This window comes from Aplidium turbinatum, chromosome 11, assembly GCF_918807975.1.
Source record: "Aplidium turbinatum chromosome 11, kaAplTurb1.1, whole genome shotgun sequence".
Lineage (NCBI taxonomy): Eukaryota > Metazoa > Chordata > Ascidiacea > Aplousobranchia > Polyclinidae > Aplidium > Aplidium turbinatum.
The window spans coordinates 18,358,985-18,431,073 of record NC_137482.1 but is presented as its reverse complement, the minus strand read 5'-3'; the positions used below and the strand labels follow the sequence as shown (position 1 = coordinate 18,431,073).

The following is a 72,089-nucleotide window of genomic DNA, read 5'->3' as shown; positions in this document are numbered from 1 at the left end:
CACCCCCACACTAGCCTGTATAATACACATGTTTAAATAAGTTTCTACATTCTATAATGCATATATCTGCATCATAGGCAAAATTGTGATAGGGAACGTTCAAATATTACGTAACGCCTTCGAGGGGGAGGGGAGGTTTGTGCAAAGCGTTACGTTAGCGTCACATCGGGGGGGAGGGGGTTCATACAAAACGTTACGTAACGCTTTCGAGTACGGAATGGTAGTTTTTTGTCCTGAATTCGTAGTGAAAAAGCATTACATGGGGGAGGGGGGGATTGAAAAAAGTAACTGCCAAAGGCATGGTTGTCTTGCGCAATCTTAAAATTTAGCGGTTGCTTTTTTAAACTTTTATTTATCACATGGCGCTAGAGCATTACTTCCCAATTTCATTGATGTTTCACTGGTCATTGTAGGCTCACCACATAAGAATTTACAGCAAGTTAGTGCAGACAGTCAGAAAGTTTTTAATTTGATTTGGGAAAGGTTTTTGGGCGTCAAGCCCCCCTCCCCTTTCAAAATACATAGTTACGCTACTGTATTGGATCATTGTCGTTGGGGCTTGCAAAGTATATTCTGCACAAGGCCCGAAATACCCTAAGACCGGCACTGGTTACAACTATATAGTCTATGATGAGTCAGATGGTCAGTTTGCAAGTTATGCCATTAGTCCTGTTGTCACTCAGTGTCGTCCACGCCCGAACCTGAAGTGTTTTTTGTTGGCTGATTATTATTTTGTGTGTTTGTTGCCACCAGGGGCTCCAAGAGGGGGGAAGTCGGGCAACTTCCTCCCCCCTAGCATAACATTGTAAAGGAAAAACCAGTATTTTTTGTTTTTTTTAGTTTTGAGGGGGTCTGGAGGGCCTCCCCCAGAAATTTTTGAAAAACACTTCCAATTTGGTGCGCTCTGAGTGCATTTCAAAAACAAATCAAAAATAAAAGTCTGTCAAATTGTGCTTCGCCTATGTCGTGATCATACATCCATTTAATGTTTAGAAGTCATGAACAATCTTAATTTCAACGTTGCAGGACCAAAATCCAGTGTTAGACATGAAATAATAGTTGTTTAAATATTTAATTCGTCATGAATGTTCATTCTCAGATATTCAGTTAGGCCTGCACTACAAAAACTAACACTTAGGCCTAAACATTACAACCGCAAGCAATTTGTACAAAAAGCTGGATAAGTTTGCCTCCTGCGTATAGAAGCTTAACGAACTAAATATTGCATCCGCACCTGAACGTTCATTGGCGAAGTAACGTTATATCAACGCTGTAAAAAGGGCAAAGGCATGACTATGAAAGCTATAGTAGGCTAAAGTACATGGCGAGGAGACATAAAAAAACAGCAACAATCTTTTCGCCTTTATGATGCTGTGCTGTGTACCGTGACGAGAGACTATTCTGTGCGTATGACGAGATAGTAGCGATTGTACGCATTGACGTCACTAGGAAAGCAACTCTAACCATAACACATCTGATTGGCTAAGCAGCTGGTGACGTTTTGCAAAACGAGTCAGGATTGGATAAAACGAAGGCGTTTTTTGACATTTTTGAACGTGGGGAAAGCAACTTTGAAAGTTGATTTCTCTGGAGCCTCAGTGGTTGTTTCTGACAGGAGCATTTGCGTTAATTGGCATTGAGAGGCAAGACATGCGGTTTGGTGAGGACTTAGACTACTCACAAGCGTTACGAGTAATTGTAGTCATGAACACAGTAATTTTCAAGTTAAAATAGACGTGATAAAAATAATAAGTTAATAAACCTAGATAGTGCAGGCCCTTAGGGGCAAAAATGAGCATCTTTAGGCTAAACGTGTTACACGTTGTTTTTTTGCATTTTTTTGTAGTTGATGAATCTAACTTAAATTTTAGTGGGTGCCGCAACTTTTTGGGTCACGTGATCACCCCCAAATCGGGGATTCCCCCCAAGTCAATTTTGAGCCCTTTTCACGGCATTTTTATGCAATTAGATACGTTATTTTTTTACATTTGGACTGACTGCCACTACAAAATACACGAGATAAAAATGACACAAAATTATGTTATTAATGACGTCATTGTGACGTCATGTATTAATTTTTTGCTTGTTTTTTTCTTATTGTAGTCGCTTGTTTGTTGTTGGTGTTACTTTTTTGGTTACAATAAGTTACCAATGGTTTTTCAACTGATTTGATTAGTATTGAGTGTCAGTACTAACATATTCAAAATCTTAAGGAATCCAACTTCCGGAAAGTGGTTATTTTCAAGATAGCTTCCAAGATGGCCGCCAAACCATTGAACAAAACAGTAAATTGACCATAACTCGGTCATCATATGACCAAAACATGTAGTTTTGGTGTCTATATCTAGGTTTTTATACCTTGTGAAGTCAATGAGACTATTCTCAGAATTGTTGAATTATCTGATAGCCTATAAATTCAATATGGCCATCCAAGATGGCCGCCAAACCATTAAAATAACAGTAAATTGACCATAACTCGGTCATCCTATGACCAAAGCATGTAATTTTGGTGTCTATATCTAGGTTTTTATACCCTGTAAAGTCAATGAAACCATTCTCAGAATTGTTAAATCATCTGATAGTCTATAAATTCAATATGGCCATCCAAGATGGCCGCTAAACCATTAAAATAACATAGTAAATTGACCATAACTAGGTCATCATATGACCAGAACATGTAGTTTTGGTGTCTATATCTAGGTTTTTATACCCTGTGAAGTCAATGAGACTATTCTCAGAATTTTTGAATTATCTGATAGCCTATAAATTCAATATGGCCATCCAAGATGGCCGCCAAACCATTAAAATAACAGTAAATTGACCATAACTCGGTCATCCTATGACCAAAGCATGTAGTTTTGGTGTCTATATCTAGGTTTTTATACCCTGTAAAGTCAATGAAACCATTCTCAGAATTGTTAAATCATCTGATAGCCTATAAATTCAATATGGCAATCCAAGATGGCCGCTAAACCATTAAACTAACATAGTAAATTGACCATAACTAGGTCATCATATGACCAAAACATGTAGTTTTGATGTCTATATCTAGGTTTTTATACCCTGTGAAGTCAATGAGACTATTCTCAGAATTGTTGAATTATCTGATAGCCTATAAATTCAATATGGCAAACCAAGATGGCCGCCAAACCATTAAAATAACAGTAAATTGACCATAACTAGGTTATCATATGACCAAAACGTGTAGTTTTGGTGTCTATATCTAGGTTTTTATACCTTGTGAAGTCAATGAGACCATTCTCAGAATTGTTAAATTATCTGATAGCCTATAAATTCAATATGGCAATCCAAGATGGCTGCCAAAACAATTAAAAATGTACAATAACAATGTATTGTTTATTAAAAAACCCGGTAAATTTCTATCACAGGGATTTCTATATATATTTGGGTTAACTGAGCAGGCATAAAGAGCTCATACGATGTGGTCATGTAGACTCTTGACATAATCAGTGTAAAGAAAGCAAATGGATCAAGCATTACTAATGCTCATCGCTGTCACTCTCGATGTCATCGTCTGTGGTTATGTGATTGCTGTATGGACACATGAATCAGTTTGGCATGGTCCACATCCAGCATGGTATGGTAGCACATATCTCCGGCAACTACAGTGAGGTGAACACGATTCGCAATTGCAGTGATCATTTTCAGTAGGTTGTCCGGGGCAGCTTTCATGTCCGTCATGATTGGAACCATCTGATTATATTCTACTTTCCATCCCCAGTCTAGAGCATCCATACCATTGTCAGTAGCCTACCCATCCTGACCATAATCTGGTAGTAAACTCTGAGGCAGTGGAATGTGGTAAAGGATAATGTAGGTGGCAAACGTTCAGGGTGAACAAAGGATTTGGCTGTTTTAATTTTCTTGACCAATGTATTGTATCGCTGTGTTTCTAGGTTACTACTGCCATCGTTGCCAAACATAACGGTCATAGCTTTGTTTCCAAGATCCTTAATGATGTGGCCTGTCTGATTTGGGAGAATAAAGCAATTTGCACATTCTTTGATTATTGGTTGACTTTTCACTAGTTTCTTGAAAGCGTCTTCTTCCCGATACCAAATATCCTTGACGTTGAATCACAACCGGTGAATGCATGAATGAAGAGAAGCTGTGAGCATAATTATGTCTGGTCCGATGATTGCTTTAAGTTTGTTGATGTCGTGTATCTTGGTTGCGTAAGCCTTTTCGGAGCGGAAGTAGAGCTCTTTAATGTCTGGGTCAGTGTCAGCATAGCGTAGTATCAATATTAAAAGGTCTGTGTCTTCACCAATTAAAGTCGTACTATGTCGATGAGGGCTGTCCATCTGCCGTCCTGACGATGTCAACATCTGCATCACCTGGAGCGTTCATCACATTGCAGCTTCTATTCCTCAGTTGAGCAGAAATTAATCCTTCCTTGTTGGAAGCTCGAGGCATGAACTGCTCCTTCTTTCCAATGAACTTGGTGTCTACAGTAAAGTGAACAACCGGGTGGACGTTCATGCCGCGTCTTTGATGGGTATTGTCTTTGATAGACGGACCACCATATCCATCAAAGACCACCGTTGCTAAGCGATAATGACGAATGGTAAAATCTGCATACGACTGTGCAATAGACCCATAACTGTCTCCAGTTTCAATGGCACTCGATGCAACAAGAACCCTCCATCAATGACGTAGTGATCGGTTTTCGAGGCAGATTCTTTCACTACTTCATAATCGGCTGACATCACACTGCTGGCATGTTCTGTGATGGCAGTAGCTATTTGAGGCTTACCCTCTGCAAGAAACAGGGTCTGGATGTTACGTGGTTGTCACAAGTAATACTCGTCTTCCTCTCAACTGGTCTGAGTTTTTGGGAAATGACAGCAACAAAACTGCGTTATATCAACTGGTTCAACAAGCTGTGATAACTTCAGTCGATCCAAACTTGTTTACGATCGTTGTAACATCGTTAGATACAGCTCTTAACAATCAAACATTGGACATGTCTGAGGTTTCCCCATGTGATCACGAAGAGGCAGACACCCGTATGTTTCTCCATGTGAAACATGGAAAATCCGATGCCATAGTCAAAACAGTAGATACTTATGTGGTAATTATTGCAATTTCGTGTTTTGACAAGTTAGAAATCTGTAAACTATGGGTTGAATTTGGAGTTGGAGAAAAAACTCGCTTCATTCCAATCCATGATATTGTTTCATCTTTACCTCAATCTCCGATGATTTGCGCTTCTTTACCTTTGTTTTATGCTATCACAATCTGTGATACTGTTTCATCTTTGGAAAAAAAGGCTCGGGATTGTTGGATGCTTAATCTTACCGCAATGTGTGGCTTATTTAACTCTCTGAATTTCTCAAGCTCACCTAGCTCTATAAATGACATACAAAAGTATGTCATAGCTCTTTATGGCAATAGTCCTACTATCATGGATGTAGACGAATGCCGTTATATGATGTTTACCAATGGTTACACTATTGAAAAGCTGCCACCAACGTCAGCTGCTCTGATGCAACATACACGCAGAGCGATCCATCAAGCTGAAATACGGAAATCAAGCCTCGTAAATGTTCAGCAACTACCTTCTCCTTTAGCTTGGGGTTGGAAACATAATGATGCAAATCGGCTTGTTCCGTTTTGTCAGTCTACTTGTGGCTCTCGATGTTCCTGTAAGAAAAAATCCATAAAATGCACAAATCTTTGTTCATGCGAGTACGAAACATGCAATTCGACCACAAAATATCCAATCCTCTCTGATGTTTCATCTTCAATCCACATTGACGTTTCATCTCCAATCCACACTGATCATTCAAGAAATGCTTTTGACTTTCTAAACTCTATCTTGTTACTTGAAAAAACTTGTCGTACACGAATTTTTTTAACATCAAATTACGTATGGTAGGAGTTTAACATCCAAAACCGCTAGTTTTTTCATCTTGAATTGACAGGGTTAAGACTCTGACATTGCATCATCTGGGGTCGTGTATTAATTTGATTTGTAGATCATAATTAGGCCTACATATTATTTTAAATTTTAAAGTGGCATGACCAAAAGGGAAATTCACCCCTGGTAGCTGCTCTTCTGGTTATTCCCTTGATGACGTCGTTATTGCGTTATACTGTACTGGAATTATTGTTATTGCTTGCAATTGTAAAATTTTAAGCATTTGCAAAACTTATAATGAGAGTATTTGATCGCTTTTTTCGGAATAAACTTACCTTTGGTTCCTGAATTTGAACTTGTCTAGTTTTAATAATGTAATGATGACGTCATAAAAGATGCAATCATGACGAAACTACTTTTAGGAATTGTGAAATGGTTTTAGTAACCGGTACTCCAACTAAAACCAACAGCAAACGACCAAAATAGGTTAAAAAAGCAAAAAAATATATGTGATGACGTCACAATGACGTCATCAGTAAAATTATTTTGTGTTTATTTTGTCTCACTTATTTGTATGTGCTTTTTAAGTTAAAATATACAAAAATCAAATATGTAATTGCACAAAAATGACGTAAAAAGAGCTGAAACGTGATTTCTGGGGAAATCCCCGGTTTGGGGGTGATCACGTGACCCAAAACGTTGCGGCACCCACTAAAATCAAAGTTGGGTTGATCAACTGCAAAAATATGCAAAAAAACAACGTGTAACACGTTTAGCCTAAAGATTCCCCTAAGGGCCTGAACTAAGAATTCAGTCATTATATTTTGCATAGTTTTTGCTCAGGTAAGCACTGCTTTCCCTCACCGATCGTCACTGACAAAATTAGAGAAAGCTGGAAAGAGTAGGCTAGTACTAGGTAGGCCTACTCGCAAGCAAAATTTGTTTTGGGAATTATGGTATGGTTGGCTGTGAATCTTTATCCTCGGACTGACAAAGCCTTGATAGGTTATTCCTGGTAGTTTCGCATAGGCTACTTGTGTAGAGGCTTTTGACGCAGGGCCGGTTACCGAGATTGGCAGAGTGAAGTTTTTCGATTGTTGAAGTGTTGTTGCCTGGGAATTTTTCCATTCACTAGGTGCTGCTGAATGGAAAGCAGTCCTGAAAGTGCGTTGCTCAAGCGCACACCCCGAAAGGCCAACCAGCGCCGCGTGATCTTGAGCCGGGTGCGTAACCACTGAACTAACGGGGTGAATTAAAACGATTTAATGGGGACGGAACACTCAGGCTACAAAACTGCTTCACCGGCTCAATCATACAAACGAAATTTATTCTATCGATCGCAGGCTATATTGGAAAAGATTCGCTAGTTGTTGATATAGTCTAGTATAGTAACAGATGTAGGCATAGCCGTAGGAGAGCAAAATCTTTTGGGGGGGCAAACAAAATTTGCCCAAATTTTGTCTTTGCAAAAATGCTTTCAGAAAAGTAACATTACTCAATTGCTGAGGTAGTGTAGTCTAATAACTCCACAACAGGCATCAACTTGGCAATCTCATAAATTAAAATAATTATGCAAAGTTCTTAAACTGATAAAATGTCGAAATATGGAAAAATTGATTTGCCCAAATAACTGGACATTTTTTGCCCAAATTAGGGATGTTTTTTTTTCAGCGGGGGAGCGATCGCCCCCCTGCTCCCCCATCTCCTACGGCTATGGATGTAGGCTATCAAGAAACTCAAACACGTCATCGATGAGTTTGAAGTTTTATGGAAACTTCATCGTATGTCTGATGTGCAGTTGCAAGCATGTAGAACAAATTTAAACAATTGTTACGGCCAATCTCTGTACAAATCAAACGTCATATAAAACCGTTCAGGTCTACTGAATCTTACGTCATGGCAATTCCTAAAACATGAGCAGAGATTGCAATTCGTTCGTAAGACTTGTATCACACCTGTTGTGGCTGTTGAGAATTACTTCACAATGCATATGGATTATTGCGTCACATAACTGCGTACGTGAGTTTGAGATATTGCCATGTATTCTGATCATTCGTAAAATTGTTGCTTGAAGTTAGTCGCAAATTTAACTGTTTCGCTTAGTGCTGCTAGCTGGACAAAATTTCCGTCTTTTATCCAAGTAATCTGTTCTGTAGTGACAAGTTTTAGTGGTGTACGGCGTTGCATTCCATTTTCGACAGCCAGGTGGCTAATTTTACAGAAATACAATTTTGAATAGACGTTTCAAAGGAGTGTTTCTTTTTCGGTCATTACATGCAGACGAACGGATTGGGGAATATTATGTTACAATTTTCCCACGAAGAGATTATGGTTTACCTAGGGACAGTGGAATACCGGGACGACTCACTTTATTGATTTTTCTTGAGAAATGGACAGCTGGAGGGTCACTAAGAAGTTCAAAAATTAGAAGAACTGCACAACGTTTTCTTTGCTTATAGATAAATTCATTCTCATCAAATGAATTGCTATATTTGGTTAAAATTTTGGGTGCTAGAAAATCTTCAAAACCTTACTGCAGCAGTGTGAAGTTATTTACCGTTACCGGTGTTACATGAAGTCTACCGCTGAATTATCACGACTTGAATACTATTAAATAAACATGATATCACATATTTTCTACATTTATTTTGGCGATACACACTTTGTACACATGGGGGCAGGTCTATTAAACTGCACCTGAGTATGCGACATTATGGCAGTAGACCTCAAGCTATAGTTGCATCAGATTTTGTCATAACATTGTGACCCTCCAGTTGTCCACCTTACTTTTGAGTGAGCAATCCCCTACTTCTACCATCCCTAGGTTTACCGCTGTGACCAACAATAATGACATTTTGGATGAGTTGGTAAATGGTAGGCTACTTTTGAAAGAAAGCTACACAGCAAACTTGAGCAGCAAACCAGAACTCATCACCCATGATCTTTATACTCAAGGAAAACATTAATCGCAACTTTCGAAATACTTTTCTAAATATTTTTAATTCTACCACCAGTAGCCTACCTCCAACGGTTGCGTGTTGAAAACGTGGTTTTATCACATTCAAATTTGTGAAGAATTGCTTGTAAACCATGACTGAAAACCGATTCAACAGCCAGTAGCCTACATGTTGTGCACCAAATCATACGTTGCATTTGATGCTGTGATCCACAACTTTGCATTGCTAAAGGTCCGGAATGGATTGAATGCTTTGTTGAGTCATTTTCATTGCCTACAGCCCATTGTGTGCTCACAATTTTTTCTCCATCTAAGCTATATTAAAATTATCAGTTAAGCCTCCTGCAACAATTTCGATTCGCACCATGATTGGAACCAATACTGGCCTGGCACGCCGACTTGTCTAGGGGAACGTTCAAATATTACGTAACGCCTTCGAGGGGGAGGGGGGTTTATGCAAAGCGTTACGTTAGCGTCACATCGGGGGGGAGGGGGTTCAAGCAAAACGTTACGTAACGCTTTCGAGTACGGAATGGTAGTTTTTTATGCTAAATTCGTAGTGAAAAAGCGTTAGCCTACATGGGGGAGGGGGGGATTGAAAAAAGCGTTATGTTGGCGTTACATGGGGGAGGGGGGGTCAAAAATTCGGAAAAAAAGCGTTACGTAATATTTGAACGTTCCCTAGGGGGTTATCACAGACCAAACAACGGCTCTTCCAGGGTTTTACACAACAAACAGACGAGACTGGGCAACAACTCACAGGAACATCAGAGACACGACCGCACTACATAGATGGAGTAGCCTTCAGCAGCCCTAAATGCTCACACTGCGAATCAAATATTACGTAACGCTTTTTTTCCGAATTTTTGACCCCCCCCTCCCCCATGTAACACCAACGTAACGCTTTTTTCAATCCCCCCCCTCCCCCATGTAATGCTTTTTCACTACGAATTCAGCACAAAAAACTACCATTCCGTACTCGAAAGCGTTACGTAACGTTTTGCTTGAACCCCCTCCCCCCCGATGTGACGCTAACGTAACGCTTTGCATAAACCCCCCTCCCCCTCGAAGGCGTTACGTAATATTTGAACGTTCCCTATCACAATTTTTGTAGACAAACTAGTGAGAAACAATGGCAAGTTTGCTGCAAGTGTGGTTGAGTGATTTGGGTTGATTTTCATATAATTAAAAGAAGTTTTTTTCATAACGATACGTTGAAAAACCCTAAACTTTAAAGAAATTTAAATTCACACTGAGGAAAGTAGGCCAAATTCAGCATAAAAGATATGATGCAACGCAGGATACAAATTTTTTGCTTTTATTTTTGCTGAAAATTGTTTTTGGGAGCCCATTTATCGTGATATTGTTTCCTGACCAGCTTTGATTTCTCTCGGAGGCCCTGGTTGCCACCGGCATGCCTCCGGATGAAACGACTATCAATAACGCAAAATTTCTTGTGTCCTTTTTTTCTGATCTCTTGTTGCCGTAAAAAAGGTGAGAAATTGCATTTATTGTTGATGAAGTTTGCATTTATACAGGAACATTTCAAACTGCAGTTTTGTATTTATATGATTTATTCACATAGCCTACAATGCTAAAGGTGTCTAAATATCCTCCATTGAAAGTTGTCTACCTAAATGCATTTTCTGAAGCTTCGCACAGCACTGCATGACGTTGCTTGGCAATGTAATACTTTGCATATAACGCTGGAGTAGGCTAGGCTAATGCTTGGCCGGGCCGGGACATTTCACATTCTTTCGCTTGACACTTTTAAAGCAATATTCAGTTCAAGCCGATGATCTAAATACAAGTTTATCTTTAAACTTATTGTTGTAAATGCCAAACTAGAACATTTCCGTTGTTACGGTTCGACTTTCGGGGGGGTGCGCTTGAGTAACACATTTCAAGGACAGCTCTCTATTTAGCAGCTACTAGTCTAGCATTAACGATGATAGTACGGAAATTAGAAGGCGTATTGCTATGGCAAAAACAGCGAATTGCTGCGAACTCTCGTTTTCCCAATTGTCACATAGGTGGATGTGAAATTTGGACATGCAAAAAACGTGACATTAAAAGGTTTTGAAATGTGGTATCACAGAAGACTATTACGCATCAGCTGGATGGAAAGAAAAACAAATAAATTTGTTTCCCAACAAATAAACGATAAATGGAATCTGATTAACCTCAGAAAATTGAGATATTTCGGACACATAGCAAGAAGCAACTCGTTGGAAAATTCAATGTTGACTGGGATGGTGCAAGGCAAACGAACAAAAGGACGACAAAAAATAAAATATTTTGACAATATCAAGCAAATTACGGGAATAAAAAGCATGCCGGAAGCACTAGTAAAAATGGAGGCAGTTAATATGGAAGATCACAGTTGATTAAACATGATTAATCTGTTGAAGAAATCTTGTGGATGGAATAAGGTAGGCACTTTAAGATGAAAATATCCAATTCAACCACGAACCAATCAGATGTTACGTTGTCCGTGATGTGTGAATCAGAACATGTTTTAGGTGGCTACCGTCCAATTGTGATCATTACAGCATTCTGCCAGAGTTGATTATTACTTTGAACTTTGTTTGGTAATTACAGAAGCAAAAAGGGCAATAGCAGAATAAATTTTGCAAACCAAAAAATGAAATTGACGACATAAAAGAAATCAGATTTGTGTTTTGTAAGCGTTGTTTATTATCTAACAAAAAAAACACTTATTTTATCACAGCATATTAGAATTAACTAAGGCTTGCGCAACGCATTTTAAGGACAGCTCTTCATTTGGCGGTAGCTAGTGGGTGAAACAATTTACAGACAATAGTAAGGAGCGAAAAGTTTGCTCAGTCAATCTCGGTAATCGGGCCTGCGTCAGCGGTTCAAATCTTCCACAGTCTGCGAAACTCACAAATTTTTTTCTCAGCTTAAAGATAAAATTCCGGCAATTAAATGAAACATTTAACGAAACTAGTATATTTATATTATTTAGGCAATTTTGTTTATAAAAGAAATAATAGGCCTACCATATTCGCGCTATCTTGGAAGTTCCTTGAAATTGTTGGTTACTATGGGGTTAGCTTTGAAAGCTATAGTTCTTTTAATCTGAAAAACTGAATTATTGTGATCCAGAATAGTTTATCATCTGTAGACTTCAAATTGCACTAAATGGAAACTTGTGGGATTATCATACAAATAGAAAAACTATTTAGGATACACCCATACAATTGCACCACGCAGTTAAAATTCAAAGGCGATTAATTTATTTCAACGACTTCACATAGGCCTACAAAAGACAAACTTTAATTCTATGAGTAATATAGGACAGTTGCATAGCCAACATCGCCTTATTAAAAGATTTAACTCATATATATGATTTTTTTAGATAGAAAACCAAACCTTTGTGGGATGTCATTTGAAATTACAAACGACACACCAGTGCGTTGCGATGTACAGTTTGAGAATCACTGTTACACACAAACAAAGCGCAAACAATTTTTAAATTTTGTAATTTATCGATCATGCTGCAAACTCGGAAACTTTTAAGGATCCCCTGAAATCGCTTCGTGAACCCCTTGGGGTCCCCGGTTAAACTGATATAGGATGATGAAAAAATGTTGTCGTCTGAACGTGGTTGACGTCAGTGAAAACAAATACAGTTGAATGCATAATTAAACAGAAAGACATTGACAATGAAAAATGTCATTCTAGTAATTAGTTGGTCTACAAGTAATCTACGTCGTTATTCCATAAGATAAACTATAATTTTACGTTAAATTTTTTTTTGAACACAAGTAAAACTATTGAAAATGCATTAAAAATTAAGACTACAATTTTCGAAAATTTAATTAGTACCGGTAATAATCAGAATTCTCTTCAAAATTTTTGTGCATTTTATAAGGTATGTATGTAAACCTTAGATTTGCTATCTTCAGTAACACTAAAGGCAAAAAAACTGTTTAGCACAAGAGTAGCCTAAATATTTTTATAATATTGACAAATTCAGTTTGACAGGGTACATGTCTGTTTTGATTTTAAACCAATTTATTTGCATCGATATAAACAGAATAATAAATTATCGAATGATGTTGAACGTTGGTAGAAATAGTAGGGTATCATCCCTAATTTCTGTACAAAAGCCACTTAAACTGTTCTTCGAAACAACGACATGGCATGTCTGCAAGTGATTCGTTTGATACACGATATTGCCATTTCCACCTTTGACATACACAATTAGGATACATAAATGAAATCAATGTTCAAGATTTTGCTATGGGCTGGAGTGCAAGATGGCTTCTCAAACACCAATGGCGTCATACAATTGCTTGTCTTCACTGCCTTTAACCCGTACGAGGTTTATCATCAATAGCCTATGCAATATGCATGATACAATATAATAGTTTACTTATGCAAAAGTGCCATATCTTAATTGAGATGCCTTGGTAAAGCACAATACATTGTGATTTACATTCAACATTACACGCTTTGTAAAAATTTTTATGATGAATCTAGGGAGAGATGCCAAACGTGTCCATATTGCCAGGAATAGACTTTTAGAGAATGTCCCAGTCCGAGAATAAAGATTCAAACCAACCAAGCAATCAAGGTTGACCAATGACCATAAAGGTTACACATGCGCAAAGTGAAGATGGAAATATAACGTCGTATGATATGACATTAATAGTATACTCTTATTGCACAGTAAAGCAATAACCACGTAGATGCAGTATAGGATGAATATGAATCAGACGGAAGATACTAGAATCTGTTAAAGGTTTTCAATTTCATAATAAAATAGGCTCAATGGCTCATATTGAGTATAACTTATTTCTGGAACAGCATTAAAAGTGTTCACTAAATATTCAATCAACAACTGCTCCTATATATCACACTTTCAGACATGTTACAATGATCGAAAATGCATTGCAATTCTTATTATGAATCATACAATGGAAACAAAAACAATTATCATGAAGAAAACAGTGAGGAAATTGCAGGTATGCATGACCATCAGAATACAAGATTAATAAATCATGATATGTTACGTAAAATTCTTCTGACGTGAGTGGATTTCATTTCATCCAAAGCATCTTCTACTACTTTTGTCATGTGTAAGAGATTAACTGGGTCAGTTTCTAATGCTTTTACAGATTTCTTATCACCATCACTAGTGTGCAATTTTATAAGAATCACTGGAGTAGTTTGTTGATGCAAAGACCTTGATGCCAGTTTTATATCCAGACGCCATTCCATGTTTTCATACGCCGGCAAAGTAGGTGCACAATTGTTCAAAGCTCTTTGAGTTTCTTTGCCAGACACAAATGACTCTTTAACAATTTTTGCAACTGACTCGCGAAAGTCAAAAGCAAGAAATGAATCAAATAAGTCATCACTGTTCAGTCTGTGCTTGGTTGCTTCGCAGAAAGTTTGCATTAATCCAAACACCACATCTTCAACTAAATTTTGCTCCACTTCCAATTTTTGAGCAGCCACCCGAAACACTTTTGGATTGATTCCACCACTTAAAAATTGGTGGGATATGTCAACAAATTCTTTAACTATATCATCACTGGACTTGTGTAGAAATGCAAGTTGTTGCAAGTGTTCATCTGATAAATTCAACAACATCTTGAACGTCTAATACACAAAACCCTGCAACTAAAGAAAATGCAACAAGTCAATATTGAATGGAAAACATGATAAAAATGACCCCGATAATATATTAATATTATCTAATTTGTAAAATGTTACAAAATTATAAATAGTGAAATATACGAATCATCACATATTCAGAAAATTAAGAAATAATTTTAGATGACAGAGTATTGGCAATACACAAATAAAGTATGATATACAAGTCAAAAACAAAGTGGACAAGTTTTAAACCTTTTCTGTTGTTTACCCCTTGTGAAAAGATAAATCATCCACTCTCCGTACCAGATTAAATATCGATCCTGCATTAGCAATTTTTACCCCTTCAGGTAGATAAAATTTCTCTCCAATCAAACCCATTGAAAACTCTTAGGCTAGCACAATGCATTTCGATTTGGCAATTTACGTTTGTTTTTCACAATTCTTTTCACCAAAATAGCTTATTATAAAAGCCTAGCTAGAGAGATGCCAAAAAATGTTCATTTACACTGCGTGGGTCAAAAGACGAATTTTTGTGTACAGAAGAGTTTTAAGAAAGAAAGATCAATAAAACTAACCTGAGTAACTACCACAATTCTGCCGTCCCAAGGTAAAGCGACGTAACTACAGAAAAGTTAAACTGAGAAAAAGCGCTTTAATTAAAGTTAATCATAAACCATTATGACATTTTAATCGCAATTCAACATTTGATGCCTCTAACTAAAAAACCTTGCCTACTTTTGTTTCAATGGGAACAAAAACATTGATTGCTGTCCTAATTTTTGCTAATTAAGATAATTAGTGTAGTTACGTCACTTTACCTTTGTAAACCTGATTGTGTTTCTGACTGTGCTGCAAAGGCAAACCGGCAACCAAAGCCTCTAGAAGTATGCGAAACTGCCAGGATTAAGCTCTGCAAGAAGCTTTCCCAGTCCGAGGATAAAGATTCAATCAAAACAAAAACAAAAAATCAAAAAAAAAACATCTGACGCAATGTTTTGAATTCACACACAAAATATGTACTATGGTTCAAATACAATGCAGTATCTTTAGTCAACATCAATTAAGTCAAGTGAGTTGTCGTTGGGGAGTAGCTGTTCCCGAAATTGTGGTCGATTTGCCAGCATAACCGGGCAGTAGCTTGTTTAGTATGTCACCATGTAGTCTCTGCCATTAACGTTGTCGTCCTCAGAATCTTGTGAAGCCCGTTCTACACCATCATCGTTCTCGCTTGGGATGTAGTCTCTGTCATTAGTGTTATCGTCCTCAGAATCATTCATAAGCGTTTTCACAACTTCATGCAAGTCGATTTTTTTGCAATTATTTGCGTTTAACTTGCAGCCGCGTTAAAGCTAACTGCTGATTCTGTTCACTAACAGGATACTGCAAGACAATTGTTGAAACGTGTCTGAGTACAGAAGCTGCAGAGTCAACACGCAACAAATTATTAACCTCATTTTGTAGATAAAATGTTTTCACTTCAGAAGCTAATAAGAATTTTATCTACAAAATGAGGTTATTCTTTTGCTACGTAATTGTCTTTGCAACACTGGCAAAACAGCTGGCGTTGTTTGGCAGAGACTGACATCCCATTGAGAATTTGGGATTAACTCTAGTCTAGATTCTATTGTAAATTGACGTAACTGGGATTTGCTCTGGATTCTATGGTAAAACGCCGTAACTGGCAGTTACGTCGTTTTGGCTTTGGATATATGATCCTTACATGCAGTTATGTCGTTTTGACCAACAAATATCTCGCAAACTACTGCAGTTACGCTGTTGAGTCTTTGCTGGAAGAAAAATATAATCTTTGCGACGCGTTTAACAATTAAAAGTGGGAAAATCAAAAATCTGTAGTTACGTCGCTTTACCTTGGGACAGCAGAATTGTTAGTGTACACTTGATGACATACTTACTCAGTTGTAAACTTTCACCATAAATTTTACTGTGCCTTATACATAAACTTTTTATTTCTTATCATTTGTGTGTTAACATTAGGGAGCAACTTGTATTTTGATCAATATTAAATATTGTTCATCAATCGTATATACAATGTTAAGAACATCAGCAATCAACTGGTATATATTGGAGTTACAGTAGAAGTTTTAAGATAACTCTGAAAATTGCTGTTTTCTAAAATAGATCAACAGATGTCCAAAGTTCGAGTCAAACAAGCCACGAGCAGCATGCTAAGATGAAAGAAGTGTTATCAGATTATTATAGACTTTGCATCAAGTCGTCTAGTAGTGAAATGTCCTTGCGACAGGTCGGCTATGGTCAGTTGTTCAGCAACAGGTCGGCCATGACAGGATGTCCTGTTCCCCCACAAAACAATGCCTTTGGATCGCAACCACAGTCACAAATATAGCCACTTCATAAATTAGTTTGGTTTAGAATTTTTATCCTCGGACTGACAAAGACTTTGATAGATTATTCCTGGCAGTTTCACATACTTGTAGAAGAGTGTTTCTTAAACTGTGTGCTGCAGCACACTAGTGTGCCACGAGAGATTATTAGGTGGGGTACATGTCTTTTAGGTGCAGACAGGTACTACCTGTCTGCACCCACACAACACATTGAACACACACACAAAAATTACACAACTGTCAACACACACACCATAGAAGTGTTCAACCAGTTTTCATTCAAAATTGCTTGTTTGTGTCAAATTTCTTTCGTAGTTTTCTGGACTTGATTTTCTGGCATATAACGCCATCTCTTCTTTGGAACCATACAACTTGAGAAGACACTTTTGTGACAACATTCACGTGGCGTTTTACACACTGGTTGTGACATGGATGGGATGACAAAGGATTAGTGGATGAGCTCGGATAGCTTAAATTTAATCGTAAGACAAATTCTTTATAGCCAGTGATTCCTGAACTTCTTCAGCATTTAAGTTAACCATCTTGTGGTAGGCTATGCTTTCACTTTTAAGTTTAAAACTGGCAATGAAAACTCTGTGGGGATCCAACTGGTCATTTGAGTTAAAACTCATAAAACCCTTTGCAAAGTTACCATTTTCAATGCGGAACAAAGGAAGGTTTCCTTGTAGAGACTGCACTTTATTTACAGCCACTCTTCCAGTGTCTTCATCCACATCAGCCAACATTGCCAGGATAACACTTTCCTAGTGTGCAAAGAAGGCTCTGAATAACGTTGCATTAAACTGAAAAAGTTTTTCGATCTATCTGCTATTTTGCTGCAGGCTTTATTTGGAACCAGGTGGGAAAGTATATCTTGATGCAAAGTTGGGCTAGTGTATCCAAATCTTTGGATGGTTTGGGAAGTGATGTGTAGTATCTTAGTATACGACATCCAAGGGTCAACCACCTTGCAGGGTTGGAAGTCGTTAGTCAAATAGCAATGACTATTTCACTATTCGATAGTACCTAAAAAAGCAATGACTTTCCGCTGTTGATACTTAAAAAAAGTAATGAATAGCAATTATATATTAAAAATATTGTATTTTATTGTATTTGCGTATTTAACGACCAGTGATGCCAGGCTGTTTTTTGAAAACAAGCAAGGGAATCTAAAAAACAAGCCCAAAACAGGCAAATCAACACAATAACAAGCCCAATAATTTGCAACCAATACCAATTAGCATAAAGCACGCAGTTAGCAGTTCAAAATTGTCAATACAACCTTTGCAGTCCATACATCACGTTTATTTCAAAAATGACATTTGTTTACGCTATTCCAAGCAATAATTATCTTGAAAAGAAGGGATACAATGTTGACTACAATAAAAACCTTGCAATTTCAGTGTCAAAAACAAGTAAAAAAAAGTTTGACTGGCCAAAAAACAATTGCCCAAAAACAAGCAACCCGCAAATTCAAAAAAAATACGCAAACTCGAAAAAAACAAGCCCAAACTTGCGGGAAAATTGCAAGGTTGGCAACACTGTTAACGGCACTCACATGCATGGTTTTTTTTGAACTGTGTTGCCGCAAAATTTTCCTTAAACCTTTAAAGTTTGAAAACCGAAAGGGGACTAGATCGGATAGAAATCCGAAAACTAAATCTCATAAATTCGTTTTGACGACGAAGCAAGTGAGCAACAAAAAATGATTTAGCAGTTCTCCTAAATATCGATAAGTGAAAAACGAATAATGATTTTGTTGCTTGCATAAAAAAGCAATGAATAACGCGCATTCGATATTCAGAAAGCAACGAATAACGCTATTGAATAGTGACAACTAGTCGTTACTTCCAACCCTGCCACCATACTCAATACAAAAGGTCATGGAAAAATTTTGTTCTTGAAGATTTTTTGCTAGAATTGCAAGATGGTATGCAAAATATTGAAAACAACATAGCGCTAACTGATGTTGATGTAAACAGTAACTTTTACCAATTTATTGCTCACCTACAACTTATGATCAACAAACATGCACCTCTAAGACAATTAACCAGGCGTGAAAAAAAACTAACACTTAAACCCTGGATAACTAAAGGCATTTACAAATCAATCAAAACAAAAAATAAACTTTTCAGATTGTGTTACAGGCATGATGATTCTAAACAGATTCTTTCCTACAAAGCATACTCTAATAAACTGTCACACTTAAAAAGAATTGCAAAAAAACAATAGTGTATTACTACAATCTGTTTAACGTTAACAAAAATGATTCTGGAAAAATGTGGAAAGTGATTAATGATCTAACTACATACAAAAACTCTTCCTCAAAAAATAATTTACCTCAACATATAATCATTGATGACACAACGTATGAAACTGATTCTATGAATTTTACAAATCTAATCAACAAACATTTCACTGAAATAGGAACAAAAATGGCAGCTAAAATACCATCAGTACATTCACGTAGTGATATAAAAAGTCAATTAAAATCATTTGCTTTTGAAGATATTAATGAAAGCGAAATCTCTGATTGTATCAATGGCATGAAAACAAAAACAGCTCCTGGTTTGGATGGTGTCTCCACTAAAACTGTTAAATTAGCTAAATGTGTCATTACTCCTGTCCTGGTCAAACTATTCAACAAATGCATTGCTCAAGACGTTTATCCAGATTGTCTAAAACTATCACAAATCACTCCAGTACCAAAACACCCTCATCCCAAAGCCTTAACTGATTTTCGACCAATTTCTTTACTGTCGACATTCTCTAAAATCTTTGAAAAAATTCTATATCAAAGAATTAATAAATTTCTCAACAAACATAACATTTTGTCTACATGCCAGCATGGCTTTAAAAGTAATGACTCCACTTTACTAGCCACAACAAGAATATGTATATGACAAACTGTTATCTGCCATGAATCAAAAGGAATTCACATGCTCAATTTTTCTGGATTTAAGCAAAGCCTTTGATACTGTAGATCATAAAATCTTACTAAGCAAACTTTACAATTATGGCCTTCGAGGTAAAGTTCTGAGTCTTTTAAATTCCTACTTATCTAACAGACAACAATGTACTAAAATACTTGGAAATACATCTGACTTTGAACAGGTAAAATGTGGTGTCCCTCAAGGCTCTGTTTTAGGGCCATTACTCTTTCTGTTATATGTGAATGACTTACCAAATGCAACAAATTTTAAAACAACATTATTTGCTGATGACACCAATTTACATATGACAGATAAAGACTTAACTTGCCTTCAAAAAAGAGTAAATAAAGAAATGAAATTTGTCGATATTTGGATGAGACAAAATAAGCTGTCAATTAACTATTCAAAAACTGGACACATGATAATATGTAAAAATCCTTTCAAAGCCAAATCCTTTCAATTAAGTATTAATGGAAATCCTATTCAACAAGTAGATTCAATTAAATATCTTGGTGTTACCCTTGACAACAAGCTATCATGGAAATCACATTTAACTTGTCTTCGCACAAAGCTAAATAAAACTTGTGGAATTTTATATAAGCTCAGACATTTTGTACCACTTAGTACATTGCGTGTTGTTTATTTTGCTCTTTTTCAATCTCATTTACAATATTCATTAATAAATAGGGGTAGGGCTGATAAATCTATTTTACATCCCATAGAAGTTATTCAAAATAAAGCTCTTAGAGCATGTTTATTTTACCCTAGACATGCCTCTGTAAATTTATTATATATATGTTAAATTTGATGTTCCCAAGCTTAATGACTTAATTGAAATTGAGTATGCCAATTTCATGCACAAATATAAAAATGGACTTCTACCTGATTGTTTTAGTGCTTATTTTAATGATTTAAATAATATCCATCAACATAATACTCGCCACAAGATAAAATCCCAATATTTCTTACCCAGAACTAATAATAACTCCGGGCAAAAAATGCTACAGTACTTGGGACCCCAAGCATGGGGTAAGGTTCCTTCAGAAATTAAATGTTTGTCTCCCTTTTCATTCAAAAAGTAATATCAAACGCACTTGGTCGGTTGTTACTCTTGCTAAACGCAACTCTGTTGTGTATTTTTCAGTGAAATTGATCTGACATGTCTGACAACTTTTGGGATCTAATTTGTGTTCTGTTTGATTTCTCTGTTTTTGTTTTGTTTTTTTATGTTATGTTCATATACAATCTTCTCATGTTTTGGCTTGCATTTACTAACCCCCACATTGCGATTGTAACCTTATTCAACGTTTCATTATTTTCTCTAAGTGTTTTCAGTATAATTTTCATTGGTAGTATTTTTTTGTAAAATACGGTACTGCGCCGGGGTGGAAGCTGACTTGGTGACCTCATAAGGTCTTTCGCTTCCTTCCTCTCTCACTTCTATGTAATGTACCAATGTATTTGTCGTGATAATTTGAGAAAAAAAATAAACCAGTGATCGATTGATTGGTCCTATCTCCAAAATTATAAGCTTCAGTCAACTTATTCAAATAGAATATATTTGGATAAATATTTTTATGGCATACGGCACCGTATTTGTCAGGACTTGAAAACTACTGATTTTTGCATTTCAAAAAAAAAATTTTCACTCCACCCTAACAGGTAGGTGCTTTCCAAATAGATGCGCGCACTGTGGCATCAGTATATTTAGGTGCAGTGCACTATGGCACCTGGTCATTTAGGTGTTATTGTAAGTGAAAATGCAGTGCTAAATATAGTGACAACCGGGGTGACTTTGTTCACCAGGGTGACTTTGATCTGGATGGGGTGACTTTGATCAGACACTGTTTTAGCTTTCAGACCCCATCCTTGGAATTTGAGCAAAGTCCAGTTACTCAAATTGGCGATTACAAAGCTAAAACAGTGTCTGATCAACCTAGCTGTTGTAAAGTAACAAAATATCATCAAACCAAGCTGAGTATAGTAGGCTAGTCTTATACAATATAACTTGCTGGTTATAATTAGCGGTGCTGGTTTAGCATCGGCCGCCTTGGTCAGTGACGTCATTAAAATGTGTGACGTCATGCAAAAAAACGCAACTACTTTTAAAAAGGGTGCAAAAACGCGGAACAGAAGTAAAAGCGGAAAGGCTATTGATTTTTTAATATTTGTAGTGAATAGTGCCTCCTAGCTTTCTCATTTCTGCTCGGATTTTAACAATTTTCCTATCGTTAGAAAGCATAATGCCTCATCTACCCGAATGGATTAATTGTCAGTCTAAAGTAGGCATTACATTTATGTAGCGCTAACTTAAACTTTACTATTTTGTACCAATTCTCCGCAATTCATTTTTTACAATAAAAATACCAAACCAACACAAATTAAAAGATTATGTCTTGGTTTATTCATATGTTAACTTTCACATTTATATCTAATCCATAAAACGAGCAATCGTTGTTCAAACGTAACCGCTCGACGAAGCTTTTTTCCAATGCATTTTTCAAGGCGATTCGATCGTGGTTCAGTATAAGCCGCCCACAGTTTGCTGTGATCGATGAATACTGCCTCCACCAAATATGCTGTAGCTTTCTCATTTCTGCTCGGATTCTAACAATTTTACTATCGTTGGATGGTATTATGCTTCATCTACCCGAATGGATTAATTGCCAATCCAAAGTAGGCATTATATGTATGTAGCGCTAACTTAAACTTTACTATTTTGTACCAATTCTCCGCAATTCATTTTTTACAATAAAAATACCAAACCAACACAAATTAAAAGAGTATGTCTTGCTTTATTAACCTAACAACTTTCACGTTTATATATTATCTAAAAAACGAGAAATCGTTGTTCAAACGTAGCCGCTCGACGAAGCTTTTTTGACAATTTTATCATCGTTGGAAAGCACGATACTGCATCTACCCGAATCAATTGGTTGCATGTCCAAGGTATACAGTACATTTATCTAACGCTAATTTAAACTTTACTATTATAACATCAATTACTCCAAAAGTGATAGGCCTATGACATTTGGACAACACCATGAACTTCAAACAGACTTAAGCTATGATATTCATAAGCAGACAATAGGCAAAAAGTGTTTACTAATTCCCTTTAATTGAATCTTGCTTGAACATTTTTAATTATTCCAGACATGTTGGATCAATGTGCTTGGCCTACGCAGTTTTTGAAGTCAAGATTCAGTTGGTCAAGCAAAAATAGTAGGCTACACATTTAGCCAAACGCAGCAGCACCACTTTTCAAGATTGAACAATAGAAACCCTTTAATGATGCAGAAATTAGTAGTCTTAACAGCATCAAATTTTACGTCTTGAAGCAGTTTAACATCGCCTATCTTAATACGAGAAGTAGAATGGGGTGACTTTGGTCCAGTTATGAGACACCGCTTACTTTAATTTTACAATGGTTCTGGGAGAAAACTTTAGTTTACCCATATTGAGGGCTATCAAGAGCCCTTACATGTTACCAAGTTTGAAGTCATTTGGTCCATGCGTAGAGTTTAAAAAAAAAAAAAACTATAAGTGGTTTTCACTCCAGTGTTTTAAAAAAACTATAAGCAGTAATCTTTTTTCAAGACATGCTCATTGCCAACCCCAAAAAGGGGTGTCACTGGCCTCTTTCAGAGTTTTTAAAATACTTTCAACAATCAGCACTCGTGATTACGGATCAAGTTAATCGAACGAAAATGTACCACTAATATATGGCCTGGCGCCTGGTTTCCGTTTGTATTTCCTATAGGTAGCCTATGTCAATTTTTGAAATAATAATCTGCACTCCATCAAGCCAAAATTGAAGAAAATGGATCACTAACACAGCTAATATTCTGCAATAAACGATAAAAAGTGGATTAACATCATACAAAAGTGGCCAAAGTCACACCATATTTTCTACATGTCAAGGGGTGACTAGCCTATATAGCCACCTAGGTGAAAGAAGCAAATGCCCAGCAGCCAAATTACATAATTAATACTGAACCTAGAGCTGAGACCTACTTTCTGTCAATGCTTGGCATACCCAGTATGGTCAGACACTGGCGTGCCAGGTAAAAGTTTGCAAAGTTATTTTTTGATGTTATTTGGCGGCCATATTGGATCCTCCAGAGTGAACAACTGAATTCACATTTTTCTTAAAAAATTCTGAAAACACACAAAAGAGGATATTTACAAACCTATGCAAATGACCAAACTATTGCAGAAATATTTTAAGTTGCTCAAGTTAACCAGTAACATTTTTTTTGTTTGGTACAAACTCACCCCTGATGGCCAATGTCAACCCATTTTACGGAATGATTTGTTCTTGATGAGAAACATCTGAAGTAGCATCTATCCATGATCAAAAAATGTTTGGAACTGCCCATTTCATCCAAAAATTTGTTAATTTTTTAAGTTGGTACACTATTGTTTTTGTGGCAAAAAGGGCGGAATGGCCCGATTCGGTGAGTCCGATTCGGTGAGTCCGATTCGGTGAGTCCGATTTGGTGAGTCCGATCCCTTAAAGGGGGATTTTTTCAATTTTTTTTTTTTAATTATCGGGTACCGTGGCCTAATTATCATTGCCGTTTTAGGGTTAGGGGTTAGGAGTTAGGGTTAGGGGTTAGAGGTTAGGAACTCACCGAATCAGACTCACCGAATCGGACTCACCGAATCGGACTCACCGAATCGGACTCACCGAATGGTAGCAGACCCCAAAAAGGGACCCCTTCAAACTTAAATAAACGAAAAACTACTCGTTTTTCCTTTACAGTGCTTTGCTAGGGAAGAAAGTTGCCCGACTTCCCTCCCCCTCTCGGAGCACCTGCTCGGTACCCATGAGATTCGCGGGCCCCTAATCAAGGCACTTCTAACAAAAACGCACTTTGTATAAATATATGACTTAGTTTCTTCAATTTCCCGGACCTCTCGGAAGGGTTGCGGGACTTTCAAATCATCTCGGGTCCGAGTCCAAAAAATGTACCTCCTTGTCAATGTACTGATTATATGTCTCGGCTTTTGTTGTATTGCATCTGTGATGTGTCATTGTCTGTACAGTGGGCTATGTTGTCGCAACGCGTTCAAGACAAAAGTGTTACAGTATAAATGTCATAATGGGACAAACTGATGTTTCTCACAGCTAGAGCAAGAGCAAGACGCTAGCCGTTTTGGTAACTTCTTCACTTCAAAGTACACGCAACACAATTCAAGTTTAAACTCTCTCTCCTCAGAATTGTTTAGAGAGTAGCCTATAGCATACCTATCCAAACAAACGAAACAATTTCTCTTTTATGGCTGTGAAAGCTTTGTCGTTTTTAAGTGTAAAATTCGCACAACATGGACTACTCTTTGTATTGTTGAGTAGCCCTAAAAAGGGCTGTTTTGGTAGCCCTAAAAAAAGCTTTTGAATAGTCAGGAAACCAAACCTTCTTACGATGTCGTTTGAAATTCAAACGACGCACCAGAACGTCGCGAGGTAGGCTACAGATTGAGAATCACGGTAATACACAAATGAAGCACATCCTACTTTTAAATTTCGTAATTTATCAATCATGCTGCAAACTCGGAAACTTTCACGCATTCTCTGAAATCGCTCTAAGACCCCTTGGGGTCCGCGGATTCCCGGCTGAAAACCACTGGCATAGATGATCTACCTGTAATGTACAACACAGTGGCGTAGCCAAGGGGGGGGGGGGTGAGGGTCAGTGCCGGATTAACCATTAGGCAAAGTAGGCACGTGCCTACAAGGCCAGTCAAAAATCCAGGCCACTTTAAAATCAGTAAAAATTTAGTCATGTTTTCAAAATAATTATTTTTTAAATTAATAAGTAGGCCTATTCATCTTAATAGCTCTGTTTTTCCAGATGAATTAAAGATTGCAAAAGTCGTAATTTCGCAAAAATGGCAAAAATTTTCCATAGACTAGTTTAATAGTGCAATTGAAGCTGTGACTTGTGAACCGTTTCTTATCGGACGTTTTATGCTTCTAAGAAGGAAAAAATTAAGTTGTTAGTTGATTATTGATATGAACTTTCTAGCCTAATGTTGTGATTTAGAGCAGGGTGGTCTAACCCAAACGCAATGCAAAAATCGTAATTTCGCAAAAATCGCAAAAATTTTCCATAGACTAGTTTTATGGTGCAATTGAAGCTGTGACTTGTGAACCGTTTCTTATCGGACGTTTTATGCTTTCAAGAAGAAAAAATGTAAGTTGTTAGTTGATTATTGATATGAACTTTCTAGCCTAATGTTGTGGTTTAGAGCAGGGTGGTGTAACCCAAACGCGGGTCGTATGCGGCCCGCGGACATATTTTGTGCTGCCCACAGAGCACTTTTGATGCACAAGAAACCATTGGGTACCACAAGTTTCAAAGTGCTCTCCAGGAAATCTCTGGGGATGCTACTCAGAATGGCAGCACACGAAATGAAGCAGGTGCATTGGCCAAACACATGAACACCCTTGAAGTTGCCCTATTGTGCATACTTTGGAACAATATTTATATTTTGCAGCGCTTCAATACTAGTAGCAAGTTGCTTCAAAGTTCCACTATCGAACTGACACTAGCCATTGGTCTGCTGAAGCTTGGATAAATTCTTGGATGAGTGCAGAGAAAATTTTGACTGTTATGAGCAGCAGGCACGTGATCGCTGTGGCAGCAGCATATATAAATCTGAAAGTCGGCAAGCACCGAAGCGGCAGAAGCATGTCAGTGATGGAGCTGCTACAGGTGATGTGGAAGAAATGTCGGGCCAGCAAAAATTTACAATCAACACGTTTTATGTGATCATCGACCAACTGAAGAGTGCACCACAGAAACGTATCGATGCATATTCCATGGTGCTGCAGAGGTTTGGAGTTTTGACTGAGTACGACTCCACGTCTGTTGAAGACATCGATGTTGCTGTTGCAGGTTTGGTTGGTGTGTATTCAAAGAACCTGTCTTCCGCCTTCCCATCAGAATTTCGTCAGTTTATGTGCTGGTATAAAGAGCAAAGACGCGATGAAACAACAGCAACAGGAAGTGCCCAGAAGATGTTTTAAAATGCTGCACACTACTGGTGGTTATAATGCATTTCCGAACACTGAAATAGCACTTAGAATGTACTTGTCTCTAATGGCTACGAATTGCTCGGGGGAACGCTTGTTTTCACAACTGAAACGAATTAAAGACGTTAAACGATCAACAATGTGTCAACAACGTCTTAGTACACTGACACTTTTGTGTATTGAAAGCGATCTACCTACTCCGTAAGATTGACCTCCAAAAACTAGTTAACGAGTTTTCAATCGCAAAAACGCGCAAAGGTGCTATTTAATTAGGCATATGACCAAGTTTTTGCACGGTACCCTGTGTTATAGTTGCAACAACGATCTTTGTGACAATGATTTGGCAACACTGATAATTCTAATTTTTTAGTTGACAACCCTGATTTTCGGGCCACTTATAAAATGTGCCTACAGGCCAGCAGACTCTTAATCCGGCACTGGTGAGGGTTACAACTCTCCCTTTGGCACGCGTGTGACGTCACGAGATTGAGAATAATGCTTTCAGTTTCTATGTCTCCAAAACAAAGCTTGCCTTATTTTAAACGAAACTGCATTGAAAGAGCGAGTTTTGCCAATATATCTAAGACTCCCAGAACCATTGCAAAATTAAAGTAAGCGGTGTCTCATAACTGGACCAAAGTCAACCCATTCTACTTCTCCTATTAAGATAGGCGATGTTAAACTGCTTCAAGACGTAAAATTTGATGCTGTTAAGACTACTGCTTTTTGCATCATTAAAGGGTTTCTATTGTTTAATCTTGAAAAGTGGTGCTGCTGTGTTTGGCTAAATGTGTAGCCTACTATTTTTGCTTGACCAACTGAATCTTGACTACATTGATCCAACATGTCTGGAATAATTAAAAATGTTCAAGCAAGACACAGTTAAAGGGAATTAGTAAACACTTTTTGCCTATTGTCTGCTTATGGATATCATAGCTTAAGTCTGTTTGGTGTTCATGGTGTTGTCCAAATGTCATATCACTTTTGGAGTAATTGATGTTATAATAGTAAAGTTTACATTAGCGTTAGATAAATGTATTGTATACCTTGGACATGCAACCAATTGATTCGGATAGATGCAGTATCGTGCTTTCCAACGATGGTAAAATTGTTAAAATCTGAGCAGAAATGAGAAAGCTACAGCATATTTGGTGGAGGCAGTATTCATCGATCACAGCAAACTGTGGGCGGCTCATACTGAACCACGATCGAATCGCCTTGAAAAATGCATTGGAAAAAAGCTTCGTCGAGCGGTTACGTTTGAACAACGATTTCTTGTTTTGTAGATAACATATAAACGTGAAAGTTGTTAGGTTAATAAAGCAAGACATACTCTTTTAATTTGTGTTGGTTTGGTACTTCTATTTAAAAAATTGAATTGCTGAGAATTGGTAAAAGAGAGTAAAGTTTAAGTTAGCGCTACATAAATATAATGCCTACTTTAGATTGGCAATTAATCCATTTGGGTAGATGAAGCATAATGCCATCCAACGATAGTAAAATTGCTAAAATCCGAGCAGAAATGAGAAAGCTACAGCATATTTGGTGGAGGCAGTATTCATCGATCACAGCAAACTGTGGGCGGCTCATACTGAACCACGATCGAATCGCCTTGAAAAATGCATTGGAAAAAAGCTTCGTCGAGCGGTTACGTTTGAACAACGATTGCTCGTTTTATGGATTAGATGTAAATGTGAAAGTTAACATATGAATAAACCAAGACATACTCTTTTAATTTGTGTTGGTTTGGTATTTTTATTGTAAAAAATGAATTGCGGAGAATTGGTACAAAATAGTAAAGTTTAAGTTAACGCTACATACATATAATGCCTACTTTAGATTGGCAATTAATCCATTCGGGTAGATGAAGCATAATGCCATCCAACGATAGTAAAATTGTTAGAATCCGATGAGAAATGAGAAAGCTACAGCATATTTGGTGGAGGCAGTATTCATCGATCACAGCAAACTGTGGGCGGCTTATACTGAACCACGATCGAATCGCCTTGAAAAATGCATTGGAAAAAAGCTTCGTCGAGCGGTTACGTTTGAACAACGATTGCTCGTTTTGTGGATTAGATATAAATGTGAAAGTTAACATATGAATAAACCAAGACATAATCTTTTAATTTGTGTTGGTTTGGTATTTTTATTGTAAAAAATGAATTGCGGAGAATTGGTACAAAATAGTAAAGTTTAAGTTAGCGCTACATAAATGTAATGCCTACTTTAGACTGACAATTAATCCATTCGGGTAGATGAGGCATTATGCTTTCTAACGATAGGAAAATTGTTAAAATCCGAGCAGAAATGAGAAAGCTAGGAGGCACTATTCACTACAAATATTAAAAAATCAATAGCCTTTCCGCTTTTACTTCTGTTCCGCGTTTTTGCACCCTTTTTAAAAGTAGTTGCGTTTTTTTGCATGACGTCACACATTTTAATGACGTCACTGACCAAGGCGGCCGATGCTAAACCAGCACCGATTGTTGTAGTTAGTATCTTTTTCGTCCCGGACGCGTTAATGACGAAAAATAAAATGATTGATTGATTGAACTGAAATTAAGTTCAAGGCAGAAGCAGCAGTTACCACATATGGACGGTAACTATAGCTTCAGAAGCTACGGTCATTGGACGTCATTTAAGCATGGCGTCATGCCTTCAAGCGTATCTTTTTGTAAAAGGTAAGATCATGTATGCACAAGAAACACATAAACTCGACAATAATAAAACAAAGAAAATTTTCAAACTCTAGAGTACATTGATAACTTTTCTTTAGAAATCAGTATTGATAGTATGTGCAGCCACTAAATTTACTTGTTAACAGAAAAAATGCAATGCATTTGGTCAGTCACTACTCACTTTTCTAATCTATGCTTGTAAATAACTGCATTAAAACAGAAATTTGACAGAGTGAGCTAAAGCAAATAGATAGCCTGGAAAAACTCGCTTGCAGTTTTTTTTTTAATGAGTTGCGCGCTCACCCCAAGAGTTGAACCAGCGCTGCCTAATCCTGAAGCTTCTTCGTTTATGAAGTCAGGCTCACGTACGCGCTCAATCAACTGAGCTATCGGGGCGTTTGAAGTCTATGCGATGGTCAAAAAACATAACACCATTACATTAGCCTATAAGTAGTAGATAGCCTGATATTACTCAAATTTATAGAGTCCGAGGGATTTTGGCGTGTCCGTAGTAGGGATGGTAGAAGTAGGAGATTGCTCTCTCAAAATTAAGGTGGACAACTGGAGGGTCACAATGTTATGACAAAACTTGATGCACCACTGTCCCTAGACCGTAGTCGGCGTCGCAGCCTACATGTTTCGCTAATTTTACAGCATTGATTATACTGCTAGCCAGCCCTAACCTTTTCAGATTCGGTAGTTTTGTGTTTCATGCAAAATTGTTGGTTAGTTTTGAAAGTGTTGCGACCGTGCCAAATTTTTTTCAACTCAATAGCTTAGGCTACTTCGATCACAAGCACGTTTTAACGTTTGCGTTTTGTCGCTTCTACCTTTTTCTTGACCTTTGCTATGTTGACGTGTATTGTTTTGATATGATGGTCAGAAATAAAAAAACAACTGAACTGAATCTTTATCCTCTGACTGATGAAGTTTTTGATATGTAGGCTAGTCTATAGGTTATTACTGGTACGGTAGGTAGTTTTGTAGGCTATAGCCTAAGCTTTTACCAGGGATACCAGGCCACTAGACTAGATAGCCTATCCCTGCTTTTTTGATTGATTGGTTTATTTTGTTGTGCAATATCATAACAACAAAATCATTAAATGATGCAGCACGCTTAACGAACACAATTGAAACAAAGAAAAATAACGAATGTAGGCTACACTGCATCGTTGAAGTAAGTAGGCTAAATCACAACGGGAAACTGCAAAGTGACCATGACGGTCTTTGAGTCAAGCAGCCACCCTAAGAATTATTCTTTTGATGCAGGGTAGGTTACCGAGATGGCCAGAGTGAAGTTTTCGATGGTTGAAATGTTGTTGCCGCAAAATTATTCAATTTACTAGCTGCCGCAGAATGGATAGCATTAGCAGTCCTGAAATGCGTTATCCAAGCGTAGACCGATATAGCCGAACCAACGACGCCAGATCTTAAATCGAGTGCTTAAACGCTGAGCCGACGAAGCGAATTGCAAGTATAGGCTAGCTGAACCTAGAACATGTCCTTCGCTGCTTCCAGCAGTTTTAACTTATATTGTGTTGCATATGTGATTCCCAGGAGGCTTGTAGCCTTTATGAAGAAAAGTAAAACCATGTTAGCCCATAGAAAAGTAATCTTTTATCATTTTCACAGAAAAAATAGTGTTCCGACGGGTCGATTGTCTTTTTGATTTGTACCGTAGGCCTAATTGTGGTGATGTTGAGTTTGCGTTGTTTCTTTTTTGTTCAACGTGACGTGGTCTGCCCGCGGCCTTTTCACTCTTAATAATCTGCCCTTGTGTGTGGAGAAATCACTTGACTTTTTGTATTGGTTTTTGAATCTTTATCCTCGGACAGACAAAGCCTTGATAGGTGATTTCTGGTAGTTTCGCATAGCCTACTTGTAGAGGCTCTTGACGCACAGCCGGTTACCGAGATGGGCAGAGTGAAGTTTTGCGATTGTTGAAGTCTTGTTGCCGAGGAATTATTCTATTCACTGGATGCCGCTGAATGGCGAGCAGTCCTGAAATGCGCTGCTCAAGTGCACATCCCGAGAGCCGAACCAGCGCCGCGTGATCTTGAGCCTGGCGCGTAACCAGTGCCGGTCTTAGGGTATTTCGGGCCCTGTGCGGAATATGCTTTGCGGGCCCCAATGACAATGATCCAATTCAGTAGTGTAAGTAGGCATTTTGAAAGGGGAGGGGGTTGGTTTGACGGTCGGCGGGCGAAGCCTGACGGCGTGATCGCCGAAGGCGACACCCAGCGGCTGGGGGTCTCTCCCAGAAAATTGTGAAAAATCACTTTGGATTTGGGCATTCTGAGAGCATGTTCAACGAAAATTTAGGTATGAATATTACTGTAAAATGGTGCTGTCCGGTGGCATAGAAAAAGGATCATGCTTACTTTGGCATTTTTCGGAAATAAAGCTATGTCTCTGTGTTGAGTCTGGATGCAACCTATTTCGTTCCCTGAAAAATTCGTACCCTGAAATCGGAGTAACAAAATCAAATTTTGTCCCCTGAAAAGATCGAGAGAAATTTTTAAAGGTTTGCGGCAACTCCGATCAGCTCCTTCGGCTCTGTTGTTTTTTTTCTCGATCTTTTTCAGGGTACGAAATAGGTTGCACCTGTTGAGTCTGTTGTTTTCTTGTTGCTAACTCCTTTGTTGAATTTTTCCATTGGAAATGACAAAATTACTGCATTTTCTGAGTAAATTGCGGGCCCTGTGCGATCGCACGGTTTGCACACCCCAAAGACCGGCACTGCGCGTAACCACCGAGCTATCGGGGCGGACGAGTTTGAATTGATTGAATTTGGGTAAAACAAGCGAGAATGCTAGTCTTTACGAGATTTGTGTAGGCTAGGTTACTCGGAATTAGAGATTGTAGGTAGGCTAAGCATTAAGCTATTACTCTTGTGACCAAACAATATGGAACAGTCAACGCACTGACGTACAAATTAGGCTAGCGATGTTTTGTTGAAAAACTTGTTCTTATGTTAAAATTACTATATTTATGAAACAGTTTGAAACATATCGCCGCTGTAGTTTCACAATAGCGCAGCCTATGCTTTATTATGCAGGCTATAAGGCTTTTGATGGCCTGAACAATTTCAATTCCACAGACAAATTTTCTACGTTCTTAATTTTAAGCATAGGTGCACCATCGAAATTAGCTTACACATATCGGGGCTGCACTAATGATTCTCAAATTTGTTTAGCAACTCACCTATTCAATACACTTTTAGCCTGCCTGTAGTGCCCACACCGCAAAACTTAACGCAGTAGGCCTACAAACGGCACGCATTTGAATGAGTCACACAAAGCACACAAGTGTCTTAGCTGTTTTATTCATCCCTTCATGTATTTAGGAGAAGCTAATGTAAAAAATTGAGCTGATGGGTTAGCTAGAGATGAGGGTGATTGCAGATCAACTTGCAAGGGCAAATAAAGTAAGATGGTATGGGCATGTGATACGGAGGAAGGAAGTTTTCTGCAAAAGGTAGGCTATTGAAAATACTTTGAAAGTAGATGAAACGAAAAAACAGGGACGTCCAAAAAAGAGTAGGCTATGTAAAGGACAGGTGAGAAATGAGGCGGACAAGGTCGTACTAAAGGAAGAAGATGCGATGGACAGAATGAAATGGACAATAGCAGCAAGGAAAAAACGGCCAATCCCATGAGTAGGGACAAAACAAAATTAAAATGAAGAGGTTGGCGTTGCTTCACAAGGAGGAAGTTAATTCTGAGAACTGTTTTAGAAAAACACGCAAAAATCATGCTCAACTGAAATTGTAATATGACACTGTTAAATTGCTAATACAAACTATTGTACAGTACCCATACCCATTATAACCTGTTGCAGCTCATAGATACAATGAACATCGAACACTGTTTGTTCAGTTAAATGCATAATTCGAAAAAAAATCGTGTTGTGGCCAACTAACTGCTTACCATCACATTGCATTGCTATTTTAATGCCTGTTACTGCATTCGGCCTACTAGGCTACACTATTCGCAAAGAGAAACTGGAAAATACTATGAAATTTACAAGCCAGGAAATTTTGGAATATTCGCATTAGGCTAATAGAAAAACAAATCTTAAAGCAACGTAAATACATAGAAGCAGTCAACAATAAGAAAACTTTAGCAGCTAATTTCCGATTGTCTTTGATTGGAGACATTCTAACAACCGCATACATGAATGTAGTGACATCAATATCACAGTATTGATGGCCAACTACGCAGGTAGGCTGTGTCATCAAACACTGGACCACACGTACCAACCTTTGTGAGTTTAACATAATCATAGACTGGAAAGTATAATCTCCTTCGTTCTGACTTTCTCTTTTTCTTGATCCAGAGCATCGGCGAACTGCCAATCGCCATAAAACCATTTCTTGATTTGGAAACACTGCTGAGCTCAGAAAGATAAATGACGCGTTTCAACCACGCAAGCTGCTGCCATCGCTTTCCAATGAAGTTTTGGATCCAGTTTGGTTGTCAAACAAGGATGTTTCTACAATGGAACTTGTGGGGAACAGCTTGTACCAACCAACTTGGTCGTTAGAATCGTCACATATCAACTTGATTTGGACTATTCCCATAAAAACTTTGGAATCCAGCCTACCGTAGTCACCCCAAATAATCACCTAAGAAAAATAAGCACGTTTTAACGTTCACATTTTATCGCTTCTACTTTTGTACACCTCACCCGTGTTAGCATGTATTGTTTTCGCTGTGATGGCTAAAAATAATATAAACTCAATTGAACTGCTTGCCACAACAATAGTAGTAGGCTACTGTAGCTACCAGCAAAAGAAAAAATGTCAAGCCGTAGGGCGTAGGGCTACCTGTAAACTGTTCCCGTATAAATTTGGTTCAAAATTGATAGTCTGATCAAAACGAGGATTGAGCGATCGAGGAACCTGCACAACTTTAGTCTTCCGCTTTGCGTTGCATTGCATCTCGCACATCAAATAGACTTTTGCAAGAATGGCTGAAAGTATATTACTAGATTGAAGTCTTTACATCTGCCTAAAAGTGTCATCAAAAAAACAACAATTTTGTGTAAGATAAGTTGGTACGACTGACGTAGGTAGTAATGATAGGTGCATGTACGACAAGACGCCATGGTTATACAAATTTATTTACTTTTTACGTAAAAAAATATGAATAGAATACTAGCAAAAAACTAACTCAAATGAGATTTAACTCTTTGCTGCTTTTAAATCAAATTAATTTTTAACGTCAAACCACTTATTAAGACAAAAATATGAATAGAATACTAGCAAAAAACTAACTCAAATGAGATTTAACTCTTTGCTGCTTTTAAATCAAATTAATTTTTAACGTCAAACCACTTATTAAGACAAGAAATGTAGGCTATATTTTTTTCATAGTGGTCTACTAACGCTGGTCTTGAAAGAAAAGCATCTTTTAAATTGTAAAAAGAAGTATCCATCAAATCAAAAAGATGCCATAAATGATGCCAAACATGAAACAGAATAACAGATAGTTACCAGGTAATGCCTTGGCGTTCGGTTTAAGCACAAGGCCTCTTGCTCGCATAATTTCAACCTGCAGCCCTGCCACGGTCTGACGTATACCCAACTGAAATATGTTGAACATTATTTGTACGTGAAAAGGGTGATATGTTGTTAGATTAAACAAGCAAAGAAAACTGAGAGACGGAATTATGAAAAGTTGCTGTGCAGGGATCTCAAAATCAGATTTGGAGAAGCGCGATGTTATTTGCTGTAGAAATACGGCAATCGACTATTTTTGATCACAAGTATTGAACTCTTTATAGCTAATCTTAGCAGATTGGAGTTAAGCATCTCCAAAATTGCATTTTTACAGATTGTTTCACAATAAACCATTGGTCATAGACACAGACTGTGAAACACTGCTTTGGAAAATCGAACTCGTTAGACAAAAGAAAACAATTCAATCCAGAAAATTCAGACATTACAAACAAAAATACAGAAAATCAACCATACGCAAAATTTGAAATTAGGCTAATATTATGCGTCCATCAAAAAGCACAATTAATTTCAACTAGCAAAAGAAGATGACACAAAGAAAAAACAGTCTTGTTAATTTTTACACTGTACATTTCTCAACTTACCTTTATGTCACCAAGCGAGCTGGCAGTGAGCGCCTGACGACCTGCTATCTGTCCAGCACCCAAGTCTCCGACGAATTCTTTCAATGTCTTGTCTACAGATCGTCTGCGTCGATTGTAAGAAACATTAAAATCTCGATGATTTAATGTCTGCTCGCTAACATGAAACCTACTTTTTTACGCTATGGAACCTTAGTATCTTACAGATCATGGGATAAGCTTAATGATGCTCTCATGAAAATAGGTGATCAAAATAAGAAGCTCACATACGCAGAGCTGTCCGATGCCAAGCTTTGTGCTGAACCAGATGCTGACTCCCTGCTGCTGTCCCTCTGCAAAGTGGGGTGGATGCCAAATTCTGAACATCTTGTTAAAACGAGTTGCTTTTTTCCATCTGTTACAAATATTTGCATAAGAGTTATAGATACTAAACTCATGTTCAGCAAAAGTTTCGAAACATGAGTTTAGTATCTACACTTCGGGTTCTTTCTCTTTTGATTTGATTGACCAAGCGTTCCAATCACTTTGCTCCTATATTGTGGATTATGCAAATGTAGTGCAATTTTGACAAATTCTTGCTTTTCTTCAACATAACACTCCTTGAGAGTGTTTGAAAACTTTTAAACAATCATAAAAGTTAGTCGTGAGCTATTATTTTCACTGCAATGTCAAACATAGAAACCGCCCTGCATCTGATCACTATTATACGTCCTTAGAATAGTGTTCTTATTCAGATCAGAGATAGGCAAGTTCACCAATTTAGGTGATCTTGACGATCAAGATCATGCCCACTGCTGATTTCGATAAACTAAAAAAGCAGCATCCACGTGCAACCCCACTGATAAGACCAATAAACATCAGATCTCTACTTTTGCACATGACGATCCACACATAGAACATACAATTTGTCTATGAATGCCATTTAGGACAAAAAAAAAACAATAATGCTTCACACAAATTTTACATAGAAGATAATGCAGTGTGACTGTCTACAGGAGACACCTAGGACGAAAAACATTTAAAATTCTACACACCAAGCGTACTGCTGCTTTGGCTTTTGCTTTTCAATCCAACCAAGTTGGTGAGCTTATGGGGGAAAAATTTCCTGTTTCGATCAGAGGATGAACTGTTTTTCGCGTTCAGTGAAGACCGTTTTACAGCAAAACTTTTCGTCTGCAATTAGAGAAAATAAGGGGATATTTGCGTCACAAATATTTATTTGTTTTTGTAATCGCGAGTCTTGAATGCATGAAAAAGTATGTAAGACCTAACAACTACCCACACAGGAAAATCCGTCATTTTTATGTCTATCAATGTCTGCAGACGTTGAATCAATGTAAAAATGACGGACTTTGCTGTATGAGCAGTTAGCTTCGCATGAGCACTATTGAGCAGTCTGTAACCTTTTTTTGTGATTCCAGATTCGCCCCGAGACTGACACTTTTTGACAACGTGTCATCGACATGTCGGCCGCTCGTGGTCGAGCCGTCATTGCGTTTTACGTTCTCGGCACTGAAACACAGGAAAGTCATATTCACCTCCTTTTCATGAACGAATGGGGCGGAAGACAAAAGTATTTCCATTTCTGGTTGGATCATGTCATAATTTTATCAACTTACATTAAATCAACATTAATTTTCGTGTGAAAACTGAGCACGCCTGTGATAATATCAACATCTACGGTGGGAATAGAAAAGAAACCGATTAAAAACAAATATATTCGTTTTTGAATACTATGTTAAAACCTTCGTGTTCGTATTCTGTCTCTGCCGACACCGCTACTGTTCTGTCCCGGTTGCTTTGTGTTTTTATTCAGCATCCTGCTCTTTGATTCGACGAGACTGGATGACGTCGACGGCGTTTCAGAGCTCCCAATATTGGTCTTCTGCGATGAAGTATCGAGTGCTTTCGTCTGCAATAACAACTGGATTGATAAGGAAAAGTTTTGAAACAATTTGTTTGATAGTTCACTTTCTTCATGACATTTTTTAAATGAAACATTTGCGCATGGATCGACGAGTAGTGGGCACTTCTTAAAAATGACAAAACGATTCTGTGAACACACGATCACCAAATTAGCAAACGTAGTGTGCGTGTTAAACGGAGTAATGCTATCTAAACTGCTTCCACTCTTCCATTAACAGAAAACGATCTTCGTACACGGTCTACAGGTAAACTGTTTTTGAAGTGCACCGCTGAAGCATATTCGAGTTGAACCTTCGTTGGTAAATGCAATCGTTTCTATTTGCAAAGAATGTTCATCTTTCAAGCCATATGGGTGGATGAATTACGCGCTACTTTGAATACCTGAGGTGTGGGATGGCGACCGAGTTTCTTCTCCTTGTATTCAACATGTTTAGCCTCTGACTTGGAATGAAATGAACTGTCAGGCTCAAGGAATCCATGGGGAGAGGTATTGGAGAAGAGTCTACTTTCTTCAGCCACATCTGCAATGCTTATACATTGTCATTCTGTTCAGATTGAAAGTGACTTTGTTTTATCGTATGAAATGTCAAGCTAAGTCGTGAAAACTAAAAACCGTTGTACAAAACTAACTGTATGGAGCATAAGAGTACATTGTATATCCATTTTAGCTACGTATTTACCTGGGCGTGAGTTGCTTTGCACCGTGAATAAGGCGGAGTGTAGGAGTGTGTCGTTGTAGCCGGCAGGTTTTTCCGCTCGCTTGTGAAGGTTACTTTTTGGCTCTGTGCTACAAATCGCAAACAAATTTGGTTGTAAATTGTAATTTCAATACTTTTATTACAAAAATGGGTTTGGCTGCAAAAGAGTGTGGCCGATACTTAAAAGAATCTAGATTCGAAATCAGTCAAGAGCAGGCCCGGATTTAGGGGGGGGGCAGAAAGGGCAGTTGCCCCGGGCCCCCCGACTTTTGAAGGGCTCCCCTATGCGGAAAAAAAGGTGATTTTGTGCTATTTTTTTTCCTTTTGGCCTTTAAAGTTTCTGTAAAATGCTGTGCAGTACTGGACTGATGCTACTGTAGACGTAGAGATGGTTTTTCGCGCCATAGGCGCAAAAATTTTTTGCACGGGGACCCCCGATCTAAAAGTGCCCCGGGCCCCCCATCAGCTAAATCCGGCCCTGGTCAAGAGCGAGCTTTACCTAACGGTGGCCACGATAACTGACTCCTTTATCTCAACGTCTCTTTAGCTAATTCGGTTAAAAAAGTTTTAAGACTGAAAAACGGTTCAATTACCGACAAACTTTTAAACAGGCGTGCTCGGGCTTCGCAAAATTGACCGCTTCTTTCTGGTGTCGCCTCAAACTATTCCGATCTTCAAAATCCCGTTGTTCACAATTGCCTTTGTACGACGATGTTGCAGGCTGTGGTGGAATAGAATCTAGTCCTTCATGAAAATTGCTCTGGGCTGTATTTTCACGACAACAACGTTGGTCTGGGAGAATGCCGAGTTTGTCAGCTGAATCAACAGCTTGATTTAAGGTTTTTCCGGCAGGCATGAGCTTGTACCACTGAGGCACGTCATCCACTCTGGCCAAGCCCAAATCAATCAATACCTGAGTGAAAATAAAATCTGTGGTGAAAAAGTCAGCAAGGTTTTCGCTTCATATAACTTGATATGTTGAAAGTACAGTATATCACCAATATCGCATGCAGTATTATTATTGTTTGTTCATACACATAAACAATTAATCATCTATATAACATTAAAAAAAAACAGTAAAACCATAATTAAGAACCCGTTTACAGCAAAAAACTTTTGAATACTTCTCAACTGATTTCATTTTCAAACACCACAATAGCAAAATTACACATTTTACCTATGCTTATATAGCTGTTGTTCATCATGGAGTAAAATCTCATCACTGAATGTTGAATATCAATAAAATACACACAGCCATCACCTTTCAATACGATATCAAATCTAGTACGTAACATATAAAAAAAAACTTACTTCACCCAAAAACCAACAGTTGTTCTCAGCCGAACGATCAAAATCCCACATGGTAACTTCCAACGTCGTGGCGTCCAGATCCTGCTTTTTGATGCTTTCGTACACCAATGACTGGTTCCAAGTGGGATGGATGCTTTTCTTGGCAATCTTTGTTTGTTTCATTGACGACTCGCTTCGATCTAAACCAGAGTGCACAGTTGCACGAGATATTACGTGTTTTTTACAACAGAATTTAAATTCACAGAATAAAACAAAGTTTTGCCAACATGCTGCAATAAATAGAGAGTTGTCAGGATATGAACCCAATAACAACTAAAACCATGTTACTTTGTTTGCTTAAAAAAACGGATCCTTTAATGTTATTGCAGTTGTAGACAGGTCCAGATTCCAGATTCGATGAGGATATTCTCAAGACGATTGTCCCTTCTCAAAATGCAATGAAAGGAATACAATTTAGCTCTAAATCCATGAAAGTACAATTCCTTTTCGATTAAAACATCGCGATTAACAACAAAAACTTTGGGAGGTTTTCATTCCCTCAAGCAGCCATTTACCTGTCCAAATGATAAAACTTACCAGGTAAAAGATACGTTTTAATGAAAAGACTTCTCGTAATTCCTCCTGGTCTCAATGGAAGTTCATTAGCCCGCAAGACAGTGATGTATAGATGACGCGTACTGTCGTCATGCCATATGCTAATCTGCACGCAAACATACTAGTTTTAAAACAAGAAAATAATACACAAGCTTGATTTTATCACTGAGTTTAAGAAGAAAACGTTACAAATCCAGTTTGTATTTAACACTATATCTCAGCAATTTTAGTTCACAATTACTTCCAATGCTTGTCTGACTCTGCAAGCGCACCTACCAGTAACTTCCCATGGTATGCCGTTTGTTGAGAGATTGAATGGAAAGCTCTTGGCTGAAGCGATCCAGCTTTAGTCATGATCGTAATATCGCTTGTAGATTCGGTCACAGGGTGGGGGTAACGAGTTTCAAAAATATGGCGAGAATCGCTGATTGGCCGAATCACTATCAGCCTGACCTGAAAAGTAACATGCATAAAATATGTGATCGTGGGATTGAATAAAATTTACATAATGAAACGAACATTTTTGTTACAACCAGGCACAAACAATGGTTGATGGAAAAAGCATAAAAGAGCGATGATGATAAATGTACAGTAGGCTATACATGACTTGACCAATGAAGCATGATTACAATATTTACTGAAATGGATTGAATATAAGAATATCCATTCTCCACCTGGGAAAGCCCTTCAAAGTTTAACCCGCAGTTTAATATATCTGTGGCGTTTTTACTTATAGCTACAATACATCGACTAAGACGTGTTTTCAAGTTTTTTCTTCTTTGAACTAAACAAACTAAAGCACGTACCATTTCTCTGTCTTTTGATTCCGATATAACTTTACAAACATCTTGGTACGATGCGCCCCGCAGTTTATGATCATTCCACTTCAAAATTTCATCTCCCACTCTGATCCGACCAACAGCATCCGCGATGCTATCACTCTTCACTTCAGCTACGTAGGCAGCCAACTCGCCAACGCTGTTCAGTTTTCCTCCAGTCACCTAAGCCATCAGTAAAGCTGATTTATTGTCGTTTATGAACAACTTCGTGCTGTGTTTCGTTTTGAAGAAAAACTAAAAATAAATTCAGGTTTTGCATTAAATTTCCAAAATAGAAATTTTTATAAGAAAAGGTCTAAATTTTGAACGACAGTTTTTATTACAGTATACTATACCCGTCTTACCTTTATACCTAGTTTAACATTAGGAGAAGGGTTAGATGGGTCCTTGTTAGGTGCGTTCCCGCTTTTATTCAAGACCATTTGTCCAACCATACACGTACCGTCAGTGGAAGGTTGCCATGATACAAACTGCTGTAAAGTAACGTCATATGTAGCTTCTACTTCACCATAGGTCTCATGTTAAAAATAATAATAAATGTACTAAGTTTGTTAATTACTAAGCTAGTCTGTTTATCTTAAGCTTTGCAGCTTAAAAGTGGACACGAGGATTAGCTTCCTTGCCTTCCCATGCATTTGATTCAAATCGGTACCAACCGGCTTAAGTTTGAATAAAAAAAGAAAGCAACAGATTCACCGTTCTATCCTTCATCTGTTCCACAAACTACACAGTTTAACTGAAATTTCGTAACATCTTTTCCATGAACTCTAGTTTCTTGCGCAATTGCTTGATGATCTTTTTTCTTTCATTGATGCGAGCCATGAGATTACTTGTGCATCCGTTATACGTCGTTTCAACATTATGTTGATCTTTTCAAGTGGCACTTTCCATTTAAAGTCTTAAGGTTTCCTTTGTGGTTATGTCTTGTACGTTAGTTGCCATTCTACTTCAAGTTGAATTGAAACACCAGCTCGGTAGGCGACTGATCCGTCACTGTATCACAGACCTCAGTTCGATTCCAGATAGGATTATGCATGGCTATCTATGAATACGGCCTGATTTGTCACATTTAGCAGAAATTTCAAGATTTTGCTGACTTTGGGCGAATGCTTAAATAAATTTTTCTAGAAATTATATTTTTACGCTTTCTGTACTGTTTTCCCCAGATGACACAATAGGTTTTAACATCCTCACATGTTGAAAAACAAAGAAAATTTGATTTCGAAGATTTTAGTCAGACTGTTAATTTTTCAATAACAGTCTGATTCAGCGTTTTTCAACTTACTTTTTCTCATTTGCTACTGTTTCCCCAAGGCAAAAAAAGCTTTTATACATTAGGAGACAGCAAAAAGTAAAAAAAATCTCAGAAAATGTCAATCAAACACTAGCAGTAGCTGTAATCAAAATTCGCAAACTGTGACAAATCAGGCCGCATCTCCACTTTCCAGGTGGACATGGATTATTATGCTAAAAAAAACGATAGCGACTTCGTTATTTTTTTGCGAAGTTGGATAATATCATATGAGACAAAATTGATAAAAGTTAAGTCGTTAAAAACTTAGGCTGCTACAAAGCGACAAAAATAAACGCAATAGTGATACTATTCTTTGGCTATAAATTTTAGGCTTTCTTTTTTGGCAACAGGTGAAACCTGTGAGAAAAGAACTCAGTGTGAAAGACCTTTGGGAAAAATTGTTTAAAGACAAAGAATTAAGTGAATTGGAAAATCCTAAAGCGCAACTGCGCAAAGTGTTGGTTTGAAAACCATTAAAAATTGAAAGCCATTAACAATTGAAAGCGGTTTAAGAAATATATGACAAAGCACGAAAGGTACTGCGTGATGAGTCTGTACTGGCAATAGCATTGAAAAAGCAAATGAGTAGCAGGTGCAGGGTCATCGCATTAATATTTAAGCAAGGACTCAGAAGAAAATTGATAAATAGCTTTTAGCTGATTTCTATCTCGCGAAATGCCAACGATACTCGCAGTTTGGCAACATGGTCCAACTAACCAACGCCTCAAGGTAAAACTTGGCTTTAACCTAGTTGGCAAAACCCATCTGTTTTACATTGATTTAACGTCTGCAGACGTTGAATGAATGTAAAACGGACGGATTTTGCCAGTTAGGAAACCATATCGAGAAAATGTTATGTTTGCTGATTCAACGGCTGAGTCACTGTTATGCATTACATCGTTCATTAACGTGAGAATGTGTAGACCTAATGATGTGTACTTTTCAGTGTTGTCGTTTAAAGAGCAGGGTAGCAATTAATCACGAAGGCAAAGGGCAAATTTTTCGTCCATAAAAAACAAGAAAAAAAACGTAAACACCAGCCGAAGAATGCTTTCAATTGTGTCACTTTGTTCAGGTATATGTCGTTGCCGTTCGCAAGTGCGAATTTGGTACGATCAACTATAAAAAGATAAACTGAATGTTAAGTTTATTCGACGATGCTATAACATTAGGGTTTTCTCACAAACGTTAAAGGTCAAAAACTAGCCATAGTGACATGCAACAACGGTAAACCTGATTCTAGGAACTTTATTGTTATCATTCAATGGTCGCGATTTTTTTCACTAATTTGACTTATAGGCAAAAGAATAATTGATTACTTGTTGCTGTGCAGCTGGGCATGCTACAAATACATTTAACAAAGCAAGCAAATTCAGAGAAATTGTAAGCAAGTTGATGTGCGCATGGCGTCTTTGGCACCATAATGTTTTGTTTGTTTTTAAGTGAAAAAAGGCGAAAACAAGTTCAAGCGATTGAACCAGGCAAGGTACACACACTGCTTCCTGTTACCGGTGTATCAAAATTTTATCGTTGCTTACCTTGTCGCTACGTTGGTTTACGCAACTTGAACAATAACCACTTTCAGTGCTTTTGAATAAAACAGGATTGTCTGAAAAGGGAACAAATTAAACATAAACAAAATGATCAACTTAATCTTTGAAGACATTACAAAGTTTGATCAGAATACACGCTGCACAGAAGCTTTGCAATTGTTTGTTTTCCTTATGAAAATTTTATGACTCAGGGGGTAGTCGAAAGACTGTCGTAAAAAACATCCTAGCCAGCAAAATTCGTCTTTTCGCATCGTTTCAACGTCTAGCGGAGTTGATACCGTGTGGAAAAGACAACTTTTGCTTCCGGGGACGGAAATTGGGGTTTGCTCGCACTTAATTTCATCAACAAACGGGAAAACATTGAAACGAAGAATGACGCAAACGTAATTTATCGTTGTCATGGAGATAATGCACGAACGAAACAAATGATTCGTCCATTACTTGATTAACATTTAATACAATCGGACTAATGCAATTTCAACCACCCTTTGCATTTGATGTAGACAGCACAGATCCAATAGTGGGCTATGTCGAAGCCACATACGCTGTGCAGATCAATACTTATTGATTAATAGCATTTCAAAAAAGACATGAATATACGAGACAAAACAATGTCGTTGGACAATTTTAACAAAAAAATATATGTCTCGTGCAGGCAGAAACACAAAAATGCTTTTCATGGCGTGTTTTATGCTTATGGCGTGTTTTGCAGCCATTACCCCAGACAGCAAATCAGTTGTTTTTCACATTGATTCAAGGTCTGCAAACGTTGAATTAATGTAAAAACAAGACTGAGTTGTTGTCTGGGACGATGTTGCTCTCAACAGTTTAAGTGTTCACCCAGTCAGTAAATGGGTCCCTTTTCGCTTTGGTTCAACGTTTGCAGACGTTGAATCAACGTAAAAAGGGACTGCTTGGCTGACCAGGAAGTTGGCAACAACAAACCTCCTCGACAAAGACTAAGTTTTTTTTCGGATTCTTCGCAACTGGAATAATCGGGTGAAGAATGTATCTCGTCGTCTGTGCTGCTCACAGAGGATTTTCTTATCGGGTGTTTGCCTGCACAAAAGAATGTCTGTCAACCCAGAAAGCAAAATCATGAGGAGAAGGAACTACAAGACTAAGTTAGATACAACGAGTTAACTCGCCAACCAGCACTGTGGATCTGGTTGAAAATACGTACGCAAATCAAAAGGTTTCATGCAAACGCCTGATCAGATGATGACGTCACATCAACATATTTACCGGTTCTGCTTTTATGTCGTTGATTTTTTGAGGCGAGGACCTGATGACCTGGATTATGTTTTGACTTGCTTTGGCTTCTGCTGGGCGAACAACGCTTTGCATGACCAGCAGTCGAGTATGCTGGGCATTCTGAAGGATAATTGCAGAAAGATCTGCAAAAAAAAAACAACAAGAATTCTGATGTAATATAGCATTGTTGCGATGTCCATGAGGCAGTTTTAATCTTGTTCGTTACATTAAAAACTCCACAAGCACTACTTGACACCTCAGGCAAAGATTATATTCTACTGAGAATTTAATGTGAAACGTTTAATAAGGATTTCGAATACTGCAGGGGGAATAAAATTGTACTGAAAACATACGCTTAAATTAATCATTCAAAGACAGTAGCTGCAAGGCAAAACTGCACAGCTCGCAGCTGATCTTTCTCCTGACAGAAGTTTTTTTTTCGTTTTCGAAGCAAGATACTTTTCAAACAACTTCTTTTATACAAGTTTAAAAACGCAGAGAAACCGCCACATCACAGGAAATCTTATTAACCTTAGTGATTAAATTTTAGATCTTTTTTTTTTCAAAACACATTTATTTGAAATGAGTTTTCGATTAGCTGGGGGGAATAAAACAATCTTCAGTGACATGATTAAATTAACCCATTTATGCCTAGCGTCCTACATGTAGGACACCTACTCAAATTAAAAATTTTCTTCGCACGTTCAGTTTTTAGATTTAGACGAAGTCAAAATACATTTATGAGTATTTTTGCAGCATATATCACCACTTTTTTCAAAAATTGCTTTTTTGGTTGAGGCTTGACATCATTTTCAATTTTCCCGATTTTGCTAAGTCTGAAATTTTGAAGGTGCATGTCGAATTATGATAATAAATCCGCATATGCAAACAAGCTTCCAAAAATATTTGTCATTGTCTTTATTCGTTATGTATCAACATATTTTACAGCAAATGTTTAAATTTAATTGGCAGCAAAATTTGTGAGAAAATTGGTTCAAAAGATTAGTGTCCTATGTATAGGTCGCTAGGCAAAGCGGAAATCAATGTCCACGCATCAAGCGGTATCAAACAGCGATTCCCTACGATTTCTACGCTGTATAACAAAGTAGTTGTGTTTGTTTTTAGAACAATAACATATTTATCGTAATTTACTGAAATTTTTTGATAAATTTTTAGTTTTCTCTTGGCGTTTTTACATGCGCATCGTGACGTAAGCGAAGTAAGTAAGGGTCTGGTAAGTACGAAGTAGTTTAGGCCTTGGAGGAAACCTTGTCAACAATTTTGCTGATGTCCTCGCCAGCTGCGGCAGAAAGTTTTTCCACTTGTGCTACGACAACTTTTTCAGTAGTGTGAAATTGGCTACGACGTTGGAGGACAAAATTAGTGAAAGCAACAGCTACAATTCGTGAAAACATCACCGAAAAATGTCCGCTGATCGCTAAAGATGCTCTAAAAAAACAAGGAAGAGACAAGTTCGATTTTAGAACCGATACCGACAACGGCGTGCTGGTTTGCAATTGGAATGACAACAGTATGGTAAATTTATGCTCGAATGCGGCTGGAGTTTACCCAACTTCTAAAGCTTCTCGATATTCATCCTCTGAAAAGAAGCGTGTGCAAATTGAACAACCTTGATTGATCAAGCTCTATAACGAACATATGGGGGGAACGTTGATAAAATGGACCAGAACATATCGAACTATCGCATCACAATGAGAGGTAAAAAATGTTATTCGTGCTTGATTTCATACATGCTCGATATTTCTGTGAACAATGCATGGCAACTGCAAGAAATTTGCAATAGAGGCAATTCAATGGATTTGCTTTCTTTTCGAAGATAGGCTATATTGCCAGAATATACTTGTCATAACATCGAAAGCCACCTCAACAAGGAAAGCGGGACAGACCACAAAAGGTTTTATCCGATGTACGTTACGATGCCTAGGTTATGAGCATTGGGTGCTAGCCCAGGACAAACAAACTCGATGCGCCTATTGCCATGCAATAACTACTACAAGATGCGAAAAATATGATGTCGGTCTGCATGTCAAATGCTTCAAGCAATATCATATTTCCCAATGACTTGTTTCAGTGATGTGTTGCTTTGCTACTTTTCATCTTCGTATTTTGTGAACTTTCATTTCAATAAAATGCTCGATGACAAGACATTTCCCATTTATTACTTTGAGCGATAACGATTAGGCCTACGCATTACGCACAAGAAACTTGATAGCGGATTTGCCTAGCGTCCTATATGTAGGACGGTCTTTTTCTCTATCGGTACTAACATAATTAAGAAAAAATTAATTGTGAAATGTTTTTTAGGTCATGATTATGCAATATTTAAATTTTCAAAAAAAAATTTTAAGTAAGGCAAACCGGGGCGTGTAGTCACAAGAGGCGTGTTGTCACAGCAATTTTTTTTGTACTTGGAATGACTGCTTCGAGTCTATATTTGTAGCACGTGCTTCGTTAAGAGTCACCTTCATTTTGAGGTTAGCAAAGTCAAGAAAAGACAGCAGGTTTAGCTTAAATGAAATCATTATCAAAAATTTGGTCATCGATGTAAATTTCACTAACTTTTCAAAATTGTGTGACGCTTTCGTAAGAGCAGTCTGACCGCAAGTATGAAATCAGTTTTATAGCTTATTATGTTAGGAGTTTAGCTGACACTTTAGAAGTTAATAGCGTGCCTTTTCTAGCCGCCATTAAAACTTTTGTCTGACTGCGTACGTCGGGGCGAGTTGTCACAGCTGTGACAACACGCCCCGACGTACAAGTTTAATGCAAGAATATTAATAAATTTTATTGAAACCTTTCAAAAAATTTCAAAAACTGGAGACTTCACCCCCATCAACACAAGCCTTTTCTTTGAATTCTGTTTAATTTACCGACTTTTCTATTAACTTTAGTAAAAACGTAACGCCAAAGTGCTAAAAAGTACATTTTAGGATTTCAAACCGTAAATATTTAACATAATTTTAAGAGGGCCCTTTACTAGAATTTGGGCGGGGGCCCCAAATGGACTTGATGCGGCACTGGTTAGCAGGTTTTAAGTTACTGCAAACGTGCAAAAGAACAGTCACAATTTTTTTTTTTCACAAAAATTTGATTTTCTTGAAATCCTCTTGCGGTTAAAATGTTTAACTAGTGGCAAAAGGAAGTGTAAGTGGACAGCGTACGAATGATATAACCAAATCACTTGCATTGTATATAGCAAAAACACAAATCGAAAAACCCCAAACCTGTGACAACACGCCCCGGTTTACCTTACTTTCACTTTCGGCACAAATGGGTTAATAGTTAAAAACATGTCACTTCAAATTTTTTTGTTGCTGAAAAAAGACATTTTGTTTCAGAAGTTCTACGTCAAGGAAAGAACCATCAACCATCACTCTTCCGGAAAAAATAAATTTTCACACAAAAATATCAAGAGGGGACAGAAGAAAAAGTGGTGATACAACGTGAACAAAATCTGAAACAAAAGGGCAAAAGGAACGTCATGCAATCAAAACGTTAAACTGGTGAAGACAGCCAATTCTATATGAAGCGGCACAAGCTACAGAAGACAGGCAATCACTTTGCACCCATAGTAGATTACCTTGGTAAATCCAAGTCACTGCAGCAAATGTTTCTACCGTCGACGTCAGTATGGCAATATGAATCTGACTTGTCATGAGAATCAACCAAGCATGACGGCACGTCATCAAACATGATCATGGAAGGGCAATTAGCGCTGCACTAAAAATAATTATTGAGTAGAAAAAAACATGAAACAAGCATGAAAAAAAATCGCCAAACAACATTTGTGTTTGTGTTTCATGATCATTTTGAATGCAATAGCTCAGCTATTGAATGCAACAAAATTTGAATGCAACAGCTCAAGTTATAGCAATTTGATGATGTTTCAAAGAAGATGTGGTGTCCTCTAATTTGCACCGATGTTCCTACTTGAAACGGGAATAAAGCCAGAAGAAAATTTACGGTAAACTATGATTGACAAGCAACTGGGAAATGGACATCGCTCTATTTCAATACATTCATTTATGGAAGCAAGAGCGCAAGAATACGGCAAAAAGATCAGTGGATGCAAAATGTTAAACTATGCAAGACGGCACCGAAAATAATAGTCCGCTTGATGAAGTCAGGTCAGAATGCATATGAAATCGAGATCAAAGCAAGGATAGGGGAAGTTCCGCTTAATCTAGGGCTCGCAACATTTGTTTCACAACATTTCACAACACAACGTTTCACAACATTTGTGTTTCATGATCGTACTACTGAAGACAACACGTAATGTTTGTGCACGAAGAAAATTCTCCCTCACTCAAAAAATTTCAGAATAATGAATACAGTAGCTACTAACCATATTCATGCAGCTTGAACTTAAACCATGGCGATCATGTAACAGTTGAGAAGAGGGATTAGTGCGGCCAGGTATGTCGTTTTCGCTTTGCTGAGCTGTTAGAATAACAAGCGACGTAAATTAGAAGCAAATCTTTAGGCAAGTAAACCAAAATTTAATCAAAGCATCAAAAAAAAACAAATAAAAAAAAAATGAAAAAAAGAGAATTTCGACACTTTAAACCCTGATTAACGTAAAGTCAATAGAAGATCCGCGTAAAGCAGATACAAAAGCATCTAATTTAGTGAAAAAAATTGAATGCAGTAATATTGACAACCTTTTAGAGACTGGTCCTTCTAAGGTATATTTTATATAAATGAAAAAAAGAGAATTTCGACACTTTAAACCAAAAAAAACCTTTAGGTCTTGCTGAAACATGTCTTCTGCTTTTTCGGGTTTCTCTCTTCACTGTAGAATGTGACCGGCGTTGGCCTAAAAACAATAATATACTACAAACGTGAAACAAACTTGCACTGCAATATCAAATATGAAATGAGACTAATCAACAGGCATCGAATTATATAAGTTTTGCCTTCTTCTGGTGACTAGATGTTGAAACATAATAACCGTTTAAATTTCGGACGTTTCGTCAATCACCACGACAGACTTTATAGGGGGCTATATAACGGCAAAAAAATAATGAAAAAGCGAAACGCTGCGAGAGGTACAGGGAAATGCGAACGCTGCAATGAAAATTAAAAAAAGCGATTTAGAACAAACTATTCCGCTCCATCAGGAAGATCTTACGATATCTTTCATCTACAGAACACCAGAGTTCATATGCTGTACAAAAACTACTAAAAGTAAACGGTTGTTCAACAAGATTGATAAAAGTTCTCGAAACGTTTCAAAAAATGAACTAACAATTTGTTGTCTCGTATTTATTACCTTGGTTATTTCTATAGTTGTCGCAAGAATGTCTTTGTGCAAGGGCACTGTGATTGACATTTCTACGCGAAAGTTCTGACGTCATTTCGTTGCCGGTGAGGCTTCTGCGTTCAGAAAGATGACGCGTGCGTGGCGATGGATGTCCTAACTCCGAGGAGTGATAGCCTTGCTTTGCTTCACTTTGAAGGTTTTTTAAAGTCTCAGTGTGATGCTTCCTTTTACCGTGGTTGGGATGAGAATGAGGACTACTTTGTGTGGACGCAAAGTCTTTGACTTCCATCTGAGTAGCGTTTATCTTGCCATGTGTAGCATGTTGTACAGCACGTGGAGGTGTATCGTATGGAGTTGTGATATGACTTTCATAAACTGATACCGGCGCAAATAAGGGGTCATTCACAGTGCTTTTAAACTTTCTTGTTGAGGATGAAAGATCTGATTCGTGTGCTCTGTCTTTTAATGGCACATTGTTCTCAAAATCATTGGTATGGAAAAGTGGAGTTGATGCGTCTGCTTTGTTATTTTGACAGACTTGTTTGGGGTGTAGGGAAACGTCGTTTGAAAGTGGCAATAAATTGGAATCAGCTGTCTCTCTGGAGACAGAAATTGCTTCTTGGGGCACTCCATGACTTGATTGATTTTTATCAGAAAACCTGTGAAAAAGTAACAATACAACTTGTTACTTTTGTATACAAGTTTTTTGGAAAAAGTAAATTTTGAAAACATTCTTATTTGTTAATGGAGTTTGAACAACCATATAAAGATTAAAACTATAAAGATCAGTCATCACCCTTCGTCAGATAACGTCGTTGAATCACGTGCAGTATCGGATGGCATGATTGCAGTGTCTTCCTCATTTCTATGGGAAAGAGAGGTGAATTCCTGCCGTCCACAGATTGCGTGCTCCTGTCTGTACAACCTCCTATCGGAATGAGAGCTTGACCTCCGGACTCCATGATCAGGGCGAGAAGAGTGGACTTCTGGAGTCGCGGTACTGACAGTGTCATTGCATGCGGGAACTTCGGCTAAAGGTCAAACAATGACTCATCCAGTCGTACTCATATCACGCGTAAGAGTACGAAATTAACAAAACAAAAAATACGAATCTAAATGTTGCCTATGCTCGTCAACAGTTCAATGTGAATTAGCAAACAACTGTGTCGGTCTATTAAGCCTATAAGTACCTATATTTGGGAAATGGGTAAGCAAGTACCCACGGGTAACGGATAAGTACCTATTACCCATGTTTATTTTGAACAAAGATATGTCAACCATCGCTTCTTGCAGCTCAATGCAACAGAATGTACACTAGACGAAGGTAATCTCATAAGCTGGAGGTTTTAACCAGGGCTACTCTCACCACTAAAGTGCGAGGCCTGTACTAAGGGAGTGCGTGAACTCCCCCAGTAATAACAAAATGGCGTAAAATTTTTAGACTTGCACTGGGCTTCTAAGCCACATTCTAAATTGTTGGAAATGTTATTTTTCAGCCATTCTAGGGAAAGGGGATGAGAAGAACTCCTAATTGATTTTAAAGTAATGCAAATAAAGGAAAAGATTGCACAAAGAAACAAGCAGTATCACTGAATTTTCTCACTTTTGCATGTGCTGATAAGAGCTCGTTCGCTAGCAACTGGAACTGCGGGCCTATCTGAGGATTTCTCACTTTCTATAAGTTGTGGTTCATTTTCTTTCTTCTTCAGTTCGAGGGACAACGATTTCGGTTTACAGTTGCTTGATAGATTTTCATTGTCAAGCTGCGCTAAACTGGCTGAACCAGTCATTTTTCTTAAATCTGAAAAATTTGATTAACTTAAAAGTTAAAAAAAGCTATTGTCACAGTGAAAGTCAAAAGTGAAAAAAAATGACTAAAAAAATAGACGAAGAACTAAAGTTTCAGAGCTTGAAATTTCTCTCAATGGTTCTGAACAATTCATTATGTGGCCTCTTACGCAAAAACATCAAAGATTCAAACCAAGGAGTAAGATGCACTTCAAAATTCACTTTTGATTTCAAGAAATAACTTGGCAAGTTAAAACACAGCAACATTTGAACGTAGCACGAAAAGAAAAAGTATTCCTTACTCCTTGGCTTTAAAACCAACTTTAAAAAATCTAAAATCTCTTTTATCTTCACAACCCACAAAACAGAACAAGATATATTTCCAAACCAAGTCCATGTACCACGACTAGGTAGCGGCTCAAGATGTAAGGAAAAGTTGGACCTCCGTTGTTCAGCTCGATGCCAGGCACCCGTCTTAGTGAGGATTTCTTGCTTTTTTCGGCAGAGATTGCAAACGTACATCAACTAAAAATAAGATAAAAATTTAGATAAAAAAAGTCTGAATACAATACCTGCAGGGTGCAGTTGGAATAGTATCAAGTCTAAGATCTTACATTATTATTGCGTAAATTGTGCTCAACGATCATACCTAATACTGAGCATGCCAAAATAGTGTCCAGGTGCAAATATTGTTTATTTTACATATATACTTCTGGAAATAGGAAAATGACAGGTTTGTCATGAATATGATTACAACAATTAAGACTCTTGGGAATTTTCTCAAATAGCAACATATTCGGCCGTATTCTGGTTGGCCGTGGAGAATAATTCATCATGCATTTCCATTTTCCAAGCGGTCAACAAATTGTTAGAATATATCAAATCTTGAGTAAGAATTTTTGTGAAAAATATATCGTTTTTCATAAAAACAGAAAGAAGTAACGGTAGTTACATTTTAGTTGGATGATCGTGATTGCTAAAACGGCAACAAGACGCAATGATTTTTGTGTCAAGAAGGAAAAGCTGCGCTACATGGACGCATTTTGTTTGCATCAGTTTAACCTAATCAGACCGAAAATCAAGACAGCATCTGATTTGGCTAGAACGGATCAGCATCAATAATTTAAAGTAAAATTGGCGATAAAATTTTTCAAATTTGCCTATGTCATTGTTGATCAATCAATGATTGGTAAAACATTGTCAAAGCAAGGAAGTCAAAATGTATATTATGTGTGTTCTCAAAAGCAAAACACAAGAGGAAACACTTTAATTTTTAATCCCGTAATTTATTTGTATAGTATTGTGTAACCAAACATAAGCATCAAAAGCGGTTCAAGAAACCAGACCGTCTGAATGTCCATTGTAAAGATTTTGTGCACTTTCACGTATTCATGCAGCATTACAAAGAAAATGCGACTTCAGCCAGCTATTTAAAGTCGTCATTTAGTTGTTGAGTAAAGGCAAAACGTTGTAAAAATGCAGAAGATGTCAAAATGACAAGTTTTGGAGCACAGGATAATCAGGATATCATCTATTGGAAAGGCTCATTTAAAACATATCTGGTAACACGTAGCCTACAAGGCTGCCAACTCCTGTCGTATTAAAGTATGAAACTTGTGAGAACCGTTCAGTCAACGTTAATGCAGAAACCGAAACATTTCTCGCCTCACTAAAACTGCAATTTTTAATTTGAAATTCCATACCATACCTTTAAAAAGCGGCTTAGCACCACTTCAAACTGTAATTTGCACCCACAAGGTCAACGTGACATTCGCCTGACACATTGCAGGCAACGTTTTTTAACCAATTCATGGCAACAATTTCGGACCAAAGCGTAGACATTAGACCTACTCGAAACAGAATTCTTAGTCTTGATTAAAAACGAAACGATTTGTTGATTATTCCCGCGCAGTAGCGTTGACAGAAGGTATTTTAGACCCGAGCCCGGAATTAATTTAGGGGCCAGAAGTCTTCTAGGAGGGGTGGAAATTTAAAGAAAATTTTACGTACATTTTTGCTATCGTGCGTTCGTTTAGTGGTGTCCTGTTTTGGAGGCCTGGGAATGTCATTGGTACCGGGCCAAATGTAACTTCTCAAAGGGCCTGTTCAGGCGTATTAGTGTTCAAGGGAAATATATTTCGAAAATACAAAATTCATTCTTTATTTAGTTTCGTTATAAATTATATTCTCCATGTAAGAATTTCGTCACTCGTTTCACCAAAAATATTATTGTGTCGAAAAGGTTCAATGGTAACATTTCGAAAACATACAACCAAAACAATGGTTGGCAATGTTATGTGACAAGTCTCAGTTGAATTCAAACGTGCACAGAACCACTTTCGCAAAATTATTCCGAAAATAAACCGCAATTTTAGTACAAAACAAGAAAATATTTTGATAATATAAAGAAAGTCGTCTATCTACTTTGTATCTTGGATAAAAAGCTTTACAATACAACAGGGTGATGAATTTAGCAGAAAATACAAATGATTATTATAAATAACCATATGTGATAAACAAGATTTTCGTGATATCATCAAGAATTCAACACGTCATTTTTCGAGAAAAAGGTCACTGCTCATAAACAGGGCGACCGAAAAATTCGATTTGAAACAAAATGCGTTGAAATGTCACACGAGAGCAATAAGCAATATGATATTAAATTAAAACACGGGAATAAATAAAAATAACAAAAAACAAAGAACCAATGAATGATATCATGCTGCTCAATGCTTCTGGGTCAGTTCAGTTCTGTCAATCGGGATAAACAACAACCTTAGATGCTTTTTTACAATCATCAAATAGCTTCAACTTTTTTGATGCAATATTATTGTTAGGTGGAACAAAAATCGTCTTTGATAACCACCTGTAATATACTTTAGACGGCCAAAATAAACATAAGTATTTTCATGATAATTTCGCAAGCTCTTGCTGAGAGCAATCCTGCCACAGTACACATATCACCGAAGACTTTCCTTGAAGAGAATGTTTGACACAAAGCAAGCACTGATTCAAATCAATTATTAATTGAAAATAAATCGATACCCTTCAAATCCGCGCATAGATAATACGAAAAGCTCAAAACAAGACTAAGGATGTAAACGTGGAAATGTATAGAGGATAAATAGACTGCAGCGGGTGTTGCAAGTCCAATCCAGTAAAACAACACTTTAAGTTGAACAAAGAAATTTGACTAAAATATTAAATTGCCAATTGCAGCAAAATTTTGTCTCGTCAGAAGAGCGGGAAATACGTGTGGAAGAAATTACATAATCATAAACACCCAACAAAAACGACAAGATAATTTAGACGTTTGCATGCGCTTTGCAGTCTATTACCTAGGCTACTGAGCTAGTATTCAATGCTGTGGATGACAGTTAAAAGTGGTATATTGTGGCAATGTGGCATCATTCCTGATTGAGAAACAATACATTTTCAGAAGCTCAACGAAGTTTTCGATTGCTTGTTTATATTTAAGTATTATACTTTACTTAAGATCATAAATCGCTGATGGCGGTCCAGTCAGCCAGACTTGACAACTCGAAGTTTTCGCTTATCGTCAAAATAATATTTCAAACAGCTACTGCATCATTGTGGAATTGTTCTCCACGAGACTTGAGCTCAATTGTCAATTTCTTGGCTTGATCTTGTCATTTCTTTGTTTACGGATTCGAATGCCTATCGATTGGGTTATCTGAGCCGATGTATTGAAACCATTGGCTACGTTTCAATGTATTGGCTACGTTTCAACGTTTCTTCTTTCGCAAAGCAACTGTGATTAAAGCCGTGGATTATGCTATCATTGCTGGCTTCGCGATCAACAGACATGACGTTTAACTATCCTTTTCGTATCCATTCAACAACAAAGATTTCATCCCGCAGAATGGGCTCCCTAGTTCTTCAGCATCATGCAAACATACACGTCACAGGCAGAATAAAACTGGATTAAGCTTCGTTGGCCTTCTTCCCACACAAAGGGCAGATATCACAACCATGTTCATCATCAGTGGCAAACAGAGAGCGTCTTCAAGCAAGCCTAGTGTATGACGGAATGGCCCGTTTCGGTGAGTCCGATCCCTTAACGTGGGATTTTTTCAATTTCTTTTTTTAAATTATCGGGTATAGCCTAATTATCATTGCCGTTTTAGGGTTAGGGGGTAGGGTTAGGGGTTAGAAGTTAGGAACTCACCGAATCGGACTCACCGAATAGTAGCAGACCCAGTGTATGAAACCACCGAAAGCATCGCTTGAATTCGAGAACAAATTGTAGTCTCACAAACTTTATGACATTTATTGACGCAAAGTTTCAAACAAAAACAAACTTGAAAAATAGTTTGCTGGTGAACAGGTAGCTTTTACCCGATTCAGCATCCTTGATAAAGTCAATAAGCTGGCTATAATTCTCAACATCTTGTGTTAGCCTGCCCTAGCTATCAGTCACCAGGAGAACTCAAATTATTATTTTCTAAGATATTCAAGCAGCTTTTTTTTCAATTTTAAAACTTAACTCAATTGACTTTGTGAGGTTGTTTTTTTCCGCATGAGAGCAAAAACTCAATGCCAAATATGGAACAAACAAACCTGTTTCCAAATTACATAACCACGTCCACATATGTACATAGAGGAGGGCACTGCTATCATTGAAATGTTTCAAACGTCCCCTGTTAGACTATGCAAAAACATTATTCCGGATTTGACGTGTCCCCATAGCGTTGCCAAATGATTTGTATGTTAGCTTTCGATTCTGTCCTTTGAAAAGAGTTCGACAATTAATTAATCTTCGACCAAAGGTTTCCTTGCAAACAGAAAGAGAATATCAAAAATATCCGCAACAAGGGCTTGACAAATACTTTTCCATGACGTACATGAACAGCAATAAATGATAATTATGAGTCATGGTTAGTAATAAAAGCATAATATTGATGCTGCTGTGATTACAGTGTAATAGCATTGAAAATTTGCTTCTCCAATCTGGATGTTGCTTTCGATTTCAGCAAACAACAAGAAATCAATAATCATTTTTAATTCCACAGTAGTCAGATACACAATAAAGCGCAAATACTGAACACGCGGTTATATGGTGCCTACACAAACTAAGAACAAGGGTTTTAAATGGCCATCCATAGGGTTAATTAATAACGTCGAAAGAGTGCCGTTATATGAAACTATGATTTTGCAATATCCCTTAAACGTTATCTATTTTATCATACTTTAACACTTCATCAATTTGAGTAATTGTTTTAGACCGACTGTCGTAAAAAGAAAACAGTTAAAAAATAAATAAATTGCTATTTTCTGTGTTGACAATTCGATGATACGTCCAGCTCTAGCTTCAATTTGGCGATGACACGGATATTTTAGTCAGGTAAATTGGAGTTTTTTTTACAAAACAAATACACAGCTAAGTTGAATAATTTATGCTGCCCTGAAGACAATGAACCCGTAACTTCCGCTTCTAAAACGGTGATAACCGTCATTGCTACAACCCGTTTAAAATACAACATTTAGGTTAACCCAGCTTATTTGTAGCAAACAGCACACGAAGTTACTGTTGTTGAACAAGCTAAGTATAATGGTTCAACGATTCATTGATTAATTTTCTTTTCAAGAAGAAAGTGGTGTGACAGCCACAGATAGGTTCACACAACTTTAAATCTGTTGTTGATGGTCATCATAACAATTTGAGCCATGTTTGTTATTACAGGTTAGGTACCGGTAGGAGGAGAAATTATTTGATTTTTAGTCTGTAATCTGACTCAGTTCAAGGGCGTTCAATTTCCTCCTCCACATTGAGTCAAAGAAGTTCTAATCAGTGGCGTAACTACCCATTGGATCTTGTGGATAAATCCAGGGGCGGCACGTTGCTAGAGGGCGGCAAAGTGTGATAACGTTTTAAAGTTTAAACGAATAAGGACAGTCACATTAGTTTATTCTCGGAGAGACTCAGACTTAAACGACCTAAGTTAACACTGATCTAAGTGAAGCCAAAAAATTAAACGAGTTATAATGCTTATAAATTAATTTGCAACTTTTTAGATTTTGCCTCACCGTGTGGTATTTGTGACGGTTTAATGATGCTCATGCTGTTGAAGTAATGATAGAATGTCGGTTGTAACTTGTAAGCTATAGCATTGTTCAGTCAATTTTGCTTTGGTAGCTAAGTTCAGATTAGTTTTAAGTTCATTTCACTTTCAGGAGGAGACAGGAATAGACCGTGAGATCATCGAGTCAACTGCCACCTTTACCATCTGTCTGTGGTAGATAGACGGATTCCTCCATCTTCATGTGTGAAGATGGGTTAGTTTAGTGAAAGGTTTAAAGTTTCAGGTCTGAAATAGATCACTTAGCTTAACTGAGCAAATTTGCAATTATTTTTATTGTTATTAACTAATGTGCTGCAAATTCCAGAACAAGCTTTAAGGTGCAATTTTTTTTAAGTTAATTTTTTCCTACGGCGAGAGTAAAAGAAAGTGAAGATTTTTTTAGAAAGAAAAAGAAAGCCAGAGAAGAGGAACTAATGAAGGAGTCATTTTGAAGTTCGTAAAAATTGCCTCCGCTAAAAAACAGAAAAGATTAGCAGCCACAGTAAATCGCTACCGGGTAGATGTTCCCCTGCCCTCAATTTTTCTATGGATGGGAGGTCAGGGGGGCAATGGTGCCCTTTTAAGGTCATGTAAGCTACTGTACATTTTACAATACGATATAACAATTTCGGCTATTAGCTTTTAGCCTAATTATAATCTTTCATTTCTGCCTCAAAATAATATCCACGACACAAAATTCTGTATCACAGTAATTAGCCTACATCATCATAACATAGCATGATGCCCTCCCGTGCCATTGTTCTTTGTATACCGGACACTTGTATCATTACTCGATGATGAGCTGATTGTCGTGATGGATGAGCATTATTGCTACGGTATATCTTATTCTAAAACTTTAAAAAAAAATTGGCCTTTCAGCAACAAAAGTACCCTTTTTTCATAATCCTGCCCTCCCCAGTCAAAAACCGTTCCGGCGCCCTTGAGTGTAGTCAACTCGAGCAAAACAATGACAAAGTGATCATTGAAAGAAGTCAGCCTGTAAATGAAACACCGTCAGATAAAGATAAAACAGATGCTATCTATTATTCTCATGACGATGTGGCTACTTGGCTAGAAACATTAACTCATAACATGACAGTTGAGATGATCAAACTAGGGCCCGAAAGGTTTCAGAATAAAGAAGGGGCATTCAAGCCAGCGATGAGAGTAATTAAAGGAGATAAAGAATCATTCAGTTGTCTGAGTAAGAAGTGGTTTTATTTTGAACTTTTAATAAAATTAAACAAAACTGCTTTGATTCTTCTGTTGTGTGGAATTTTAATCTGCTTTTACGACGGTGTCAAGGGGAGGGAGTAGGGGCGGCGTTTCGTGCAAAAATCCAAGGGCGGCATGTTGCGTTGCTACGCCACTGGTTCTAATTGCCGTGTTTTTATACTAAACAATCTATAAATACAACAAGGGGTCTTCATAAACAACACCTTACTGCAAGTCTGCAACCCAATGCAAAAGTAGACAATGAAAAATAAAAATTGATTATTTCTCTGGTAGACGCTGCACAATTAATATAAAAACCCTTTCTCAACCTAACTTGTAATTTAATAGCAACAACATTAGTCAAGTAATTTATTCTGTCGTATTGCCCAGGTAGTGTAACAATTAGGGTAGGCACTGCCTATCGAATCGACAAGGCAGCAACTTAATTTATTTGCAATGGCACAACAGCCACAACACTTATGCAAACTTTCCGTGATTTTAATACAAATCATCCCAGCATCGGGATTCGGGCTTTCCTGGGATCCCAATCTTTGTGGCAATTCACGCGGTAAATAAGTATATCAACAATCAAGGGTATTTATCAATTAAAACAAACAACAGAACATCAAACGTCGCCGATACATTTTAGGTGTTGTGCAACAACATACCATTCGTTCATTCTTTATATCCCCGTCCATGCAGAATAAGATCGGAAAGCATTGGAAAAACACATGCAATAGTTGTTAATCATGATTATATTCTTTTTAAGCATGATCACAGTGTTGATTTTATTTAAGTGAAAAAATGGGTGAAAAAGCAAGCTGCAAGCTGTAATTATATATAATATGATACACTAGGACTAACCAGTCTTTCGACAACCTTTGAAGTTAGGCAGGCAGACCTAGCACAAAACTTAATATTAAAAAGTTATCAGAATATTTTCTATGAGTTTGTACTCATTGTCATCTTGCTTTGTACCACCGCAGGGGATGAACAGTTATTGTAAGAAAGCAGTGAGCTGAAGTCGCTATTCAAAGGAATGGGTCAGCGGCTTATTGTGTGTTACTGTTATAATCACCAACTTAAAGTGCAAAGATTTGTACGATCAGTTTTACTGTTAATGGAGGTTAATTAAAAAACAAGATTTTATGATCCTCATGATTGCAAGGCTATCAAACAGTAGCGTTAATATGTCCGCGCCGTTAGATCAGTGGTTAAGCCAGTGGTTCTCAACCTTTTTTCTTTCGTGGCCCACTTTTGTTTGCATAAAATTTCTGTGGCCCATTCAGTTTTTATGTAAGAAAAAAATTACAAAAAAGGTTTATAAACAAAAAGCAGCAGAACATTGCCTTTGGAATGTTGCTGGAATCCCATTGTTGAATCCAGGCGCTGACGCTTCACAGTATCTTTTTTTGTTAAAAAAAATTCACATCTTCATCCTTCTCCTTGTAATTTGGATGACTGAGGACTTTACAACATAATACGCATTGTCCTTTTTCTTTTCTGTTATCAACAATTGATGTAGGCTGCAGGGGCGCCGGAACGATTTTTGACTGGGGGGGCAGGATTATGAAAAAAAGGCACTTTTGTGGCTGAAAGGCCATTTTTTTCAAGTTTTAGGCAAAGAACAATAGCACGGAAGGGCATCATGCTATGTTATAATGATGTAACATACTGTGATACAGAATTTTGTGTGGTGAATATTATTTTGAGGCAACAATAAAAGATTATAATTAGGCTAAAAGCGAATAGCAGAAATTGTTATATTGCAAAATGTGCAGTAGCTTACATGACCTCAAAAGGGCATCATTGCTCCCCTGACACCCAAACGGCAGAAAAATTGAGAGCAGGGGGGCTTTCGCCCTCCCTGCCCCCGCTTCCGGCGCCCCTGGTAGGGTGCATACTGAGTGTAATTTTTATCAAACTTAAAGATTCAAGTACTGTATTGTCAATTCCTCCCCAAAATAATCCACAAAATAAAATGCTGCACGTAGCCTACTAAAAAGCGGATCTGCAGAAGTTCAACAATTAAGGTTACCGCTTATAAAGATGGCTTAATTGTAACCACAAACTAGTAGTCTATTACATCATAAAGTGTTGTAAAAACTGAGTTGATGTAAAACTGTACTGTATGTTGCAATACTTAGATAGAATGATGATTGCTATTTTGTAGCTAAAAACAGCAGCATTATTCATTGTAACTAAACAAACACACAAGTGTAAAATTGACTATAGCCTATAGTGACAAAAATGAAACAAAATGTTTCAATAAATCTTTTAGTTTTTAAAATATGTCTGTGGCCCACTCAAAATGCTTCTATGGCCCACCAGTGAGCCATGGCCCACTGGTTGAGAACCGCTGGGTTAAGCGATCTGTTAAGACTCAAGATCAAGTGGCACTGGTTCGGTTCTCAAGGTGCGCGCTTGAGCAACGCATTCCGGAACTGTTCTCCATTCAGCAGCACCCAGTGGATGGAATAATTCTCCGGCAAAAACACTTCAACAATAGTCAGAAAACTTCATTCTGCCAATATCGGTAACCGGCCCTGCGTCAAAAGCCTCTACAAGTATGTGAAACCACCAAGAATAACCTATCAAAGGTTTTGTCAGTCCGAAGATGAGGATTCAAAACCAAACCAGCCATATCAACACAAGCAGATAGCACACTGTAAACTGTTATTGTTAGATATTAGCACCTGGACTATTTCAAACAACGTTTTAATAAAAAAAATTATTACCGGTACTAAACAAATTTTCAATTGAAGAAATCTAATTTCATTTAATTTTTCAATTCATTTGCATTCCCGACCAACCGCAATTCTGAAGCAGAATCTTGGCGACAAACTAAATTGACAAAAATGACAGAAAAGCTTTCATTATTTATTTACTGTTTTAAGTTTAATTGTAATTTGAAGAGAACTGGAATCACAGTGCAATTCAATCAAATTATAGTCTTTAGATGTCATGCATTCCCCTGATAGCTCATGAAATCAATAAAATGGAAGCATGAATGCATACCTTGTTTGATTTCACAGCAACGTGCCCTCCACATCTCGAACAAAATAACTTCATGCAGTATGTGCAAGTATGGCCACATCCTTCAGCTATCTTTGTCTTATGGCATAAAGAACATAACTGGAAAAGGTCGTCAACGGAATTGGTCAAATGATAGAATTGTAAATCACTAAGGCTTGCAAGGCCGTCAAAACCAAACATGCAATTACATCATTTCAATCGTTGTTGAAATTTTTTATGTCATATCATAACATTCCCTAAAGAGACTACTAATACGACTTCAAGACAAGCATATTCCAAAAATGTCTCACATCTTTATTGTTGTTGGGTGATAGTTTTGATTCTAAGGTTGCGTTTTCTGATGCTTTTTGTACTTGTTCTCTATAATTTTCAAACTGTTGATGTAGTGTCCTAAAAAAGTAAACATAAAGTTAAGTATTATTAAACGTATAGGCTACAATGGTATACTTTTTGCAAAAATGATACATTTTATCAATCGGCAGATAACAAACATCAAAAAATATGCAAAAAGTAACATTTTTGCAAAAAGATAAATATCTGCCAAATGCAATAAAAATTGGAAACTTCTTTTGATTTCAATATTTAAAACAGCTAAAGGTAGATGAAAAACCCAAACATTTTCTGTTTACTAAGTGTCATCTGCATGTGACCTATAAAACGATAAGCAAGCCAATATTAACTGAAAAGCAATTATTTTTACTGGGTTGATCAACCACCATTCAAGCAAATATTTTCATAATTCTTACCACAAAGTTTTTATTTTATAGGTTGGTAGACTATCAATGTTTCCTGCACTAAAGAAGCATATCTGTAGCTATCTGACTACGCAAACATTAGAACTTTAAACTGACCAAATAAAACTATTCTACTTGAAAAGACATACAAGAATGAAACATTTGTATGCAACAGTAATTAAAACACAAAATATGATTGATAAAAATTGTTAGTTTTATTGCATATGTATAATTCTAAACAATAAATACTGTTAATACTATGAAGAGTGCTCAATGACAAGCAAAAAGCCAAGCAGAGCAAATTGCATCAAATGTAGTTACTAGTTTCTAAAATCTCTACAGCCTGTTTCACCCTAAAAGGGGGATCATCAAAAGGTCATTCAATTAGAATCTATTCTATTTAAATAAGGACCTTTTGATGATTCCCCTTTTAGGGTGAAACAGGTTGTAAAGGTTTTAGAAACTAGTAACTAGGCCTGCATTTGATGTAATTCTTATTCTATTAGTAGCACTTCTTGAAAAACACAATAAATATAATTTTATATAATAATACATAAGCTACAGTAAATCCACAAATAATTTTACTTTATCATAGCTTGTTCTTTTAAATCTTCATCTTGATGTCTCTTTATAACATTTAAAATAGTATCCTGCTCTTCTTTAGAAAGGTGACTAATGTCTGGTAACTCCATATTAGTTTCCAATCTTATTATTACTTTGTAGTATGATCAATAAACAAATCGACAAAATATGTTAAAGTGATTGTCATGTCTTCATATTTTTAAAAATCACGTTTTTTACATTCTTTACAAATATTCTGTAGTCTACCATATGCAAAGTAACATTTAAGAAAAACTACAAACAAATTCTACTTTCTAAAAAATATGAGAAAAATCATCATCATAATATGTGTATTTTACTGCCAAAGTAATAAGGCTGTAAGCAAGGTGTAAACAATATCTGAGCTGTAACCTTTCACAAAAAAAGCTGTACAATTGTTACGGAAAATGCAGTTCAATGCTAAGTATCAAGTACCGGTACATACAAACATTTAACAATATACGGTAGTATATCATACTTAATCACCATCCTCTATCCAACAAATGGCACAAAGATGGGTATGTCTTAGGATTGGTGATAAAAGGAAGTTTAGCTGCTCTCTAGTTGTCTCTTGAATTGTTCTTTCAGACATTTACAATGTGAAATGGTAAAGGACAGAGCAGACCTTTAGTTATACAGACTTATAAAACCGTAACATTCCACTTTACACAGTATTGAATACAACCAGATTGGGGTAAATCATGCAATTTCTGACTCAAAGGTGCGTAGTCAGTGCAATAGACTCCCAAGCTGATTGAATAAAATAAACAATTAATCATGTTTTATTTTTGCAGCCATTGCATCAACACACAGTAGCCTACATTGTGATTACAGATGCACACAATAAACAACTGAAAGCAGCAAATGGACATTATGGTCATCAAGCAACCTTCTACTATTTGGACTTGCTTTTAAGTGTTTGGTTTATATAGAGCTACTGTACATGCTGCTGAGTGGTGTTACATTGATATCCTTTTGACTCTTTGAGTGTTAAAGACAATTTCTCCACTTGAGCATGCAGCTGGTTGATACACTTAAATTAAGGTTATTGCATTATTGAAGAGCAGCAGGAGTGAGTAGTAAATGATTAGGCTATTGACTTTTTGTTCAATCAATGATATATGCTAGATTGATAAAATTTTATTTTCTGCTTGATAAACCTAAACTGGTTGGATCTAAGGTGAGAATATAAAGTAACAACGATTCAACAATACTTTGCTGAACTATCCACAAGATATTGCATAAAAACTTTTTAATTTGCACCTGTTTTGAGCTAGGTTAATGTGGACAAAGGGCCAACAGATGTTTGTCTGTAAAACAGATACAAAACGGAAATGATTTACATTGATTGAGAATATCACACTTTCTTTCTAGGTTTATAATATTAATTTTCCCAAATCAATTTATGTAATGATAACCAGCTTGTTCCTGTAATACTTTAAAACTATACGCCAAATTCGGATTAATGTAATTGCAACCTTAACCCATTAAACTTGATAACCTACTGTATCATATCTACTATCTAGTCAAAATATATCCTACCGGTATGGTACGGTACCTTTTATAGCAAAAAAATTAAAACTCATCCCAAAAGCCGTAAGATATTTCGAGTTTAATTTTACTCTTACACTTTCCTGAACTAACTTATCGATTAAATTTTACAACTCATTTAATCACGGACAGCACCGCTAACTGTAGCCTTCAGTATTTTTTAAGTCTTGTGCCTTGGCGACATCATGCGATTCGGAGTTGGAAATGTTACAAATAAATCGTTGTAGGGACATTCCCTATTGTGAGAGTGTAATAACTAAATAAGAACTTTTCCAAATTACATCAGATTCTAGAATTTCAGTTATTTTTATTTCTGACCACCACAGCGAAAACAATACACCTCAAAGTAGCAAGGGTCTAGAAAAGATAGAAACGACAAAACGCAAACGATATATGGTGCTTCAGACCAAAATAAATGATTAAGTTAGAAAAAATTGGCAGGGTCGCAACATCTATAGAAAAATTTAGGATAAAATAAAAAATTACAAAATAAAAGCAACAACATAGGCTATATCCAGGCTGTAGCTTTTTCATCCCGCATAGTAGTTTGCAGAGTAAAGTATGCTAATTTTGTTTGCGCTTCTACGTTTTTCTAGACTTTTGGTATGTAGTAGTCCAGTTTTAATCCGGTGATGTCCCCGTTACCGAGGGTGGCCGGATTCACCTCCAAGTGCCGCAATCGTCTTCACATGCAACTTTTTATAAAATAGTCTGCGGCAAAAATTTGGAATAATAGGCTATAGCCTAGAAGCCTCCCAGTTGAAGTCCGCAAATCTTTCTTCACAACTTTCAAAATAAATTGCATAAAAAGAAAATTGTAGCTACGCAGCAAATTCATCACAACACAGACTTGTGACATACGGTAATATATCTTGGCCAACATTTTAACTATCTTTTTTTTCAATTAGGAGCTGTCCATAAAAGACTTCCGCAGTCAAGTGGGGAAGGGGGTTTGCGAATAATAGATTCCTGGGATGCAGACATTCTTTTAGTACCGTACCGTAGTACAAACAACAAAATCATTTTACCAATCATCTGACTCCGCGTTCCCACACCTATTTTACATTTCGCGTCTGATTGCAAAACTTGGAGCGGTTTAGACACTCACAAAATTAATATTGTAGGCTAGTGGGGATGTCCATTTCAAAATAACGGATCCTTTATAACCGGTTCCAAATTATGGAACAGAAAACTCGCCAAATGGTTGCCGCAGCAGCGCCGCCTTCTGATTCCGAACATTCAACCTTTTTTGCGAAAATTCGATGCGTGTGTGCGAATTGAAGACACTTGCCAGGAGTCTTACTCTTTGATAAACCTCGCAATGCTAATAATCGCAAATCGTAGTGCAATGAGAACTGGATAGCCTACAATTCAAAACACACGAGAACGCAGCTGGACATAATATTTCATCTTTAAACCAGAGCATTGGTCTTTTTTCGGTCAGGTGCAAAGAAATGTTTCATTCAAGAACAAATCAGTTCAGGTGAGTAGTTTATATTTCGCAGCAAACACAATACACGTCAACATAGCAAAGTGTTCGGAATATCGAAACAAGCATTTCGTATAGCCTATAGCCCAAAGACGTAGGCTAAGTGTAATTCCTCAGAGTGAAAACTGTTTAAATGTCGTTTCTGAGCGGTGCACGTACTTTTACTAAATTAAAACGATTGTAAGAATTATGTAAAAAGTGAAAAAAATGGATGTCGAGTTGCATGTGAAAACCGGACAAAACAATATCACGGCTGAAAAGGCTGGTTTATGGTGAACATTACACACATCATCATGCAAGATGATGTAAAAATACAGGCGGGAGCTGCAGCAATCAAAATTTTCTGTCCAGGCGCCAGAGTTGGAATTAACGATAACAATAACCGAATCAGCAAGCGTAAGTGTGTACGAAACAAAATGAGCTTTGCATGAAGTTTGCAACGATCGTTTATGCACAAAATTACACGAAAAAAACAGTCAAAGGCAGTAAGTTCACCAGTCTTAGTCCGTTTAATGTGAGGGAGGATAGCCTACCTAGTTTTTCCGAGTACACGTGAACCCACAATGCTTATAACCTCCGTGCGAGAAACCTCATTACCAGGATTTTACCTTGGATTGAACGGAATAAGATTGCAACTAACAACAGCTTCATTGTCTTGAAACGTGGTCGAGTGGTTAAGAACGGCATATGGGATACCGCAATACAATCTCAACGTAGGTTTCATTCCCACTCAACACTCATCTCAGAGACGTCCACAATTCCAATCAAGTTGGAAGTTCGATTCCCGAAGACACATGAATATGCACCACTGATGACCCCAAACAAAGGTGAAACTCGAGTATGCCGTCATTCATTTTCGTTCGATAAGGGCCTTAATGACTGTACAAATCCCCACATCCCTTAAAAAAACATTGCATGACACTTGGCAAAAAAGCACTTGTTTTTACCAAGAAGAAATTGTAAGAAAGTAACGACACAATTTAACGAAGGATTGCAGTTTTAAAGAGGATCACATTGAGGTGGAAACAACGGCACATTACAAGATACCTTCAGAAAGATATATTTGTGATTATAAATGTAATTACAAACTTTAGGGGACTAGGAACCTACAGAGTGAGAAATACTGAAGTGCCCCGTTAGTTCATTGGATACGCGCTCGACTCAAGATCACGCGGCGCTGGTTCGGCTCTCGAGGTGTGCGCTAGAGCAACGCATTTCAGGAGTGTTCTTCATTCAGTGGCACCTGGTGAATGGAATAATTCCAGGACAACAACATTTCAACAATCAAAAACTTCACTCTGCCAATCTCGGTAACTGGCCCTGAGTCAAAAGCCTCTACAAGTATGCGAAAGTTTCAGTAATAACCTATCAAGGCTTCATCAGTACGAGGATAAACATTAAAAACCGAACACATTTGGCCATATTTACCACTGTACGAGAGCAGCGATAGAAGATAGTGGCATGAAAATAAGCAGACAAGATAGAATATCTCAAACTTCAGAGGTAAACAGAAGATAATGACGAAGAAAATTAAACAGAAATAGCCTACAACTGCAAGGAAAAACGGTGAACAAGTTTCAGAATTCAAATATCTTGGTTCGACAGTTCATGAGAACGGAACGAGCGACAGAGAGATGACAAAGAGATACCAGGCAAAATGGGGAGCGTGGAAGAAAATAACAGGAGTCATGTGTGACAGAAATGTGCCAGAAAAGCTGAAGGAGAAACTTTATAAAACGATGGTAAGACCAGAAATTTTGTATGGGATGCAGGCGGTAGCCATGACGAAAACACAGAAAAGGAAAATGCAAGTGAAAGAAATGAAAATGTTGCGATGGTCTCTGGGGTTGACAAAGAAGGACAGAGTAAGAAATGAAGTCATCAGAGAATGAATGCAGATTAGAAAGCTGAGAGAGTCATCCCTTAAATGGTTGGATCATGTCGTATGAAACAAAGATTATGTCGGAAAAAAATAAGACAATTGGAAGTTGGTAAAAGAAAGGGAGGAAGGCAGAAAAGACGGAAAGATTGTTTGACAGAAGATATGGAAATAGTGGGTGAAAGGAGGGAGATGCTGCTGGCAGAGGGATGTGGAGGACTGTAATCTACTGGCGACCCCACTTGAAGTGGGAACAAAGTCAGAATAAGAAGGATACACATAAACATTTTTTAAATTGCAGACCCTTCTTCATGGGTACTTCAGGGTAAAGGTTGAGTTTGCATGATTATATCACTTAATCACCACAGTAAATACCGTAATCATACCATTCAGTCAACATAATGAAAAATCAAGACAATACAAATATCAGGCTGATACTTCAAAATTATTTGGGTTATGGAAAATATTCTCAACAATTTACACACAAAGGTCTTGAGACATCATGTTGGTCAAAAAATCAGGGCAATATTACCAATTGAAGCTACACTGCATTACACGAGAAAAGTCAGCTGAAAACCAATATTATACAATACACTACATATACCAATAGTAACCTAATGAACGTTTGCCAAGTAAGTTGAATAGCAAGAAGCCAATAGCCTCTTGCTTACAATATACCATGTAGTATTAATCAACAATTTAACCAGGTGGCCAGCCCATTTGCCTTCCACCAAGTATATGAATGTGCAAATGGTATACAGACTGCGATCCCTCCACGCCATCATTAATTACAATCCGATATCCTTTGTCCAGTTTCAAGTCTTTAGCCACTTTTCTTGCTGTGGTCAGTAAATGTCCTAATAAGTGCGTGTCATCATCAGTAGCTGTACTCAGCTGATTAATTCTTCTTTTTGGAATTACAAGTACATGTACAGGAGCTTGTGGACTAACATCATGAAAAGCAAGGCACATTTCATCCTCACATACAATGTTGGCAGGAATACTTTTGTCAATAATTTTACTAAAAATTGTAGGCTGTTCTTGAGCTGCAGCTGCTGCTTTTGCCTTATTTACTTCATCGCTCCCTTGGCTTCCATATTGACAAATCGGTATAAGAAATCTGGTTGCAGAATTTTTACATAAATTGCACTTTGCGATCTGGTGTAAGTGTGGATTTGCAGCATGAATCCCTTGTCTTCCAATTCTGAGCAAGACTTTTGCCATCTTTTGAAAATATTCCAGCTTGAATATACAAAATCAAAATCATATATATTTCTAGTGATTAAAAAGATATTTTTTGATACAAACTCAACACACAATTTACTTGTTCTAGACAAAAAATAAATGTGTTTATAAACCCAATTATAAGCATATGTAATGTATTTTTACACATAAAAACAAAAGTGTCGTTTCAAAAAAAGTTGTACTGCTTTAAGGTACTGATTTAAAAAAAATGCATTTTATTAATGTTCCAGACAATGGTTCACCTATTCAAACGTCATATAAAAACCGTTCAAGTCTACTGAATATTACGTCATGGAAGTTGCTAGAAAATGTGCCAAAATTGCACCATCGTTCATAGACTTGTGTCAAACCTGTTTGGACTTGTTTGGGCCTGTTTCAGTTTGAAACCTGTTTAAACAGAAAATATTACATCAGCTTTAAACACCTGTTGAAATGACTTCATAATTGTCTTTCATTATTGCGTCACAGTACTGCATACGTGAATTTGAGATATTGCTATCTATTCTGGTCATTCGTAAAATGATTGTTTGAAAGTTGGCCGCACATTTAACTGTTGGCTTAGTGCTTGCTAGCTGGACAAAGGTTCCGTCTTTTATCCAATTAATCTGTTCTGTAGTGACAGTTTTAGAGGCGTACGGTGTGGCGTCTCATTTTCGATAGCCGCGGGCTAATTTTACAGAAATACACTGTTTGAAAAGAAGTTCAAGTGTGTGTTTCCTCGGTCATTACATGCAGACGAACGGATTTGGGAATCTTATGTTACAATTTTCCCACGAAGAGATTATGGTTTACCGCTGTGACCATAAAAAATAAAAGACGATTCTCTGTCTAGTGTTTGGCACAGAAGCACTTAGAAGCAAAAAATAAAAGACGATTTTTGTCAGTTGGTAGGTCAAGAAGAAATTAAAGCATAAAAAAATAAAAGACGAGTTCTTGTCAGTTGGTAGGTCAAGAAGAAATTAAAGCAAAAAAAAAAAAGACGATTCTCTGTCTAGTGTTTGGCACAGAAGCACTTAGAAGCAAAAAATAAAAGACGAAGTTTGTTAGTTGGTAGGCTAAGAAGCACTTAGAAGCAAAGAAATAATAAAAGAAGATCTTATTGGTTGGTAGTTTAAAGAAGCAAAGAAAATTGAAGACATTTCTTCTCAGTTTGGTACAGAAGAAAAATAACTTTGACATTTATTGGCAAGAAAGAAGATTAAAGGCAATCCATCTGTGCTTGAAGATTCAAGTGGAAGAATCCAAGCAAGTTTTGTGGACGTTTGGACTTCACATACTCGTACAGCTACGGTATCGTGCATTTAAATTCTTTTTTGTATTTTCACGGTCTTTGCAGTTAAGTTTTTTATAACTACTGTAATTTTGTGTGTTTGTGTAACTTAATTTTTTAATTGTTAAATTTAGCCCTAACATTTAATATGTCTACACTCAGTGGTGACAGGGACTCGACCGCCGTCGACTCGACTGAGTTTAAGCCTGATGATGTTCTTTGCGGTCGGGCAGGCCATTCTGGGGAGGGACCCATTAACGATGAGGCTAAGTCAGTTCGAGAGGCCCGGCATCTTAGACGGGATATTTTGACTCAAATTGGGAAACTTTCTGTGGCCCTAGGTTCTTTGAGTGATAAGCAGGAACTGTTAATTTTTCGATCTAACTTATCTACTTTAGAAGAGGAATTACGGCATTTCCATGCTCTCTTGAGTAAAATTTTTAACTCTGCAATCTTAGCAGAACTTCGTGATAGGGTAGATCCCGAATTTAACTCGTTAAAAAATAACTTCGAACAAAAAGAAAGTGAGTTCTCAGATAGGTTGGATGCTGACATACATCCTGAGGATAGCGCCTCAAATGTAAGCACTAGGATGTCTGAGAGCTCGTCACGGATAGTGGCACCAATTAACCTACAGCTAAGACGAGAGGAGCTCCAGATACAAGCCGAAGCCGAAGCGAGAGCTGCTGAGGCCACCGCGAGAGCTGAGGCCGTACGAACTGAGGCTGCCGCGAAAGCCGAAGCGAGAGCTGCTGAGTTCGCACTCAAAGACGCTCAGTTGAGGGCTGAACAACGTAAGGAAGTGGCATTAGCTGAATATCGATCAGAGGTGGGCTCCCGGCGTAGCTCTAAGAAGG

General features: G+C 37.4%; 2 protein-coding genes and 1 pseudogene across 2 annotated transcripts; all 3 read right to left on the bottom strand.

Annotated features, from left to right (window-relative positions):
* Positions 1–12,329: 12,329 nt before the first annotated feature.
* On the bottom strand, positions 12,330–16,495 carry LOC145779453 (COMM domain-containing protein 2-like). Its single transcript, XM_082591046.1, has one exon. The coding sequence runs from the start codon at positions 14,463–14,465 to the stop codon at positions 13,869–13,871; it is 597 nt and encodes a 198-aa protein (XP_082447172.1). The 5' UTR covers positions 14,466–16,495; the 3' UTR covers positions 12,330–13,868.
* A 16,315-nt stretch (positions 16,496–32,810) lies between these two features.
* LOC145780287 (regulating synaptic membrane exocytosis protein 2-like) lies at positions 32,811–63,915 on the bottom strand. Its single transcript, XM_082591989.1, has 29 exons — positions 63,784–63,915; positions 62,755–62,854; positions 62,447–62,563; positions 52,532–52,655; positions 51,946–52,143; positions 51,139–51,373; positions 50,352–51,001; positions 49,821–49,895; positions 49,425–49,519; positions 48,660–48,799; positions 45,050–45,201; positions 44,750–44,863; positions 43,790–43,860; positions 41,302–41,430; positions 40,925–41,119; positions 40,395–40,571; positions 40,101–40,224; positions 39,525–39,703; positions 38,807–39,126; positions 38,196–38,302; positions 37,897–38,036; positions 37,335–37,501; positions 36,993–37,101; positions 36,624–36,762; positions 35,860–35,983; positions 35,593–35,695; positions 34,985–35,075; positions 34,316–34,461; positions 32,811–34,114 (listed from the first exon to the last, which is right to left on the bottom strand). The coding sequence occupies exons 1-29, from the start codon at positions 63,888–63,890 to the stop codon at positions 33,908–33,910; spliced, it is 4,635 nt and encodes a 1,544-aa protein (XP_082448115.1). The 5' UTR covers positions 63,891–63,915; the 3' UTR covers positions 32,811–33,907.
* A 5,501-nt stretch (positions 63,916–69,416) lies between these two features.
* LOC145780286 (adenosine 5'-monophosphoramidase HINT1 pseudogene) lies at positions 69,417–69,941 on the bottom strand (annotated as a pseudogene).
* Between the last annotated feature and the right edge of the window lie 2,148 nt (positions 69,942–72,089).

What these genes read in the sequence shown, in the direction of transcription:
- LOC145779453 (XM_082591046.1), bottom strand. Translation starts at nt 14,465, where the DNA reads ATGTTGTTGAATTTATCAGATGAACACTTGCAACAACTTGCATTTCTA.
- LOC145780287 (XM_082591989.1), bottom strand. Translation starts at nt 63,890, where the DNA reads ATGGAGTTACCAGACATTAGTCACCTTTCTAAAGAAGAGCAGGATACT. An exon ending in ACGACGTTATCTGACGAAGG is followed by an intron (nt 51,002 to 51,138) that starts GTGATGACTGAT and finishes ACTTTTTCACAG; the next exon opens with GTTTTCTGATAAAAATCAAT. An exon ending in GCTCGCTTGGTGACATAAAG is followed by an intron (nt 35,076 to 35,592) that starts GTAAGTTGAGAA and finishes AACATATTTCAG; the next exon opens with TTGGGTATACGTCAGACCGT.